Source organism: Chionomys nivalis, chromosome 20, assembly GCF_950005125.1.
Source record: "Chionomys nivalis chromosome 20, mChiNiv1.1, whole genome shotgun sequence".
In the NCBI taxonomy this organism is placed as follows: domain Eukaryota; kingdom Metazoa; phylum Chordata; class Mammalia; order Rodentia; family Cricetidae; genus Chionomys; species Chionomys nivalis.
The window spans coordinates 28767439-28839527 of NC_080105.1; positions in this window are offsets into that span (position 1 = coordinate 28767439).

Below are 72089 nucleotides of genomic sequence, written 5' to 3' on the forward strand. Positions count from 1 at the left end.
TGAACACAGAATGGTGATTGTTCTGCCTCAGTGTACCACTCCTTCTGGGAGTGAACTTTCTGTTTGATTTTTGAGGTCTGATCACTCGGGAACATGTTAGGTCTTGTGTGTGAAGTTGATGTGTGAAAAATGCACAAATCAGGAGCTGTGATATGAGGTCCCCTGGGTATGATAATGGAAAAGTGGGATTATTTCTTACTTCATAAAGAATCACTTCGCTCTTGTTCATTTGAAAATAAATGAAGCATCCCCGAAATTACCATATCTATATGAGTGATCACCAGAACAACCTCTCATGAATCTCCGATTCATGAATGAAGAATAAAATAGAAAATCTCAATAGGTTGCTACATGCAGAATAATATTATTTAAGTGACTTAACAAATGGTGATTCAAGAAGAGGCAATGACTTTGGGGAAAAACAGCCAGCTACTTTCAAGTCAAATCATTATAATATACTGTTAAACCTCCTTCAGCCATCAGCAAGAGCTGAAAAATACATAAATAACAAGACACAACAGATACATACTTATTTCACAGAGGATGTGAAATTATGTTCAGTTTAAACTCCCAAACATCACTGCCAACATGAAGTACAGCTGCAATCTTGGAGAGGAGAAATAGAAAGGAAAATATATGCTATCAATTCTATTATCTCTTGTGATTTAAAGAAGCAGTACAGTGCAGAAGAAGGATGAATGCATTTAGCATACATACATGCAGTTGGCTTTTATAAAATGTCAGGTTATGTAGATACCAAAATAAAGTGGACGAGCAGAGAGTCAAGGAGTGTATTTTTCAGGAATACTATGTAATAAAGCACCTTCCATTCTGAACAGAAAAATAAAGTGATCTACTGAATTTATATCAGGAAGAAACATGGTTTTATGATCCTAGTGGGAAGAACCCGACTATTAAATTGATGCTAGGCTGTTTCTCCCTGGGTTGGAGAGCTTCATTCAGACTCCAGAGGTAGTGTCTTGTCTCAAAACATGAGGAGTGTTTGGCATTCTCACTGTGAAATACTGACCCATGGGGGGATAAGACAAAAAAAGAGGCTTCCACCAAAGTCTTTCCTTGAATCTGCTTTTTTTATTCATTTTTGATTTTAATTAAAATATAGCTGCGTAGTTTCCACTTTCTCTCTCCCAACTTCAACCCATCTCATACTCTCCTTGCTCCCTCTCAAATTCATGGCCGCTTTGTCTTCAATTATACCTTATTATGTATATAAATAAAAAACATTAATACAACTTATTGAGTCCTTTCAGTACTGCTTATAGGTATATATTTTTAGAGCTGACCCTTGATTATTAACTAATCAATTAGGGGGCCCATCCCTAGAGCAGGCTAATTTTCTCCCTCTTAGCAATCATTAATTACCTGTAGCTCTTCATCTAGGGGGTGGGGCCTCGTGAAATTTTTCTGGGCCAACTGGTGGTGTAATTTTTCAGGTTTTGTTTGGGTAGCAATATTGTTGAGAGTTCATGGATGTAGCGTCCCTGTATATCAGGAAGATACAACATCCCAGCAGACTGGCCTTCTCCCTCTTCTTTCCCCTCTATTCTATGATGCTCCCTGAGACGTAGGTGTGGGAGCTGTATTGTAGATGAGACTGGCAAAGTCACAGTCAGTTATCGACAGGATTTTTGCTAATTGTAGCTTTCTGTACTCGTATCTGTCTACTGAAAAGAAAATCCCCTTTAAAAAAGAATGGGTTAAAGAATAAGTGTTTAGAATGCAAGTAGGAATTATGTAGGTTTAAAAAGTAGCTGTAGTAAATTTTCCTCTAATCTCTATCTTCACTAGCCACTGGAAGTACCAGGCACGATTTCCCTCTTGTTGAGTGGACATCAAGTCCAACTAGACGACTGTTAGTTACTGCCAAGGTATGAGTGTTACTATCGAACCTTCAGGAACAGAAATAATCAAAACTTAAATTCCACTAAACAAGCAAGTGCCAACACGTATTTTCTTCTTTGTCTTTGTGGTTTTATCAACTGATGTGAGTAAAAGGGGCTAATAACCTGGCAGTGGCTTATTAAACTGTGGGGTGCTGGTTTCTATTCTAAAGTCTGCCTTGGTAAATCAAGAAGAGGATCAACAACAATGATAAGTACATCAGGAAAACCTGATCAGTGGTAGGGGTAGGGGCATGTTTATGAATGACACTTTTAAGGAACACTGGCCTGGGCATTGGCTTTTCAAAGGTACAGAATTTTTTATTTATACTTTTAGAAAGGATTATTTAATATGGATAAGGGTTTTTATGTGTGTCGTGTGTATTCTTGGCCAGAAAACCCAAAGATAATGTTGGATTCCAGGAAACTAGGCTTTAGATTATTGTAAGGAGCATGTAGATGCCTAGAGAAGAAATTCTCTGCATGAGCAAAAAGTGTATCTGATATCGTTAAATAATTAGAAGAGTGTTTATGTTCAGTACATACGGGTACATTGTCTATTGGCTTGAACAGGAAAGGGAGAATCACATTGACCAAATTAGAAAGATTTAGGAAGACCTGACAATAGGACTCAGGGAGTGATTAGGCATCTTTAGGTGGAGGGAAAATATTTACATTGTCTATTAAACTAAACAAGCAACAATTTCAACTCACATGTAAAAATAAATGACCCTTCAATTGGAAAATATGGGGAGACAATTTCAACCTCTGTCCGATGATATGCAAATGTGAATTAAAATATAATAAATTTAAAGATAATTCAAGGGAGTTTTGACAGTTTATATAAAATACAATTATTTTTGAAGCAAAGAAAACCAGCCCACAAATCACAATCCCAGAGAACCTACACAACAATGAGGACTCTAAGAGAGACTTATGTAGATCTAATCTACACGGGAAGTAGAAAAAGACAAGATCTCCTGAGTAAATTGGGAGCATAAGGACCTTGGGGAACGGTTGAAAGGGAGGGGAGAGGCAGGGAGAAGAGCAGAGCAAAATGTAGAGCTCAATAAAAATCAATAGAAAATACAATTATTTATAGGTAAATTTAATTCCAATTTACCATAGAATTTTAGTTTTATTCTTTATTAGTGTGATTATGTTATAAGTCCACTTCAATTTATGTTATGAAGCATTACATCTTTTTCCTACTAAACCAAAAGTATGCTTTTATTACTAGGTTGGCTATATTACTATCAAAGATACAAATATCATTTGATTTATTATAATGAAATAGCAGGAGAATAAAATATTTATGGGCCTGAATGTTTTCATAATCTTATAGGCAATTAAATACAACAACTACAAAACATAAAATGTCTAACAAACAAGAGATATCTTGCACTATCTCATTTGCTTGATTTTTATTTCCTTTCCATTTTAAAGTATGGCCTAGAGATCTTTCTCTCTTTTGAACATTCAAAAACTTTCTAGATAATGACCTTCTTGAAATTTTGGCTTTTCCTCTCGTATACCAAAGAGTGTTAATTTGGATGATAGTATATAGATTTCATTCTGAACTTTAGAATTTTATAAGTAAACTCCATTTTAAGCTTATGTAAGTCATGCCCATTCGTTATATTTGGAAGATTTGTATATACAGTCTAATTGAACTTTGGCAGAGAATCTCCTAATAAATGTGACTTACTATGCTAATAACTAACCTATGCTAGACCTATGCTAATAACTAACTAACTAATAACTAGACCTATGCTAATAACTAACAACTGTGCAGCTTAAACACTGGCAAAGGAGTTGCTGCTTTTAATACCAAAACTCAGCAATTATGAAACCTGGGTCTAATCCTGTCTATATTACTTGCTACCATGCGATTTGGGTTCCTTTCTTTCTCTGTATCTCCTATTCCCACCTGCAAAACAGGGTTAAAGGCTTGGCCCATTGACTCCTGAATTGATTAAAATATTAAATATCTGATAAACTTACTAGATACGTTCACCTCGTGGTGTAAAATATTGATTGATTAATTTTTTTTATTTTACAATCTCTAATCACCAATTCATTGATTCTCCTCCAAACAATTTTTTAAGTGTTTTTAATTTTCAAAATTATAATTGAATTAAATTTCTATCTTTTATTTCCTTCCTTCAAACTCTTCTATAAAACCCTCTCTAATCTCCTTCAAATTAATGACCTCCTTTTTCACTATTATTGGATACCTAATATGTACACACACACACACACACTCACACATATAAATTCCTAAATATAGTTTGTTCAGTTGTCATAATGCTTCTTGTATGATTTTAGGACTGACTATTTGGCAGAGAAAACATTGCTTTCCATATTTAATGCAGATAAAACAAGATTCTGCCTGACTGAAAAACAGCCAACCTTGTGCATTAGTAAAGCAGGGGTATTCGGTGTAGGTCCCTGGAATTTCAAAGCTCTTATGTGTAATGTATGGCGTATTATAGCAACACAATGTGCGTCTTTTTTAAAATGCAAGTTCTTTGACAGGTAGGGGAAAGAAAATAGAAATTCCATGTGGGGAAAAAGAGAGTAACAGTCACACACATTAAAAATGTTAGGTGGTCTTGAGGAAAGAGAGGATGTGTGTGTGAATGGGTAAAAAGGTGTCAGTCAAAAAGGGATTGATATTTTTGGTTTTCAGCCTAGCTTTTAACAGCAGGACTACTTTTGTTTTTATTTTATCTTATTTTATATCATTATTATAATGAAAAATTATTATTGATCATAATTATTTTGGTTGTCTGTATTCTAATAAGTAAGAGAAAGAAAGGGTGTGAGTTGGGGTGAGTGGAGAAATAGGCAAGAAGAGGAGAGGAAAATCATAATCAGAACATATATGAAAAAATCTATTTTTAATTAAGAAGAGAAACAATTGATATGTTAATTATATCTGTTAAACGTTATGTTTTGTATAGTTTGGGACATATTCTGGACCAATAATTTCCAAAAGCAGAGAAAAATCTTCAGTGAAAATGTGCCCTCAATACATGAGAAGTTATCATGTGATAAGGGTTACTACAATAACCAGAGACACTGCGGAAAATATTCCATTGTGTAAAAACATTCAGTTGCAAGAGTCATGGAGTATAATGTCTCTGAAATGCAAGTATGGGGACAAACCAATGGAGTGTCTTTTTCTTCTTTTCTTTCTTTTTTTTTTTTTTGGACTTTTAATTTATTTTTATTTTACTTTTTTTAATTTTATTGATTTTATTGAGCTCTACATTTTTCTCTGCTCTCCTCTCTGCCTCTTCCTTCCCCTTCAACCCTCTCTCAAGGTCCCCATGCTCCCAATTTACTCAGGAGATCTTGTCTTTTACTACTTCCCATGTAGATTAGATCTATGTAAGCCTCTCTTAGGGTCCTCATCATTGTCTAGGTTCTCTGGGATGGACTGTCTTTTTCACAGTGAGGATCCTGGCCCAGCAAATCCGAGAGTCTCTATTTCCAAGTTTCCAATGGCACCAGACTACATTTTAGAAAGAAAGGCTTGTATGTACAGCTGGAAGAATCATTTACCAAGCTGTTCTCCCCAAGTGCAATGATGTCCATACACCTTAGTCAACACCCACCCAAGTCAAAATCAACTAGGCTAATGCCATTTTCATCATGTTCTTTAAGCAAGAAAACATAGCCAGGCATCAAAGCGTGGTGGACAGTTTTACACAGGCCCTGAGAATATTGTTTTTATGATCATATTAATTTGGGTGCAAATGTTTTATCTGTGTTATAGTTATTTTGCAGTGAGCATAATTGATGATATGATTGTACCAGATGAAAATTTTAAACTAGAAAATGTCTTTTAAACTACACAATTTATATAGGAAGAACTGAGTGCTCTCGTTGATTCTCCTTTGCTCAGTATGAAATAATACTTAAATTTTTAAAAAATCCTTAATTGTCATAAAATTTAAAATGCAGAAGCCACGGCATGTAGTTCAGCCTCACAGAGAATCTAACACTTGCGTCAACATGCTTCATGGCTTTGGAACTGATTATAAAATATTCAGCTTTGACTTTGAGGAGGACAAATCATTTTTTAGATACTAAAATTATACAATCAGGGTCCCAGAGATTCTATTTTTGAGAAACCAAATGGAATCACAACCTCGCCAGTCAGTTCGCCACACGCCGGGATTGTTTTCCTAAGAGGACCTACTTTGCATTCCGTATGCTGCCTGGATTCTCACCTGATTATGTGCAATGCTGTACATGATAGCGTGAGGTCATCTGGCAGAGAACATCTGTGATGTTTCCTAAAACTTTCCAATAAGTAGATTAGTCCAGCTTCCCTGGCAACATATTTCATTATCTCAGAGACACTTCGAGACAGAGGACTTCAAAGCAAGTTTTCCACTTCAGATCTCTTAAGTCCGTCTCTCCTGTGCTCTCATTTGACACAGACAACAGCTGCTTCCCGATGCTCACAGCTTTCTCACCCGAGTTTCTGCTTCTCTAGGCTAAATCTCACTCCTTAGCCCTCGAAGACTCCTTAGATCAAGAAGCACTTTTCTCTTTTTGTTTTTTTCAGGCTCAACATCAGACAGAGTCAAAATTGCCTACTTCCCTTTACTTTGTGGAATCCTAAATTGGTCTTGGAACTCTTGAGACCTGACCATCAGCAGTACAGTGAGAGACTCTGCTTGTAGAATATGCTCCTATTTCCACATCGCAAGATCCTATTAGTTTTGGCTGCAATTGATATCAAAGACAGGCTATCATTTAGGGTGGGCTACGTATGACTCAACAAAACAGAGAGTTAAAAATCTACCTTCCCCTTTCCCATGCTGTGAATGCCACACACAAGCCTCCCACGTTTAAATTGGTTGCTGGTTTTGGTGCCATGTTTCATGGCTGTTGAGATGGAAAGTCCTTAAGGCAGAAGAAGTACAGGGCCCTCCACTCTATGAGGACAGAATTAGTCATTTCCACTTAGATGTGACCTGAAAACATGTGGCCTTCCATCAACTGGCCTTGTTGTAGTTAAGATATGTTTCCCAGCAGATTTCATGTTCACCTTAGATGATCTTGATCATAAATGTCTTTCCCTCTTCAAACTTTCCAAGTGCTTCAACTACCCATGACTTTAGGGTATGGTGTTCTAAGGAGCAGTTTGTGGGTACTCTGACCACACCCTAGCTTATGTCTTCTCTGTAGTACTCCAAGTCATAAATGCACATTAAGCCCCTCCTCACATTATCCCTAAACCTGCCTGCACCTACCTATAACCTCTTAACATTTTTGGCTGTATTTGTGAATACCCCCATATGCTAAAACATGAGGAAAGGTTTTTAATTGTTGATGTTGGTGGTGTTTGTTTGTTTCTTGAGGAAGTATGGAACTCCTTATGTAGCCCTGGCTAGCATGGAACTCACTAAGTAGAAGAGGCTGTCGTCAAATATGCCGACATCTGCCTTCCTCAGCCTTAGAGAGCTAGGATTAAAGGCATTCATCCCACACCCACCTTCAAAGCAGGAAAACCTCTTGGCAAAGGTTATAATTCCAATGGCCTCTCAACAATTATCAGTACTATGTCTATAATCAAGAATGAGAGCTTTTGTTAGAACCCAGAAACAGGTATCCCTGAGCTAGAATAATATCTCCTCATGTACTGGATGTTGACTTCTATCCTGCACATCACCTGACAATTCTGGGATCACATCAGGTTACACCTGTTTTTCTCCACAGAAAAACTGTCATTAAATGCTTTAGAACCAAAGTGTGTCCTTCTCCTGTAGTCACCTAGTCAACCATGTTCTTTTTGTATTTTTGGGTTTCACTGTCTGCAGATTCGAGTTTCATTTGGGGTGGGTTCCTTCTTTCCTAGCAGAGAGGTATGTATGCATGCCAACTAGATTTCATCTTATTGTCACCTCCCAAAAAATCTAAGCTCATTTTGCATCCTGAATTTGTCCCCCAAAATAGGTTTATTGTCTTACTTGACTTAATGATATTGGATGATTTAATAAACCTATCAAGTATTTTCCACCAACTTCTAAAAACCTCAAACAAGAAAGCATAAAGGCACAGTTCAAATGTAGATGGTAGGTTTCTCTCACAGGTGAATCCCATCTCTGTGAGCATCAATAAACCCTGGCTTGGAGGATGCCCATTAGGGCAATTGTAAATTCACACCTACCATTTCACTCTCTAACCTGCCTGTTCTTCATGTTGACATCAATACTTTCATGCATGCTTTGTGTCCACTAACGTGACTCTGCGACCTTAGCATCCCCTGAGCATCTGGGCTGGGATGTGCTGAGTCCTGTCACCAGTTACCCCACGAAAGTGTTGATGTCCACACCCCACATTCACAGTAGACGTGCATGCCATCCTACAGATTCTGATCACCATGACGGCTGTGTCATTCTGCTGAGTCCACCACCTATCAGGACCCCACAGCTCTTTAGGGATACGTAATCTTTGAGAAACATTTTTATAGCCCCAAATACAACCAGTTTGGAACAAGAGACTTGACGAGCAATTAAAGAGAGCTAAATTTTATTTTCCTTTCTCATCACCTAGGATGGAATTTTCTTCTCTTTTTTTTTTGTGCTTAGATTGAGGGTAACTCCAATAGTAATGTGTCTGCCCCCACAACATGTATTTACTACTTAGTATAAGTATTTCCTTTCAGAGGACTCAGTTATACAACTCATAACTGTTCATAAGGGTTTTCACTTAAACTACTTTTATTTATTATACACATTGTTATTATTATTATTTAATACTCACACAATTTTTGATATAAACTATTCTCCCATGTACATAAAGGAACTGAGTTTCCTTAAATTTAAGTGAATTGTCAATGGCAGAAACATAATGGGGTCAAGTCTAGAGTGTTCTTCACACTCAAAGCCACACACCTCACAAGTTTTCCTCATCAGCATAAATTAAATCACACTTATATTAGTCTATGAAACTTTACTGCAAGAAATGTATAGATAGTTTTGTGAGTTTCCTGTAAGAATTCTTATATTTAGAAGTGTCCCTCTTCGTTCCCTCTGCCCTTTCAAAGATTGCAAATAGGTATCTGCTTACTCTCTCTTCATCTATAATGACTTTAAGCTTGTTCAGGTCACAGTTGTGACCTGCCCTGTTCTCTGGCCTGACCCACTGTCCAGGAGGAGGTGATCTCTTTCCACATGTATTTCATTGCTTCAACTTTAACACCAATATTTGCCTCATACATGAGAAATTGGTCAATAAATGTATTTTATTTCTCTGATCAGACACTCTGAAGAAGGTAGAATGCTGGTAATAATCAAGTAATTGAAAGAAAAAGAAAAGGCCAGAAGCCAAGGACACCCTTAAGTGTCCTCTGTCTTCTCTCCATGAAGTTCTTCAGAGAGTGTATACTATCTCTTCATTGGCATCTTCCAAATCTCAGCATCTTCTCTCATAATTGTTTCAACATGAGAACCACACAGTGAAGGAATTTAGGGAAATGCAGTCCAAACTTTGCAAACTTTAGGTGGAAGAGGGCCTCACTGGGGCATATCATTTGAATGCAAGGCTCTGCATCTCTATTAGTCTGTTTCGTATTACTATAACAAAACTTGAAGTAACTAACTTACTAAAAGAAGAATTTTATTCTTCATTTCAGCAGTTCTTTAAGAATGCCATCCAATCATATTCATTGCCAGCACTTTCCCCAATTCCCCCATTAATTCTTCCCGAAATTGACTCCCCAGCACTTCCCAGCACAACCCTTCGCCAATGTGCTGATCTCCCAGCTTTTTCCCAATGCACCCTCCCCTCTCTAGTGACCTATGTTGGTATCATTTATTTTTGATGCTACAAGACCAATTTTTGCTGCTCAAATGTTATTGGATATGTGATCTTACCCTGGAATGTGATCAGCTTATCCAGGTGCGCTCTCTCTCTCTCTCTCTCTCTCTCTCTCTCTCTCTCTCTCTCTCTCTCTCTCCTCCCTCCCTCCCTCTCTTTCTTCCTCCCTCCCTCCCTTCCTATCCCTCCGTCTCCCCCCCCCGCCGCTAGCTCTCTTTTTCTACCTCTATCTCTCTCTCCATCTTTCTCTGTCTCTCTTTGTCTGTCACTCTTCCTCCCTCTCCCCTCTCTTCCAAAAACTAACAATTACTAATATTTCCATAACATTAAATATCACTTTGTGTTCAACTCTCCTCTCCATGCTGGTTTATGTTCTGGCTTTAGGCTTACACTCACACAGGTTTTGGAAATGCTCTTGCAACCACTGTGAGTTCATTTGTGCAGCTGTCCTGCTGTGTCCAGAAATAATGTCTTTATGATGTACCACCTCAGGTGCTTACTGTCTTTCCACACCCTCTTCTGAAATGATCCCTGAGCCTTGAAAGAGGCAGCCTGTGACATAAATTTTCCCCCTAGGGCTAAGCATTCTGCAGTATCTTATTCTCTGTACGTTGGCCAGTCATGGGTCACTGTGTTAATCACAATCTACTGCAATTTGGAAGCTTCTTCAATGAGGGATGAGAAATTCATTGATCTATACATATAAACGTAAGTGCATAGGAGTCACTTTAATACCAATACTATGTCCATTTAGTACCAAGACAAAAGCAGGCTCTCCCCCTAGGACTTAGGACCATCTAATCATAGATTCTTGGACAGATAACGTTGTCTGATATGGGTTTCATTACCCAGTTATAGAATAGTTCATTTAATGTTCCTGTAGCTTGCATAGAACCATCCAGCACTGTGAAAGGTATCCAATAGAGGTAAAGCTTCTGCGTCCACACCAGCCTGAAGTGCTTTGACTGAGCATGTGGTTTCTCTAGCAATAGGGGTCTATCACCAAGTTCTAGAGGGTACCCCCAAGCATGACGACAGGATATAATATTTTGGATTCTATGGGCCCTCCTTGGCTAACTGGTCCTAAATAGCAACTTACACATTGCACTGGGATTTTTATTTGTTAGCTTCTAGTTGCTGAGGGAGGCCACTAGTACATTTCCCAGCCTCCCCGGCTCGAAACAATCACAGAGAAACTATATTAATTGCAATACTGTTTGGCCAATAGCTCAAGCATATTTTTAGCTAGCTCTTATTTACTAAACTAACCAATCTCCATTTATCTGTGTATTACCATGTGGCTGTGGCTTGCCATGTAAACTTCTGTCAGGTGTTGGGCAGACAGTGGTTACATGGCTTCTCTGCCTACTCTCTCCTTCTCTATCTGCTTGGAACTCCCACCTTGCCCTATTCTGCTAAGCCACCAGCTGAAACAGCTTTATTCATTAACCAATAAAAGCAACACATAGACAGAAGGACTTTCCACACCATCTAATAAGGGGCATTGTTGCCCTGTCATAAGGTAACTCCATTTCTCTTTCTCTGTCTAGCTCTCTCAGGCTCACTCTAGAAGTCTGTGTGTGTGTGTGTGTGTGTGTGTGTGTGTGTGTGTGAGCATATGTGTGTGCATGTGTGCATGCGTGTGTGTACATGAATGCACTCAAAGGTTCTATAGCAGTAGATCTCCATGGATCATTTTCAAAATGTCTTTTATAGTATTTTCCCTCCACCTACTTCCTCCAGGTTCCATGCTATACCATGCCATTTTCTTTAAGGGGAAAACTTCAATAATTTGGTATCTATTTAGTCTCTGTAAAAATGGAGAGTGAGCCCACTTTACAAACAACTAAAAACCCATTTATAACATTCCACCATGTGCCTAAATAACCCTTCTCCTAGCAACATTTCCCGTAGTGGGATGCAGGTTAATGATTCAGGGTGATGTTTTTGTGGATGCATCATGGATCATGCCTTAAGCACATACATCCCCGTCTGCTCTGTCTGCTCTCTCTTCCCCTCCATCATCCTTGGTAGATCCTCTTTCACTCATAGGTATTTTTTTTATTGTGTAAGCTTCCACATTCAAAAGCACATGGTGCATTTCCTTCTGTGTCTGACTTACTTCACTTGCCTCAATGTTCTCCACCAACATCCCGCTACCTGATACATCGCAGGGTATCATTCTTCTTTCTGGATGAATACTATTCCATTTATATTCCATTTATATACCATACATTCAGATGATTCTCAAGTATACAATTTTTAACATTTTCAAAAGTCTAATTTCATATGCTATATTTCAATATTTTAATAGTTTTCGTATTCTGGCCAGGTCACCCAGAACATGAAAGAATAATGACCACTGAATTCACCATTCTTGTTCTATTCTTTAAATAAAAACCGTTTTATTTTTATTTTTTAATCACTTAATGAATTACTGGTTTTTGATCAGATGTGTAGCATATTTTATTAAAGACCTCCTCAGTATCAAGTAAAAAGAGAGGGTGGGGATGGAGAAATGGCTTAGGGGTTAGGAGAGCACACTACTCCCACAGAAGACCTGGGTTGGGTTCCAAATGTCCATATCAGGCATCTCACAATCACCTGTCTCTCAGGTTCCTGGGAATGTGATGCTGTCTTGTTGTCTCTGAAGAACCTGTACTCACATGCACATATCCTACACAGACACAGGCATACTTACACGTTATTTTTCAAAGGTAACCTCATGATTTTTGTTTCTGTTTCCTTCAATATGTCACATAAATAAAATATCCAATTTGACATGTTCCGTGAATTCCTACAATAGAATGTACTGAATCATATATTTTTAATATATGATATATATCATATTTAATCTATTTTTTTCTATTTGCTAGTGTTTTATTTATAGCATCTCTCAGTGTCACATATGAGATTGATAGCCAGCTTCACTGTCGTGTTTGCTCTGCTTTGGTTTGCGGATGCTTTGGCCTCACCAACATGAACTGGAAAATGTTCATCAATTGACATTTCCTTCTTTCTCATTTCCTAGGAAATCCCAGGTATAAAATTTATTTGCATTTTCAGTATCTCAGAAATTTGGTGGGAGGGAGTGTTATCTCTCCTGTTTCTGGGAAAACACATCTGGTTTCTCTTGAGGGCTGAATCGCTTTAGGCCATGAGATTGGCCACCTGTGATGCTGCAAACTCATGAAGACAGTAGGCCACCATTTCAGCTTCCTCAATGAACACTTGCTGCTGAATCTCCAATGGGTCACACACTGGAATCTTAGCTGTGGGAAATATGTTGCTTTGTTATGGCCTTAAGAGATAGCAACTGGAGTTTAGGAACTTAAAATGTGATTAGAGAAATAACATGGAAATAATTTGATGGAAGTTCAAATAAATGTATCCATGCTCCTTCATGATAGGGCATAAAATGAGGATGGAAATTCAGAGAGGATGTGCCCAAGTGCTGAGCAGCAGACGTTAAGAGGAATTAGGCAGACAGGCTTAAGATGAGGATGAGTTCTGAGCTGAATATTGAATAAGGGGGTCCATGTGAAGTGGAATCTTTGAGGTATTATTTTCAGTGATCTTGAGAACATGAGAAAATGGTAATGCATAAATCTGTAGGTGGAGGACAATACATGAATCTATTTATCTGAGGTGACAGATTAGCAAATGAAATCAGGAAGGGTGGCATGGTAACTCTGTAAAAACTCAGTAATCAGAGTTAGTCTGTGTAGGCTCCAGACAGCCACAAGTACTTTCTGTCTCCTAAAGGTCTTTTGGCCTAGGTTCTCATTGGTTCAGACCAAAGAAAAAGGAGGGCTACTATATCAGACCTACTAAACCCAGTCACATTAGTCCTTGAACTGACACATAAAATGAATATGTATACAGCAAGCGCACAGACAATTACATTTCTCTTGAGTAAGCTGGAATAGACTTACAGTGCCTTCCTGTGGAAGTGAGGAAATAATTTTCTTTAGTAGATACAACTGAAGTGTTTTCTTGTATAAATAAAAAGTCTGCATATACACAGTCATAAGTAACATGAAGAACACCAAAGTAAGGGAAAGAAAACAAAATACGTGGAATAATTTTATCACCCTTTAACTCCTAACCTTTCTTAAACTTTAAGAAATTTAAACAAAGAAAAAAAAAAGAAAACTACATGTGATATTAGTGTGTCATTTTTAGGATCCTATTCTTAGGTCATCCTAGGACAAGTATGAGGGATGTCTGAACGTTGTATTTTCTGTTGATTTAACACATTGCTAAGACTGGGTTATCACAAAGAAAGGTGGCCTACTTTGTCTCAATCTGCAGGGCAAGAAATACAGAAGCTTGCAGCTATGTCTGGCAAAGGCTTCTTGTTTCTTTAAGACATGACAGATGTTAGAACACACAGAGAAGGGGTTAAGAGGAGGGGAGATATTATATTTAACAACTCTCTCTACACCCCCACACATATACCTATGCCGGCTAGTCTTATGTCAACTTGACGCAGCAGCTAGAGTTATTCCAAAGGAGAAAACCTCAGCTGAGAAAATCCTCCATGTGATCGGGTTGTAGGCAAGACTGTAAGTCATTTTCTTATTTTTTCATTTCTCTTTTTTTTTATTTTTGGTTTTAGAGACAGGGTTTCTCTGTAGCTTTGTGGCATGTCCTAAAACTAGCTCTTGAGGACCTGACTGACCTCAGACTCGCAGAGATTCACCTGCCTCTACCTCCAGAGTGCTGGAATTAAAGGCATGCACCACCACCGCCCAGCTCTGTAAGGCATTTTCTTAATTAGTGATTGATGGGTGAGGGTCCAGTCCATTGTGGATGGTACCATCCTTGGACTGGTGGTCCTGGATTCTATAAGAAAGCAGTCTGACTGCTTGTGGAGACTGTATGAACCAAACTAGGCCCTCTGAATATGAGTGACCATTGTGTAGCTTGGTCTGTTTGAAGGGCCCCTGGCAATGGAACCAGGATCTATCCTCGTTGTATGAACTGGCTTTTTGGACCTCCATTCTCTGTGGTGAGATGCCTTGCTCAGCATTAATGCCATGAGTAGGTGTTGGTATTTTTCCATTTCATCCAATGATCCCATCAGTTGGCAGCATTCAGGCAAAATGCTTAGCCAACCCAGGTGTTAGTGCTTCTGGGACCTACGACCTCGCATGTGCCATCAGTGTTCAAGCAAACTGCCTGACCACCCCAGAGCTTTAAACCCTACTTAATCTATCTGCAATGTGGTCATATAATCCATGCCCTATGTAACTATGTAAGCCCCTGTGCACATGCCCTAGCCGGACTTTAATAGCAGACATTCCTGCTCCATCTCTCTCATCATGCACTACCCGCTTCCCCACTCTCTGTTAATAAACTCTTAAGGTGGGTTTCGTCATGTATCTTGTGATCCTTTCTTGTGCCTGGAATTATCAACAGGGCCTTAGGCCTGACTTAACTTAAAGTGCCAGGCTTTGTTGTTGTTGTTGTTGTTGTTCTCCTTGGGGTAGCAGGAGCAGGGGTGGGAGGGAAAACTGTGCTTGGGATATAAAATGAATGACAATTAAAATTTAAAAAAGACAGTAGCTGGGCGGTGGTGGTGCACGCCTTTTATCCCAGCACTCAGGAGGCAGAGGCATGCGAATCTCTGTGAGTTTGAGACTGTCTGGTCTATGAGAGCTAGTTCCAGGACAGGCTCCAAAGCTACAGAGAAAAGCCTGTTTTGAGAAACAAAAAGAAAGAAAGAAAGAAAGAAAGAAAGAAAGAAAGAAAGAAAGAAAGAAGGGAGGGAGGGAGGGAGGGAGGGAGGGAGGGAGGGAGGGAGGGAGGGAGGGAGAAGGAAGGAAGAAAGGAGGGAAGGAAGGAAGGACGGAAGAAAGGAAGGAAGGAAGGAAGGAAGGAAGGAAGGAAGGAAGGAAGGAAAGAAGGAAGGAAAAGGGAAGGGAAGGGAAGGGAAGGGAAGGGAAGGGAAGGGAAGGGAAGAGAAGAGAAGAGAAGAGAAGAGAAGAGAAGAGAAGAGAAGAGAAGAGAAGAGAAGAGAAGAGAAGAGAAGAGAAGAGAAGAGAAGAAGGGGAGGAGAGGGGAGGGAAAGGGATGAGAGGGGAGGGAAGGAAAGGGAGGAGTAGTCTGAGCAAGCTATGGAGAGCAAGCCAGTAAGCAACACCTCTGCATGGGCTCGGCATTAATCAGCTCCTGCCTCCAGGTTCCTTCCCTGTTTAAGTTCCTGTCCGGACTTAAACATAACTCATCCTTCAGTGATGAACAGAGAGAGATGGAATTATAAAGCAAGTAAATCTTTTCTTCCCCAACTTGCTTTTTAGCCATGGAGTTTCACAGTAGCAATAGAAACCCCAACAAAGACAGCACCCTTTGAGTAACCCATACAAGAAAGATCAAATTGCACTTCTTACCAAAATAATTAACCTATTCGCATGAAACAGCTATGAATTCTTAAGGTCCCATCTCCCAATATCAAGACATTGCCAACCAACCAGCAACACGATTTTCACAAAAGAAAAACAACCACAGGCGAAGAAGGAGTGTTACACCTCTTCCATTTAAAGAGAAACTTCTTTCCCAAAGAAAACAAAAGTTGATAATAATTATAAACTTTGTATTTAACAACTTTAACCAATTATCTACATTAATAAAGTCTGCTTTGATTAGTCATACATCATCAAAGAATCACAGTACTCTGTGTCAATGGTATGGTATACAAAAGCTCTGGAAACTGGCTTTGGGCCCTACATTGACCAAAATCTTTTTTTCTAGTTATCTAAGGGTGTTATAATAATTAAGGATTATCTCTGCTGTGTGGTACGCTCTTTTGTCCCCTTTACATTAAAGCACTAACTAGGGAGCTACATGCATCTAAATCCGAGTCCTTATTATCCCCTTATTTGCTCCTGATCTTTGATGACTATTATTAATAATGTATGTTAACTACTTAGTACTGCGTTAAAAGCTGAGAACTTAATGAATGATAGATCTTTTATATTCTTCCTCCTCACCAAGGCAAACGCTTAAGGAACCCTTGGTAGATTCCGCCACATTGATCCCAGCACTTTACATGGGTTCCCTTGTTTACTCTCTTTCAAAATTGGATGCAAGAGTGTTGCTATTAATAAATACCACAGTGTATGAATAGGAAAAATAGTCCAGAGAAAAGCAGTTCATTTGGATAATCATCATCATCAAGTGCTATGCCATCTAGCTCTAGCACAGCATTTAATGCCAAGAAAGAAAAAAGGAAAAAAGAAGAAGCTTTTGATTTAAAAACAAAATTATTATAGCATGTCTCTGTTGCATGAAGCAGATGTAGAGTTAGCAGTTCTCATTCTCGTGACTGCTAATGCACTAAGGTGGATGTTGAAATATCTAGGTGCTCCCTGATCTGTTAGGATGTTCTGAGTGTTGTGCTGTTGCAATGAATAGTCCATTTGGTCTTTCCTTTGGCTCTGTTGCAAGCTCCTTTAACTCCTGGAAACCGCTGAATGGTCAAGTTTTCGTTTCCTTCTCATAATGACTCCATCTGATTAAGCCTGAGTTTATGTAAAGGCAGGACTTAAGGTGAGGCCCCTGGAGAACCTTGGGATGAAACTGGTTTCCTACAAGCCTTAGTGATTAGAAAGATAAACTTTTAGCCACACCAACTAACTTCCGGGAAAGGCAAGACAGGAGGCTTGGAAATCAAGCTCCATCCAGAATCCTGGAGGAGAAGATAGATGAACGTTCAGGTCTTGAACAGACGAGGGTCATAGAGAATGGCAAAGGATCTCTGAGTACCCTCCTTCATCCCAAGATCTTGCCTTGTCCATTTCTTCCAGCTTCCTGTGGGCACTGGAATGTCCTTTAAAATAAACCATCAATCCAAGAGGGTTATAAAATACAAGGACAGGTAATAGAAATCCCAAATCATACCTGGTCCTTCAAAGTCAATGTGAGGAACCACTTCTGAAGGTTGACATCAGAGTGAGCAGAAGTCTTTGTGGGGCAAAAAAAAAGAAAGCTGTGGGCTCAACACCATCATCAGTCAATGACATTAAGCTAAATTAAGGACACCCAGCTACTGTCTAAAGTACTGTTTTTATATTTGCAGAAATACGACATATCCCTAGTCAGAGAAGGGTTCTGTAATGAGTGTGTGAAAGGCTGTGAGCTTTGTTTTGTCATTTTGCTTTCTTTCCTTTTGAGGTGTTATATAGAATGGCTCTCCTTTTTGTCCATTCAAGGCAAAAAAAAAATGGAAAGTTGTTTATAAAATCATTTCCAAGATTGTGCCTGTACTGTTACTGACACTTTATCCAAGCAAGTGGTAGCAATTCATTGCCTAGGTGTACATTATCAGTTGCCATTAAACATCTTCTAAGGGAAGACAAGTTAGAGTCAAGACAAGGAAAGCTGTGAAATAGAACTCTTATTGTGAAGGCAGGAAAGGAAACGCATAGAGAAATTGATTGCTGGTGAATATAAGCTGGCATACAGTTTCTTATCACAGAAGTGAAGACAAAAGAAAAGACATACAGCTGTGCCTTCATAAGTATTTTTGCTCAATTCACAAGCATGAGATTTTATTAATAAATTATTAACAAATTCAAAAGGTATCTTAAATATTCAGAGGTATCCAGAATAAAAAAAAATTGTTACACACAAGACTATATTATAAATAAAGGTCTATGAAGTGAGGAAAGAGAGACCCTTAGGAAGTACACCCAATTGTTTGTAGGGATAATAGCAAGTCTCCTTTCCCGACTCACCCTACCCAGAACTTCTATTTGGCCCTGTATTCAAACATGAGAAAACCTGATTTCTGCACCCTAGCTTCCAGAAGAGTCTATTAGTTAGACTAGCTATAAAAATGTAGCTGAATTAATGTAGTCAAATGCTCACATTAGGGTTAGTACAGGACCTACTGGGATCTTTGAGAAGAGGGGCTAACTTCCTTAAGAGAGAGAGGAAGTTATATTGAGGTGTTATAGGATCCACACAGTGAGTGCTTTGGTTTGAGTGTGGTGTACTCCAGAGAGGTTCATCTGCTGTAGTTGGATCCTCAATGGAGCAACAGGACAAGGTGAGCTCTGGGAGAAATGGGACCTTGAGGACATGGAATTATTGTCTGCCTGGTGGAAGGTAATATTTGGCTGATAAAGGCTCTGGATTCGTGAGTGGATTCATGCTATGTCTCAGGACTGGATTAGGTTTCATGCGAATGGACTGGCTCTTATTAAAGAAGGTCTTTATAAATCAGTGCCACCCCCTGCGCTGGCCTTTATGCACAAAGCCTAATGACAAATTGCCTTTGCCTCTCTCCTCCATGTTGTGACCCAAGGAGTGCCATGCTAAGCTGCAAGCACCAAGCAGTTCAAACCCTCTCCCCACCCACACCATGGGCCAAATGAACTTTATGCAGTAGCTCACCTCAGATACTGATCGCATTATAGCAACACAGGATGCATTAAATCAGTGAACAAAGCATCGTGAATAAAAATTCTTTGGCATGCGTATTTGTATAAACGTGTACCTCTCTTGGCCTCTTAGCCAAAGTTCTTAATGCTTTATAAAGTAGACATATACACTTTTATAAATTATCTAAACACTCCTTATTTTTCATGCCTGAAGTTTAAGACTTTGGAAGCTCTCCTCTCTTGTAAAAGTTAATTCTAAACAACAAGCAAAAATTATATTTTAAAAATGAGGGTTATATGAATAAAATTTGAGGCTTGGGGATAATTGTAACTAGTACATAAATTACACACTGATTCCTGAAATTTGGGTGATCAAATACAAACCCCAGGAGAGAAGAATGAAAATAAAAGGAATTAACTAATTTTGTCCTAGCCTTCAGTCCTAATTCATTTCACCTGCCCAGCACATTTTAAGAAATGAAAGCAGAAACAGTATTCAGCAATCACGAACGGGTTCCCATTTAGAGCTGTGTTGAGTGTGAATGCAATTTTACTCAATTAAGCCTTAAACAACTGATGCAGGCAAATGTGGTCCATGCACTAGAGACCCTTATTATATCTAATATAAAATAGTTAATTGCTTCCAAATGAAGCTCAAATCAGATGGAGAAATGTCTATTCTGACTTGTGCTGGAATAAAAGTAGACAATGGACACTGTTGTATTTTTTGCCTGACTCTGTGGATTCTCAAGAATATTCATTTACTTAATAGGCAAAATTAAGCCATGTGGCCTCCAGGGATGGCCACTCTTTGGACACATGGACATAAATGTAATTTTCTCCGTAATTTCTTTGATGGATTCAGTAAAAGTCTGTACTAGTCGACATGAGCATGTTTGGACAATGCTCTCGACGGCGTTTTGGTGAACACATATTAAGATTGTTGTCTCAAACCTTGTGCTTAATAAATATCACCCAAAATGCTTAACATCCTAATGTTACTATGTCTAATGTCGTTGCTACTATTTCAATCATAAATCCATGTAGTATGATTTTTCTCCTTAAACTATTAAGGTTAGGAAACTGTATTTAAGGTGACCTTTATTAGAACAAGGGCATTGTAAAGAGAGAAACAACAATCTTGCCTACTCCAAAGCTTTTATTATTAGCTCAAACTAGAAACTCAGTTTCCATGGAAGTCATCCGAGGCCGTGGGAATCCTCTCAACCTCTTGCCGAGTTTGTTTAGCTCTTCATAGTGAATCATGTTTACCAAATCTCAAGTGCAACATATAAAATAAAATCTCCGATAAGTCTCCATCACATCGCAGCACTCAGCTAGGTTTTGTCAGCATAAATTAATACGGGGAAAACACACATTTCTTAGTGTACAATTATGTTTGAAAATTTGATTGCTAATGGATTTCTGTATTCATATCAAGGTCAGATAGAGGATTGTTTATGAGTCATCTGAAATCTCTTACAGTCTCTTTTTACTAGTTTTAGAGCGGCTATTTCTGACATTCGCGATTTTTAATGTGGCTCCATCATAGATTTCGGGTGGTTGTTTTGGTTGAGGTTTTTGTTTTCTGCAGGAGCAATGCAGTGCCCTTTGTCAGATCCACACTTGTTTTCGAAACCCTCCTTTATCTTACTGGCGAGAGCTGGCAATTAACCCACTTCTCCCTACGAGAGGCATCTTTGTAATAACGGCTCTCCTGGCGCGCTTTTGTGAGAGAGATTTTAAAATCCAAAGCCCATAAAGGTTGAGTTTCGGCAAATCCCTTTCAAGGTCATATCCCTTACAAGCATACAAGTTTGCTCCCCCTGGAAACACGGCCCCATCGTTTCTCATATTTAAAAGCACAGACAAGATAAGAACACAGGTACCTGGTTTTAACCAATATTGAGGGGAGAGGCCGAGGTTTTATTCCTTCCAGAGAATTGACAAGGAAGAGGTTTTCTGGTCTCTTCACCACATTGAGGCTTGCTGGTAGGAAGGGTGAGGCCTCTGTCACATGCTTCATGGCCTCCTTCATGCAATCAGGGCTGGCCCGTGATCCAGCTGCACGAAAGGGCTTAATCGGCAAAGGGCATGGTAATCCCCCCCATCTGCCTTTTCTTTCTTCTAAGGCAAAATCTTCACCTGGTGTTTTTGATTCATGGGTTCTAATTATGATGGCTGCCATCAGCAACCCTGTGGGGTGACACCAAGAACTCCCTGAGCCCACAGAGCATACTGAAGCTTGTTAAGCGACCATGTCAGCCTGATTTTAGGGCCCATTTTGCGGCGCTCCACAGGCCTATCTGAAAGCATCAGGAGTCTGGGGCTTGCAGGACAAGTGCATTGTCTTTCTAAATGTCTCTTTCTGATAAGCAAATCCAAATATGGTTCATTCACTAAGGCTTTGAAGGCACAGTGGGGAACTCGCCTTGCATGGTGGATACAACAAAATGCTTAATATTATCACTTGGTATAGAGCTAAAGGACTCAATTTCCAATTCCAAGATTAAAAAAAAAAAAAACCTTTGCTCCCCAGCTATGATCAAGAGTTTGAAATTTAAATCAGGAGTCTTGAAAGCTATTCTAAGTCTCAAAAGGGCTAGCTTTCCCATACATACAAAGAAGAAAACGCTGTGCTTGCATTAGTATGTGAATGAGGAGAAGCTCAGATCATTTGAGCAAATGCAATACTCGCCTCTTGCAATTGGAATGCTGCGGAGTGTCTTCAGTGCTTTTCAGTTCATTTATTTTATTGTATTTCCCATTATTTAGATTATGATTAGGGCTGGTCCCATAGTCTTTTTTTTATTACTTTGTATACCTCCTATTGTTTCAGTGTTTCCACACTAATAACACCTGGCAACATCCAAAAACATTTTGATTTATTTTGAGGTAAATACAAAGGAAGCGTGGAAAATGAACTTAGCCTCATGGTTAGTGCCTTGCCCTGCTCATCACTGTGTTTTGTGTGCCTTGCATTACTCTTTTTATTTTCTCAAATCTTATACTGGAGTATAATTGAGAAGCTAAATTTGTATATATTCAATGTATATAGTACATCTTGGTATCAATATGCATTATAAAGTGATTACCACCGTAAAGCTAATTAGCCTGCCCATCACTTTGCACAGTTATCTTTGTGTGTTCTCAGAATATTTAAAATTTACTGCCCTAGCAAATTTCAGAGAGATAACAGAGTATTCTTAACTATAGTCCTCATATGGGTATCCTACCTCTAGACAGTTCATCATTCCACATCAATGAAGCTCACTACTTTTTTCCAAGATGCTCTCCCCTGTACTTCACATTGAACCTGTGGAAGCCACTATTCTCCAGAAGTTGGTTGCTTTTTGATTCTGCATATAAGTGAAATCATAAAGGATTTGTCTTTCTTTGCCTTCCTTATTTATGTTAATCAATGTCTTTCAGGTTCTTTTATGTTATCTCAAATAACAGGATTTGTTTTTCCTTTAGGAGGCAGGGTCTCTCTCTCTCTCTCTCCCTCCCTCCCTCCCTCTCTCTCTCTCTCTCTGTCTCTCTGTGTGTGTGTGTGTGTGTGTGAGTGAATGTGTTTTTTTGTGTGTGTGTGAGCCTGTGTAGATAAATCATAGATAGATATATAGGTATTTAGGTAGGTAGATACATAGACATAAATAGATACTAGATAGATACACAGACAGACAGACAAATTGATAGATAGATATTTTCTTTTGTCACTTTTCTGCCAACAGATACTTGGGATCTTCAGAAAAACTTACATTCAGGATAGTTTGTGACTCTTCACAGAAACAGGAAATCAAAATTTCTTTCTTATTATGTAGTACTTTGAAGAACATTCTAGTTCCTTCAGTTTTAGGTAAAATTGTACAAAGAAAATTTTGCTGGTGCAGGAATAATTTTCAAGAATGTTAATAAAAGTTTGCACACCAAACAACACTCCTCACCTACAACCCAGATCCCCAACAAACATATCCAGGGATTGCAGAGAAACTCACAGACTATTTACAAGGTAATTTAGACTGACAAATGGTTCAGTGATTAGCACTAAACTAGCAACAGTAATAACCAGAAAGTCTTTATATATTTGCCTGTCCTTATGGTTTAAAGAGTTGTTGCTACCCTTGTCTATTGGTTGTTGCTTATCTCTTTGTTTTCCAGTATTCTTTTGTTGTTGTTTTGATTCAGGATACTATTTAAAAAAATACCATAGACCTGATAGTTTAAATAGCAGAAATGTATTTCCAAGAGTCCTGAGGCATGAGCAGACCAAGAACAATGTGTTGACTGCTTAGGTTCCCATTGAGTTTCCTGTTCACCATTTATAGACATATGCTTTTTGGTAGAAAAGAAGAAAACGGAGACAGAATATCTCACAAATGCCCCTTCTTATAAGGTTACAAACCTCATTCATGAGCTCTTCGGTATCTGCTCAACTCCTAAAGACCTAACCTTCAAATGAAAACTCATATTGGGCATGAAATGCACTTGGACACCTGATTATGGAATGCTGTAATCATTCAACCCATAGTAACTTTGGGCCAAATAAAGAGGAGTTTGGTGTTCAGCAGATGCTCAACCCTCTTGTGGGATGACTAATATCAATGACTGAGTTGTGGACTCATTAAAAAAGTGGTTGATAGCAGTTAGTCAAGTCAATGTTAAAAGTCATGGCTATCACAGGAGGTTGGGTATGCCCCAGTGGTAAATCATGTGCTCAGTAAACACAAATCTCTGTAGTCAATAAAAAATTACGTCAGCTAATGATCCAAGAGGTAAATAATAGAGAAACAGACAACCCTTCTTCATTTTCCTAACTAACAATCCATGCCAATTTCATCTTAGAAATATTTTCTTTGTCCATTCTGTTCCCCACTGACTTCCCTAATAAGTCTAGCATCTATTTATCACACTGTACTGGCATCAGCCGGTACAGCACCCTGCTCTGCATCAAATCCATATCCAGACAATACCAGAGTGAGCTGAATTAGAAAAGAATCTTACTGTATCCTTTCCCACTTAAATCCTTCAGCAGCCGGTCTCTTCTTCCTAGTACTCTCAATTCTCCTACCCGAGTCACTACCGCTCCCACTGAGTACTCTAGCAACCTGAGTGATGCTGCCATGACCACAGTTAGCTTCGTCAGCCCTTTAATTTCTTACTTTTGGTGTGTGTGTGTGTGTGTACGTGTGTTTTTGTAAAAGCATATGTGCTATATATAGCATATGTGTAATAGTGAGAAAACAACCTTGAAATGTTCCCCTTTTCTTGTGAAGGAAGAAGTCTCTTTGTTGTTTTCCACTGCATGTCCCAAGCTAACTGGCCAGCAAACTTTTCAGGATCCTCTTGCCTCTGTAGCCCTTCTTCCCATAAGGGTGCTGGGATTACACATGTTCACCCTATGCGTCCATCTTTTACATGGGTCCCGGAGATTAGAACTCAGGCATTCCTACAGATGTGATAGTCGCTTTTAACCACTGAGCCATCTCCCCTGGCCCTGTTTTTTATGTTACTTGGGTCAGTTTTATGTATTTATTTATTTGTTTATTTATTTACTAGTTCCCAATAATAAGCGTCGCAGCGTATTGTTTTGTTTTTCCTAACTGTGCTGGGCACTACACTATGTCTTAATTATTCCAGGACACAAACAGATCCTCAAAGAGTTCAAACACACAATTCTAGGCATGGGATTATAATGAACAGCATCAGTACAGTGACAGAGATGGGCACAGAAAATTCTTTGTGAAAGGACACGTGAAAATCTAACTTCTTGAAGAACAGAAGCCTGAAGAAAGACAGAAATTGTTTTATGTAATGCATGACTCCTAAATAATAAACTTTAAACATAAAAAAATACAAGAAAAAGTAAGAAAAAGAATGAATAAAAGTCCCAAGAAAACGATGCAGTGTCAGGGAATCATAACAGAGTAAAGTGTGAGTACAATCTACAACATGACAAAGGCTAGACGTAAACCTGTGGAAGAAAACAAGGTGCCAAAGAGGTTACTCGGTGCTCTGTATAAATAACTTTAAATGATGGGAAACCATGAGAACATGGATGTGGCACAATTTGATTTGCACTTTGGATCTCTTTGGTACCAATGAAGAGGATGGATTAGTTCAGTGAACCAAGTGTGGAAGCAGAGAGAGACCCAGGATGAAGGATACACAGAACGGCCTGGAGACAGAAAGAGAGGTGGATGGCCAGTGAATAGAAGTAGTTGGCAAAAGGATGAATATAGGCAAAGAAATACATGGAGTCTGAAGTAGATTATGATTGTTGAAGCAGGTTACGTTAGAGTATATTGAGAGCAGCAGTGAGGCCTTGCTTTGGTTTTAGATTTTTTAAATTTTATTTTATGTGTACGGATACTGTGCCTGCACGTATGTCTGTGCATCCTTTGGAGGCCTTTTGCCTACAGAATCCAGAAATCAGTGCCTGACACCTGAGAATTAGAGTTAGGCACAACTGTGAGCTGCCATGTTGATGCTGGAGATTGAGCCTGGTTCTTTGGCAAGAAGAGCAAGTGTTCTTAACCTCTGAGGCATCTCTATTGCCACAACCTCTCTCTCTCTCTCTCTCTCTCTCTCTCTCTCTCTCTCTCTCTCTCTCTCTCTCTCTCTCTCTCTCCTCTCCATAGCCACATGTTCCACTTAGTCTCTTTTCCTTCATTCATCAAAGATATATTGAAAATCACTAGTTCTGAGATCTAAATGAAGCACATCCCACAAAATAATCAGAGAAAAGGCATCCAAAAAGACCATATGCCAGGTGAAAAGGGTTGCATGCTGTAGGAAAAGCACAGATGAGAATGTGTGATGTCAGAGCTGGAGCAATACCTCGGCGGTGCAGAGAACTTTCAACGATTCCAAAGGACCTACATTTGGTTCCCAGAACCCACTTCAGGTTCAGACTTCTCACAGCCACCTGTAACTCCAGTCCCAAGAAGATCTGATCCACTCTATTGGCTTCCACAAGTACATGCACACATGCATACACACACATACACACATGCACACACAAAGAAAACCTTTAAGGAAATGTCTGTTGTCCAGTGGATGAGATCCTTTCAGTTGTGGGTTAAGGAGGAATGAAGGGTAATATGACTTTGGAGCAAGCCCTTGAAACTTACATCAGATCCACACATGGAGAGATTGGCCTGCAAAAGTTCTGGGCAGAGAGAAAAGCACAGATGGCTGTTATCATGGGCTCTAGGAAAGGAAATGATCTCTTACATTGCAGTTTGGCCCAAGGAAGAGAGAGGATGGGACATAGTAAGGGACTGAGCCAAATGACATCACTAGGATTGCTTGATGGCCTGGCCATGAGATACAAGATAGAATCTCCAATATGCATTCTGGACACATGGTTAGATTTATAAAATGAGAAGGAGAAGGCATTTTGGAATCTCTGGAGACCAGTGGTCTTGGATATGTAGTGGTGGCTGTAGCTCAGATATGTGTACCTCCTTCACGCAGAAGCATGGCTGTTGTACAGAGACTTACATTTAACCTTTCCTGTAGATAAGAATTCACTTTGGAATCTCAGAAGAGCTTAATGTTACATAAAAGCCAGTTAGGAAGCTACCGTTTGTCTTCTCACTGAATAATTTTCAGAAGTTATGTTCCTTTAGGTTTTTTGCTTCCTGGGAAAGGGGTATAGTTTGCTTTTACATAGTATTAAAAGGAGGAAAATGAACCGATCCCCAATTTGAGGTCCCTCTTATGTCCAACTAAATGAGCCTTTTCCATCTCAAAATATGCCCCATTTCATTGCATAGAGGTTTTTCTCTTTAAAAGTGGAGTTATCTTCTTTGTTCCTTTGTACTTCCTTTCCTCCCAATCATTGATAAATTGGGAAGCTTACCTTGATGCTAATTACATGACCCTACTATTCAGCTGGCCAATATTGCTTTCAATATTTTTGGAACAATTAAAGGGTCACGATGGGTTCTACTTAAAGTTCCTGACTCATGACCCAAGCACACCTGCTTTCACCTTTGCCTTTCTATAGTTTTTGGTTGTTGATTCAGTATTTTAGACTATACTCTCATAACTGATTCATTTTCAGCAAGATACAACCTAATATGAATGTATGCCCCAACACTCAGTGCCTCATCTTTCACCATCAAATGTGTGTCCCCATGGCACTTGTATTTAGGCATAAGAGAAAGAAATTTGCAGAATAATCTGCGGCCAAGTAAAGCCCAGCACATCTGAAATATCTGAGTATATATTTTCAGCTGATCATGTTAGACTTCTCAGACTTCCTTCACTTTTAATGAACGAACAATGCTACAAATAACTTGTAAATGTGTTCTTTAATGAATGAGCAATACTACAAATAACTAGTAAATGTGTTCCTTTACTGCCCATTAATTGCTTTACAATGTGTGCCTTCTCTCTGGTATAACCTTGAGGTAACCTGACTAATAATTTGAGAGAAATGGGTGATTGCAAGCCTGCAATCCCATCTGAGCTTTCTAACTCTATGGGGTAAATTTTAAAGCAGCATTGCCCGTGTGTTCTCTCTGTTGTTTTCATGCTTCACAGAGGAAAGGGGATGAAAATATAATACACTCTTACTGCTCTTATGTTTTCTTTTCCGTTTTCCTGAATTTCTTTTTGAGAAATGCTGAAGCATATATTGAAACAGAAAACTCTGTACAGGCACATCGGTTAAGAGTCTAAACCAAGCACTTCTGAGAGATCAGCACAAGAGTTATGTGTCAAAAGCCCCCCCCCCCCATTTTGTGAGTGAGGAAACTAGAATGAGACAGGACACAGCCAGCCCACCTGAATCATGCAAGGGATGGAGCTGCACTGGCGCTCACCCTTGTAGGTTTTGCATAAGGCTTTCATCAGCACAGCTGGGCTGCTACCACAGGGCTTGTGAGATAATTCTCTCGTGTGCCCCATTGGAAACCAAAGCATTCATTCGCCTTTTCTTCGGACAGTCCCAGTGTTTAAAGTTCGAGAACCAATCCAAGCTGCTGTAACTCTGGTGTTTCAGATTGCATCCCAACAGTTCTGTTTCCCAAGTAATGATCTTCTTATTTTGACTATTGCTCCCTCTCTTTGTAAATTTGGGTTACTATATATTCCGTTGCCTTGTTGGGCCTTTGTTATCCATCAACACTGGCATAGACCCAAAGGCATCAAATTAAAAATACTGACTTTCCTACTGGGCTAATAAAATGATAGCGCGTGAGTTAACAAATGTTTTTATTTTATAACACGTACAACAGTGCCTGCCAGGGAAATCCCTGTAAATACAAGGTAATAAAAGCGTTTTAAAATGTGAAAATTAGAAGAACATGTTCTGCATAAGGAAAGGTCAGCCAGATAATAGAAAGGTCTCTCCATGATAATAGAAAGTCACTTATGCTTGGTTATCAATAGAAATATATGTAACTTGAAAGGCTCTCTTTCTCCAATAGCAAATATAATGTCCTTCAGAGCAATAATTCCTCAAGGGAGATGGGATAACTGAATTACTGATTTCTCAGTTTCTGAGCAGCAGCAATTAGATAACTTGAATCTGATGGCTGTAATCCTCAAGGTTGGATCTGATTAATAAAGCGAATGATAGCCTGCTGATTCTAAAATAAAAAGCTAAATAAGTATGTGCTGCCATTTTCAGCAATAAAGTAATAAGTCGTTTGCAGAAAATGTGATTGGCATAAACAATGTCGAAACTAATGTCAAATACATTCAAGGAAAAAGCTACTGCTGTCAAATTTACAAAAACAAGATGGCACTTCCTCAGACGCACACACAGCACGAAGCTCCCACAATAGGTTGACAGATATGCTTACAAATGGTTTATGCCACGTTTAAATTGTGTACCTAATTCCTTAATAGTGGATTTATGTAATCAAAGCATGATCATTTCTGCCAATTACTTTTATCAACTTTTATGAGATACATCAGGAAATATTTGCAGCCCTATATTGCCTAAGTCGTATACACAGCAAGAGGCTGACACAGCTATGCAACGCGCTAAAGGCACAGACTGAGCGGAGCATCTTGAGATGCTGCCAAATGCTTCTTTGGCTAACAAATGCCTGGGATAATAATAGATGGGTACAAAGGAAAGTCCAAGGAGGTTATTAAATTATACTACCAGGATATAAATCTCTTGTATGACATTCTTTGACTAGGTCTATATGTTTTCCAGAAGAATCATAACACAACATGCCCTGTGTGAGTGAGCATGTTGGAAACAGACTGTCTATTAGGAGTTGCAAACTCTGAAGCCCACGGGAGCTAAGTAGATAATTCAGGTGAGTGGAGTGGTCTGTGGAGACGGGCAAATAGGAGAGCATTTGGCAGGAAAGGCTGATGATGGAGGCAATTACCACAGTGCCAGAACGAAAGCCCAGGACTACCAGGGATGGATATTCTCACCTCGAGAGGTGGCAGAAATGAGAAACTTCAGTGATTGCAACTAAATAATTCAAAACAACAATAATCATGGTGCTGTAGACGTGATTCAGAGAGCAGGCACCTGTCAGCCACCTCTGCACCAGATGATGACATAACCAGGCCCTTTATACGTTCTACGTAGCCTTTATTACAAATGACAGTTGAACAAATTATAGCAAAAACTATTATGGAAATAATTAAATGCTAAGAACCTCAGGCTTTCTAGAGTGTACTTGGGACTTCTAGAAGAGAAAAGATGTATTTGGTGCAGCGATCAATTCAGGTGTCTCTGGCTACTCCTTGGTTCTCACTTCCTTTACCTGTAAAATTATCATAATCATATCTACTGGAGCTGGGGATGACTGAGTTAGTGAAGTGATGGCTGTGTAAATGGGAGGACCTGAATTCAGATCTTAGGCATGTATTGAAAAAGCCAGGCACAGCTGGGCACAGCTATAACCCCAGCTACAATGATAGGCAGATATCTGGAGCTCATTGACAAGCCTGCCTAGGTAATTGATGACCCCCAGGTTCAGTGAGAGATCCTGTCTCAAACAAAGACTGAGATAGCTAGAGGAAGGCATCCAATATTAAAGTCTATATTCACACACACTCACGCACATACACACACACATACACAAACGCACATACCCATACAAACACACACACACACTCTCTCTCACACACATGCACACATACAACACAAACAGTTATACCATCCACCTCATGGATTGCTGTGAGGATTAGATTGGTATGTGCTACACATACACACACACACCCATGAAAATACATGCACATACACTCCCACACACTACCACAAATGTGCACACATACAGCACAAACAATTATACTATCTACCTCATGGACGGCTGTGAGAATTAGGTGAGTATGTGCTCTCTAGTAAGGTACTCAATAGCTCTCGTCTGTTATTGCTCTTATGAATACAATGTGTATTCCTTCAATGTTAATGGAAGGTAACGCTTTCAGAACCTGGCACTTGGTGCAGTAGCCCTGAGAAAGCAGGTGTATTTGGAATAAGACTGCTGACAAGAAAAATAACAGCACTATTAAGACAAGTATCTGCTTTAGATACTTTGAAGCAAAGAGGGCTTCAAATCAGTAATACTTTGGACAACAAGGTAATTTTCCTGGTAGGCAGGCTGGCTTGGCATGCAGTCATTAGCTGTGATCTGGTAATGAGTGAGTATGGGTTTGGAAAGGAGGCCTCTCGGCTTTCTTTGAACTGTTGGAAAGAGATCTTTTAACTGCATTCTGAGTTCTCTGAGAGTCACAAATGGTGGCAGGCTCCTGCAAGCCCAGGAGTCCACACAGATGCAGGACAGAACGAATACCCCCAGCTGCATTTATTCCCCAGCCATGCTTCTTAGCAATAGCCCCTGGCCCCTGTGTTCAAACATTGTTTTTAAACCCAGAGAAACCTTCCAGGTCATTTTCCCAAATAGTTGAAAGTATATGGTGCACAGGGGGTCAAAGAGTTGTGCACAGCACTTTTATTGAATCTCACAACTTGCACATTCATATAAATCAGAAGTCTGCAAACCGAACCTCGGAGGCTGACCTACAGTCTGTTTTGATAAACCTTGGTTTTACATTCTAAAGAGCTACCTAAAAGGAAGAAGAAGAATAGGAAACAATGACCACACGTAGTCCCAAAAGCCAATAATATTTACACTATGACCCAATCCAGGAAATGCTTCTGATTCAGAAAGTAGTTCATTTGTCATTTTCTTCTACAAAGAAGTTAAAAAGGAAGAGGAACACTGGTTCCCACTGAGAACTCATTAGAAGTAAGGTGTGATTTAGAGATGAATCACCATTCTTTTTTGGAGTTTTGCTTCATAATATACTCTTTTTAACACAGAGACTAAAAAATGCCTAGATTTTTTTTTTTTTGCTTCTTTTTGGTTTCTCAAATGTAACATATGTTGTGCACTGTTGATGTAAAGAAAACTCAGTTACCCAAGTAAGACAGTTTAGTTTTGATGGCACATGCCAACTTGTCGCCAGGATGCTTGGTTCTTGCCTGGGTGTAAAATGATGGCACAAATACATTTCATTGATCACAATTTAACAGCCAATCAAGGCGCAGCTTCATCTTCACAATTTCACTGTGTCTTTACAATTGAGAAGAATAGTGGTTATAATGGGTACCACTTATAGCTATTGTGTCCCTGTGAGATGAATGTGAACACAGAGCTGAAGCTGGCCAAGTTATATAAATGTCTGTGGCCAAGGCCATTATGGAAAGAATAATGTAACCTCACGGGATATAAAGATTTTCTATAACTACGCTCACTGGATTCCCCTTCACCCATAAAACCTGTTGTCTTCATAGAAGACTTTCTGCCACAGAATACTTCTTATGTTCACCATCTGCACAGCCAAGGAACTGAGTGTGGGAAGAAAACACACAGGTTCAGATCTTTCCTGTACAAAGTGGAATGGCTTAGCTTGTACTTATTAGTTTGGGCTTTGAGTACAAATTTCAAAGTATTTTAACTTTGCCCAAAACCTGAAATTCCAGCATGGAAGGCTGAGGTAGGAGGATTGAAGTTGGGCTACGAAGTGAGGTTAGCCAAACACCATATTAAGCACAACTTGAGAATTTCTGGGATTACATCTTGATGTATTGTGCTCCTCATTGTGGTGAGACCCCAGCATTTTGAATGTGCTTTTGGCTTCCTAATAAAATTACCTGTGTATACATTTGTAAATAGTTAAGCACTTTAGCTACCTACCACTTGAATTCCTTAGGATGTGTTTTCAAATCATGTTTCCAAAGATTAAAAACCATGGTTCAGAGAGCCCTTAAACCCATTCGATGCAAGAATGAAAACATCAAATAAGTTCCTCATATGCCTCTGTCATTTTACTCCATATCACACAGGTATTGATTTTTTTCTTCCACCCACCAAGGGGCAATATGAAATGCCTATCATTAAAATGGGCCTAACGTTAGAAGGGAGATTTTTTGTACCTTTGGAAGAGGAAAAAAAATAATTTTCGCTTTACGGATACATGTTAGGAAGAATTCCATCTCTGAATTGTTAAGTTTCCCTCCCTAAAATGACCTGCTCTCACATTAGCACCAGGTATTGCCTACTGTACAACCTCAATTTTTTTTTTTTTTTACAACCGCCACTTGTCTGCAATTCAATTTTTTTCAGGCCAAGTTCAATTTTTCTCCCTAAGTTAACTACATACCTTCAAAAATTACAATCAAGTATGATAATTAATTCGAGTTTATTTTCCTTTTTGTGCCTTCCTCCTTTAGTTTTTGGTGTAAATTGAAGCTTAGGCTTAAGACAAAGATATTAGATTTATAGTGCCTCCATTTTTCCTTCTATTAAATCTTGCTGTCTCTCCCTCCCCCTTTTCACTACATCCTCCCTTCCATTCTCTGCTCCCTAAGACTAAGACATTGGCGTGATGCATTTCAGAATACCTAACCCATCCTTTACCTGAATTAAATAATTCAACACACCATCATTGATTAAGTTTTGGTTAATTCAAATGTTCTGTTAATTCACTAGTGTGGGATTTTTCCAGCTTCTATATGTAGGCATTTAGTGCTATGAACTTTCCTCTTAACACTGCTTTCATTGTGTCCCATAAATTTGGGTATGTTGTGTGGTCATTTTCATTGAATTTTAGGAAGTCTTTAATATTTCCCTTTATTTCTTCCTTGATCCATTGATGATTCAGGTGAGCATTGTTTAATTTCCACATGTTTGTGGGATTTCTGGAATTACTGTTGCTGTTGAATTCTAGTTTCAAGCCATGGTGATCCAATAAGGGTTATTCCAATTATTTTGTATCTGTTGTGGTTTGTTTTGTTAGCGAGTATGTGGTTAATTCTTGAGAAGGTTCCATGAGGTGCTGAGAAGAAAGTATATTAATTTATGTTTGAATGGAATATTCTATAGATATCTGTTAAGTCCATTTGAGTCATACCATCTGTTAGTGCCCTTATTTCTCTGTTAATTTTTTTGTCTGACTGACCTACAGTGGTGAGAGTGGAGTGTTTATTTACTAGAAATTGTCTAACCTCATACTTTAAACTCAATGTCTATAGGAACTAGGCTAACAATTTAAACTAATGGAAGATAAATAGTGGAGTTGAGGGAGAGTGGAAAGTAGATCCTGTCCCTCTGATGCTTAATCCCTTCTTTTCCCCTCAGAGAATGGATTTCTGGATTCTTATGTGAAATTGATTGACAAACAATACCGAATTTTGAACATAACCAAAATAAAATTCTGCTACAGTCCAACACCAAATGGTTTGCAAGCTTTGTCTAGAGAAAGAAAACAAAACTACTCTCTCTGGCTATATAAAGATAGTAGAAAGACACAAATAAGGGAAAAGACCTCAGGAAACGTGTGACAAATGAACAACAACAACAACAACAAAAAGATGTGTGGACATTCAAATTTAGGCACATACAACACGGCTTCAAACTACATTTATTAAAAACACACATGGCTTCAAATTAGAATTTGAGACAGGTTGTCATTTATTCTGGATGGAAAGCAGATACAAAGGAAAAGGCAAAACCACACATGTAAAAATAAATGAAAGGGAAGAAGAAATCTGGAGAGTGAGCGCCAGGTTTGGCCCTAAAAACCTAAGAGGGCTATGCGAACTTGACTTTGGAGCAAGAGAAGATAGAAATGGGGGAGCTGGTAACAAAACCTCTGGAAAGTTTCTGTCTCCACTCCTCCCTCTCCCGTGACGTCATACCAGTCCTTCCTGTCTGGGCATCTTTACAATGGTCTGATTTGTAGCAGGCTTTCTCTCGGCCACCAAACAACTCCCAAATCATGGCCCCAAGACTCCTTATTAGTTATAAATGCTTGACCTTACCTTATGCTTGTCCCACTAGCAAATTTAAATGTAATTTAACCAGCTTCTCTTTACCTACTTTATTTACATTTGCCTTTGGACTTTTTACCTTTCTTTCACTCTGTGTGTTCTACTCTGGCTGTGCCCAGGAGACTCCCTTGTCTTCTCCCTTGTTCTCTTCTTTCTTCTCTGCTCCCTCTTTTGATCCTAGTTCTTCACTATGCTTATTCTTGCTGTCTGCCTGCCCTGCCTATCCCTCTACTGTCCAGCTCTTGGCCATTCAGCCTTTAATTAGACCAATCAGGTGCCTTAGGTAGGCAAGGTAGAACAGCAACACATCTTTTTATAATTTTTAAAAATGTAGCATAAAAAATTTAACACACCTTTACATAGTTAAAGTAAAATTCTACATTGATTTTTCCCTGATCCTGATACCAGTATGAAGCACAAAATATCAACCTACGGTAACAGCTGAAATGTTGTGCTGTCTGCAAAGATTTACATCCCCACACCTAACAACTGGATCATATCAATGTCCATTAATAAAAACCATCACCTACTTGGAAACATTCACTGACTAAATGGATTTTCATTGTGGTTTAGATAAATATCCATATCTTGCAGGGTATGTTAGTACAAATCCATAATCCCATTATTTGGAAGGAGGAGGATCAGATATTCCAAAGTTTCCTGGCTAACTACCAGTTTGAGACTAGCCTAGGCTACTGAGACTCTGAATATTTTTTTTAAGTTTTCTAATCCTTCATACATTTTCTTTGGTCCAGATGCTACCTGCTTATTTCCTACTTATACCTGTTTACATACTGAACACTGCTCTTGGAGTGCAGACCAGATTGGCTGTGCTACTGCCCTGCCACGTGCAATGCTTGTAGGGCCAGTCTGGAAGGTTCTAGTGTAGCCCTCCCTTAGGACCGCCATCCCTTGCCTTCATTCAAAAACTAAAAGTCGTGATCTCAGGGGAGACTTTCCTGATCCACAGAATGTAGGTTCGCTGCATAATTCCTGTTTTCTACATGTTTAATGGTTAATTAAACTTTACTAACAAACAAATTTATTTATTACTATGCATTTGTATGCATGTATTTGCATGCTTCCTGGTAGCTTTGCTTTCTACTTTTCTGAGGCTGAGATGAATTTTTCACTGTGCACATGGGAGCCATTTGCAGCAGACCCTTGAGAAGGAAGCTCAGCTGAAGAGTTCGATGCAGGGATGCAGTTGGGGGCTTAATTCTGAAGCAATATGGAGACAGAAGTTTCCATTTTTAAACTCCCTCACATCTGGTTTCCTTTCTCCAGTTTTCATTGATGACATTTATGTTGACATGAAATTATCTCAATAAAGTTTCTAATCCTGACACTCTGCCTATCCCATTCCCATCTTTGCTAAAACAGCTTAATCTCCTTGCATCTCTTCCAGTAAAATAAAAGCAATTCCAGCCACATTCAGAGTTCCATTCACAATGGGCTCTGAGTACCAAATGCGCTCAGATTTCTCTGATGAAACCAATGCATACCTGCACGGTTATCTTAGGGAAAACAGTTGGCCTTTACAAATGTTTGTAAATAAAATGAAATAAAGTAATGCCTATAAACAACTCAAATTAATGCTTGCCTTTTAGCTCATAATCAATAATTGGAAGTTTTGTCTACCTATTCAGTTACACCTCTCAGGGCCATCTTTTCCTTCTTCCTTCCTTCTTTCCTTTCTTCCTTCCTTCTTTTGTTTCTTTCTCTCTTTTCTCTTTATATATCCCTTTTCTCTCTCTATCATTTTCTCTTCTCTATATATTTCCTCTCTCTCTGTTGCTGTCCTGGTTTTCTTGTATCAATGATCAAACTCAGTGTCTACGACATGCTAGGCAAGTACTCTACCATTGAGCTACCTCTCCAACCCTCCCTTTAACTTCTTATGTCTAGTCGTGAGTCCCACCTTTCAGTGAGTCTCCAGTAAGCTGTTTTGGAAGCAGTCACATCATTCCTTCCCCAGACACATGTACTGTGTAAAACTGTGTCTCATGCCCAACCTTTCTTCCAGCTCCAATATGTATCACTTCTACTTCTGTCCTTCCCCACAGTCAACCTCAACACCGGATAGTCAGAGAATCTTTGAGTTAGAAGATTCACTTCTCTACATTCAGCAGACCCTGTGTTTGCTCATAGAAACATCAAATTTGTAATCCATGTATTTGTATAGAATGTTTTTAAAGCCTTTCTTTATTGCTCAAATGTTTCTTGCACAGCCCGGCTTGCTCTCTATATAAGTGCCCAACCAGTGTTCATGCGCTGTTAATCTGTGTTCACCACAAATGTCCGTTCTTCACAAAGCATCTTTCTGCTCACTTGCATTCTCAGAAGCTCCCATATCTTGGCTGATATTTCTTTATTCACAATTCTTCCTTCCCATATCTTCATTTTTGTTCTGCATTATATTTATTTGAGAGTATATCTCTGCTTACTTGGTAAATCACAATCCTATCTAAAGGAGAGACTGACTACTTCACCCTCCCATGCCTTGGACTAGGCTTAAACAATAGTCTATTTTTTTCTAGACATGGATGAGTTAGTTTTTTAAAAAACTTTAAAGTATTTGAATGCAATATCAGGTGAGACATGGTATCAATCATCATAACACTTCTACATTCTCCTGTTGAGGATTTCTTTTCAGTCAGAAAAAAAAGCAACATGATGAGAAATAGTGCTGGATGTCAAAATGGTGTATTCCCATCTGAATGGAAATTAATGTTACATGATGCAAAACTGCATGTATATTTGACTAGGACTTGAAGTCATACATCCCATGTCTCTAGTCAGTCAGTAGAAGAGTGTTTGGACACCAGAGGAGAATTCTACTCCATCATGTATCCCTCTAGGGGAAATGATTATAGGAGACAAGGATGTGTTTGTGGCTGCAGGGTACAAAGAGCAAAATTTTTCACTCCCTAATGTAAACAGGTTCAATCCCAGCATTGTATTTCCCATGGGAGCTCCCTAAATATTTTAACAAGACTAAGGACAGAAAATCCACCACTGGCTTCCCGTGCCTAGCCACAGATAAAAAATTGATTACATTTGTGTAGGTTTGAGAAGTTTCCAGGTAACGATTGTTTTCTCATTCATCTATTGTTATTCTGAACTGCAGCGAGGCATTGAAACTGTAAACCGATGGAATGCTACCCACATGTCAATGAAAGACCTTATTCAATCAATATGCTCTATCTCTCCATTCACAGATGGCCATGGGGTTGAGCATATAGATAATCAAGTTTATGTATTCAAGTATACATTGTTATCACCAAGAAATGGATCTGTAATTTGATAGCTTGATGACAAAGCATTTAAATTTTATCTTTTAACTGAAAATTGTATTTTATACAGTATATTTTGATCATGTTTTCCCCTCCCCCAAGTCTCCCAAATTTTTCCTAACTCCCAACCCACCCAACTTAATCTTCTTTTTCTCTTTCAAAAAACGAAAAATAAAATCAGAAACAAAAACCAGAAATACACACACAAATCCTAATAAAAAATTAAGATGAAAAAAACAAACAAAAGTCCAATAAAACATGGCATTTAAAAATAACAACATCTTGAATTTTTCAGGAAAAAATTGATGGAGCTAGAAAACATTATTTTGAGTGAGGTAACCCAGAAAGATAATTATCACATGTACTCACTCATAGGTGGTTTTTAAACATAAAGCAAAGAAAACCAGCCTACAAACCACAATCCCACAGAACCTAGACAACAATGAGGACACTAAGAGATACATACATAGATTTAATCTACATGGGAAGTAGAAAAAGACAAGATCTTTAGAGTAAATTGGGAGCATGGGGATCTTGGGAGAGGGTTGAAGGGAAGGGGAGAGATGGGGAGGGGAGCAGAGAAAAATGTAGAGCTCAATAAAAATCAATAAAAAATGGGGGAAAATTGGTCATCATATCAGTAACAATGGAACAGATCCATAGTTAAGTGGAAAAAAGTATTTTCATGAAATGAAGTTAGAAGGCCCAGAGAAAGCTATTGATCTCTCTAGTCTGTCTTTAAAAATAAAGTGTTCCAGTAATTTGAGATGTCTACCTGTGTATTTTGTTTTCCATCCTCAGTAATGCACATGCCCCAAAGATATAAATTCATTTCCCTGACTACCTAGATCCTGCCTACATATTCTCTTCAATTTCGTGTGAAAACAGGCTACATGCCAGCAAACAAGTGAGCAGCTCAGAGGCTGAGTGTGTCCTGGTATGAAATCTGAAGGCATGTGGGCTGGTTCTAAACCACTTCTTTTTCCACAAACCACAAAATGGAATTCTATTATGATGGCACTCTGGCTGCTCACAGGGGTGTATTCGCTTCTCGGGGCTAATGGGTGTTCATCAGCCACAGGATATGTGCCATCGTCTTCCCTAGCAGGTGAAGGATATTTGAGATGAGATGTACAAACAATTGGACAGAGACATTTACATTAGCATGTGAGCAATTTCTTAGTTTATGAAGGGGAAAAGAAATCTACGCTGAAGATTTGACATCCACAGAGACCTGCTCAGTCTGAAAGTTACTGTTGACGGGGCTGATAAAAACATCTTGACATTTGAGTCTTTTAACTGCCAGTCTATCACATGAGTGGCCACAATGATGAGTTCACTTGAAGAAGCTAACAAAGGAAGAAGTTACAGAGAGCCATTTCGCTTTCACTTAGGTAGGAGACAGAAATGTAATATACACAATGTGAAGACCGTTTTGAACACAGGATGTTTATTTGAATCTTGAAAGGACTACAAAGCAGAAGGGCGAGTCAAATAACACAAATTACATTGTCCATAAAATTATAATGACTGTGAGAATTTTGACTTAGGTTTTAAGAAGGTTAAGTAAATTTTTAAATCAATAAATACAAATGGATACTTTCACAGTTACATTGGGTTTAAATATCACTTTAAGCAAATACCTAGAATGTTCAGTGTGTACAGGAGTATAACACTCTGATTTAACCCCTTTACTGATTAGGTGTCTGTTTGTACAACTGAAGAGACATTCACTTTTACCAACAGATACCAGGCTATGAGTCTGGTGTCTGTAAGTCTAATGTCAAGAATCTGTGCCCTCATGTGCAAAGGACTATGTAGGTATGATTAAAAATCCTGAAATTGGAAGATCATTCTTAATTATTCCAATAAGCCCAATATAATCACTGGGATCCCTATAAAAGAGAATAAAGGAAAATCAAACACTATTTAAAAAAAGCTACATGACTCCATTGGAGATTCTGCTGTGGGTTCTGATCTATGGGAAACAGGAAGTTTCCAGATGGAAGAAGACAAGGGCACAAACTTACTGCCGGAGCCTCGGGAAGGAACTAGGCTTGCTAACAACCAAATTTTAGTTCTCTAAAATTCATATCGGACTTCTGACTGCCAAACCTTTTGAGTAAAAATGTTTGAGATTTATTTTATTTTTCTAGTTACTTATCAGTGGTAGTTTGTCATAGCATCAATATGAAGACTAATACAAAATGACAAGAAAAGACTAACTACAGGGACACCATTGTGTCTCTCAAGAGTGGAGAAAGAAAGGGAAGCTGATTCATGTAATGTGGTCACTCTGTAATCCCGAGTAACTTTTGGTACCTCAGAGAAGTTTTGCGTTGTAAAGTCAAAGTGATTATCTCACAACTAGTGATCTAGTTTACCAAGTATTTCGTGTTTTATTTTCAGTCAGCATAAACTAATTATATATATATTTATGGGGTATGGTGTGAGGCTTCCATACATGCAAACAATATGATGGTGTCCTTGCAACTTCTCTGTGTTAGAAACATTCAAAACCTTTACAGTAGCCATTTTGATATTAATATTCTATTAATTGTTGCCTAGCATGGTTTTCTTACTGAGCTCTAGGATAGTAAAAGCTATTCCTCCCTATCCAACAGTCATCTTGATGCCCATTAAAGGTCTTCTCTCCATCAACACCTCTCCTGCACCTCCTGGTAGCCAGTCATTAGTCACTACTTCTTTAAGTCCAACTTTAGGGTTTGCTCGTGTGTGTGTGTGTGTACATGTACCTGTACGGAGAGGGGCAGAGGATGGCATCGGGTGTCTTTTTCAATCATTTGTTCAGTTTATTTTGGGGACAAGATCTCTCGCTGAGACAAGATCAACCAGTCAGAGCCAAAAAAACCCTGGAGATCTGCTATCTCCACCTCCCAAGCCCTGGTCACATCAGCATACCTGACAGAAAATAACTCAAGTCCTTATGTTTGTGCTGTCTCTCGACTGTGAGATCAAATTGTTAGCTTTTTACGTGTGAGTGGATGTCTTAGGTGCCTGATTTATTTTGTTTTGGTCATAGCATCCTCTAGACCTATCCATGTTGGCGCAGCAACACTGACTGAGTGACATTCAGGTTTTATGTATAAAGCACATTTTCTTTGTCCAGTCACCCACTGGTGGACAGTCAGATGGATTCCTTGTCTTTGATATGAGAATACTGATGACATAACAATGGAAATGTAGATGTCTCTTTAACGTGTTGATTTTAATTTCTTCGTGTGCATTCCTGATAGTAGGATAGCAGGAGCATGTTTTCATCTCCTCATTGTTTCTGCTGTTCCCAAAACTGACTTCACTAACTGGTTCCCACCAAATGTACAAAAACTCCATTTCTCTGCATTCTCACAAGCATTTTTATTTCTTGCATTTTGCTGTTGTTGACACAGAGTTTGCCCTACATAGCCCAGGCCATCTTGGAACTCACAGAAATAAACCTGCCTCTGCCTCCCACGTGCTGTGATTAAAGACATGCACCACCATACCTGGCCATTTCTTATGTAATAGATGTCAGCCGTCCGGATTGAGGTGAGATTTTATTTTTCACTGACGTTTTATTTGCATTTCCTAGATGCTTAAAAATGAAGAATGTTGCCTTCGTACTGTTGACTTTTAGTTTATCTTCCTTTGTGAAATGGCTCAGGTCATTCATTGTGTCTACTCAGATTGCTGTTGAGACTACAAATACAACAGGCATTTGAAGCATTTGCTTCCAGAGAATCAGAACCCTCTGTTCAGTAAATCTGGTAATCTGTCTTGAGGAAAGCGTCCAGCCATACTGAACCACTTCCATCTAGGTGCTGGCCGCATGGAGACTCTTAAAACCAAATGCACTCTGAAGCAATTGGCAGTCGCACCTAACAATTTTGAGCTTTGCACATTTCCATACCCCGAAGGAACACCTGAGTGGCACTCTGAGTAGCCCAGCCCACAGAATCTCAGGGAAACCAATAGGCACTCAACCAGGGGAAACAGGAACTTCCGGGAACAGAATGGGAACCCTTATTGGTTCTCCTCTGGACCTCGGGAGCGGTCCATGCCCAGATGTATGCCTAACTGTACAGAATGACCAAAGTATTTCTTCACTTAGCAATAGTAACCTTAAATTTAAACAAATCAGATGCTCAAATACAAAAGAACAGAGGGACTTAATAGATGATAAATTAGACCCCAAATCACAATACCTACAGAAACACATTTTGATAATAAATTCACACACATACTGAGAGTGCAGGATGGAAAAAGGTTATTATCAAACCAGAAAACAAAACCTACTATGTAAAAACATTAAATTTTCTCTAAAACTAGAAGATTTTAGGAAAACTTTAATATGTAATAATGATAAATGAATCAATAAAACAAGAGATAAAAAATATGGTGAAATATATGATTATTCCATATTGCAACACTCAATTGTATAAAACAAACACCGTATCTAAAAAGAAAGACAGACTCTAATATAACACTACTGCATGATTTTGACACCACAGTTTCACAGCTAGACAGACCCTCTTGACAAAAATATCAACAGGGAGCCTCAGAGCTCAACTGTTTCGCAGGTCAATTGGACCTAATGGACATTTACATTACATTTTACTCAGGACCACAGTCAGTACTTTCTTCTTCGCAGTCCATGGTAAACCATATATTAAGCCTCAAAGCATAGCTCAACAAATTAAAAACAATTGAATTCATAGCATATAGCAGTTCTGACCATAATGGAAGAAACCTGAAGACTACAAAGCAACAGCAAGAACGTCCCCAGTTGGGAAGAAGATGGAGATTAGTCAGTATTGTCTAACCAACTCAATGTACCAAAAGCTATTCAACATAGCAAAAGCTAGCCCTGAGGAAGATTGATAGTAATACCATAAGTGCCTTATAAAAAATAAAAAATCTTCAAATGACCTAAAAGAAAGAAAGACTTAAACATATGTAAATACACACACACGCGCGCGCGCGGATGTAAATACACACACACGCGCGCGCGGTACAGAGAAAAAATGGATCATGAATTTGGGATAGAACAGAAAGGGACATACATAGGAGGGGTTGGCAGGAAGAAAAAGAAGTGGGGAAATGATGACGTTACATTTTAACTTCAAAACATAAACATATGTTTAAAAAATATCTAACACAAGGATCTGGCGAGAAGATTTAGCAGTTTAAGGCTTTTGCTCCGAGCATGGAAACATGAGTTTTATTTCAGGAACCTGTTTGGTGAAAGAAGAGGACCCACTGCAAATTGTTCTCTGACCTCCAAACATGTGTACCTTGGCACACACACACAACACATATATACACATGCAACACACACACCTAAATAAACAAATAAATAGATGTAACTTTAAGATATAATACAAGGGCCGGGCGGTGGTGGCGCACGCCTTTAATCCCAGCACTCGGGAGGCAGAGGCAGGTGGATCTCTGTGAGTTCGAGACCAGCCTGGTCTACAAGAGCTAGTTCCAGGACAGGCTCCAAAAAACCACAGAGAAACCCTGTCTCGAAAACCCCTCCAAAAAAAAAAAAAAAAAAAAAAGATATAATACAAGGTATCAATAACAAGAAATCTGGCTTCTTAAAAACATTACCAAAATTAAGAAAGCTTTATCTTTACGAATCTAGTCAAAAGGGAGAAGATAAAAACAAAAAGCCGAGTAGCAAAGAAGACACCACAATTGAAACTACAGAAACACCAAAGATTTTTAAGGAAAATTGTGAACAACTGTATGCTAACAAATAGAAAAACCTAGAAGAAATGGTCACATTTGTGAACAGTGTAAGGTACCAGTGTTGAACCTGAGCAGATCAGTTTTTCCCAACAAGGAAAGGCTAAGTACACCAGTTCATTATTAAATTTTTCCAACTTTTAAAAGAAGACCTAATGTCAATTCTTCTCAAACTACTTGAAAGTTTGAAATGAAAGAGTCCTCCATAATTCACTGTGAGTCCGGCATTATACCAATACCAATAAACAAAGACACACCAAGAAAATATAAAGTCAATAACAGCTGACACAAGCACTTTCAAAATATTTTAAAAATCTACATTGAAGTATGATGATTATAGGGCACAATCAAAAGGAATCCATCCCAGGAGTATCAGAGTAGTTGCTTATATCCATTTTGATAAACACAATACAGCATTTCAGCAGAATAGAGTATTAAAAACCCTGTCAACAAATGTCATAGATCATTTGCTAGAACTCAACATCCTTTTATGATAGTAAACACTCCTAAAAGGTTTTGTGGGAAATTAATATGAAGGACTAGATAACAAATCCCCAACCTATAATGTCCTGAGTGGGTCAAGACAAGGATGGCTACTTTCACAGTTCGAGTCAATATAGAGCTGGGTGTCTTAGTCAGAGCAGGATAACTAGAGAAAGAGCGAGAAGACACGCAGACATGTCAGCAAACCTGTTTTCAAATAATTTGACTTTATGTGAGAAACCTGGAGGATCCATCCAAAGACTGTCAAACTGATAAATGAATTCAAGGGAGTTTTGAGGCATAAAATCAACACATAAATACCCGTAGCATTTTTGTACCTCAATAAGGAAACTCTGCAAAGGAAATGAGTAAAAGAATCCCATTCATATTAGATACATAAAATTAAAATAAATAGGAATAAATATAATCAAGGAAGTCAATGATTTCTATAATAGGAATTAAAAAATGCTGATTAATGTAAATGAAGAACACACAGAAAATTGGATGGAGAATCCCAATTCTGTATTAGGAGAATTAACATTTTTAAACTGTTAAATTTTTTACTCAATGTGATCTACAGTTTTAAGGCAATTCCTAGCAAAATGCAACTGACATTCTTCACAAAAATCGTCATAAAAATTTTGCATATTTACAAAAGATTTCAAATAACCAAAGCAATCCTGATGAAAAAGAACAAATTTGCAGCATTATGTTACATAATTTTAAAATACTGTAGAAAGAAATAGTCATCAAAGCAGCATGGCTTTGTCATTAAAACAGACATAAACTAATGAGATGGAAAAGAGAACCAATAAATGGATGGATGGATAGATAGATAGATAGATAGATAGATAGATAGATAGATAGATAGATAGATAGATAGATAGATAGACAGACAGATAGATAGATAGATAGATGATAGATAAGATAGATGATAGATAGAGATAGATAGATAGATAGATAGATAGATAGATAGATAGATAGATAGATAGATAGATAGATAGATAGATAGGCATATTTAATTTCAAAATCCCAGCAGATTAAATGAAGAAAGCCATTTGGGAAAGGAAAGACTCTTCAATACATGGTGATTAGAAAACTGAGTACCCGTATGTACAAGGGGGAGAAAAAACAGTATACTATCTCTCAACCACAAACAAAATAATACTTAAACTGGAGCAAAGACTTAAATGTAAAGCTTTCATGCAACCCTTGGGGTTGTTAAAAGACAATTCTAGGGATATGCCTCATGACATTATTGTGAGAAGGATTATCCTTTTAAGTATAAGACCCCAGAAATCACAGTGAACAATAGCAAAAGTTGACCAAACTGCATCTCACTAACCCAAAACGTGCCTGTGCATCAAAGGAAGCAACCCCAAGGTGAAAAGGCACATTGAAGAATGGCAGAGAATGTTTGCTGTCTCCCCTCTAAATGAGGTCCCCATTAGCTCGTAATCAAAGGATAAAACGGTGAAGAGTGTGCACTTAGCTCCCCCTTTTATAAGTCCAGACTGTATTTCCAACCTCTGCGCCATCTCTGTAGCATTGCCACTGGACCCTGATACTCTGCTTGAACTAATTCCATGAAGTAGCTGTCGTTTCTTTCTTGTTTTTGTCCTTGTAGGGCAGAGAACACCTGAAGTATGCCATTATTGCTCAAGAACCCTACTCACTAATTTTTTGGCTTTAGGTGTTTTTCTGTCTCTCCTTCTTTCTCTTTTTCTTTTTCTTGTTTCTATTTACTTATTCTTCTCTTATACATTTTGACCACAACCTCCCCTCTTAACTTCTGGTTCTCTGTGTCTGCAAGTGTGTAGTGGGAAACACAATACTGTCTATGCAAGCCTATGTACAAGGTAGCTCCCAAACACCAGCCCAGTGTCTGTAACCTCTGGTACCCAGAAAAGAAAGAATGAATCTGAAATCTTTCCCTTCATAGCTTTTGCATTTCAAGGTAGAGTATGTTTGTATAATAGTAGGTTACCAATCAACAAAAGCTTTCATAGATTACTATTTACATACATCAGTGTTCTTGGAAACTGAAGAATGAAAGAGTTTTGGTACCATTGCCAAGTAAAGTGTGGTAAAAGAAGCATACCCATAAAACTAATAAAATACAATTGGGAAGAAACTGATCAAACACAAAATTAAAGACTTCTGAGGTCACAGAGAACTGAATCATGTTTTAAACTAGGAAACTGATGGGCATTCACTCAGAAGCAGTGAGACTTTATGTGGGCCTTGGAGAAGCGGCATTCATTTTCCTCATGCAAATTTTGCTTGAGGAAGTCTGGAACTGAACGGATAGTATATGTTGACCATTGCTAATCTGAAAAGCCAAGACACTGTGAAATCTGAATACTCAGAAAGATTCAGACACTTGGAACATTTTGAAGTTCAGATTAGATGTGCTACCTGCCAGTAAAATCTACACAAATATTCTACAGTATCAGGAGTCTTGGCTGTCTAAGGGCGAGCCAAGGGTCCCAAGTGGTTGTAGGGAAACAGCCAGATTTTCCAGTTTGGTTGACCAAGTAGGCATATCAATATGGAGAACATGTTAGAGGCACGATGAGTGTGAAGAAAGAGGGGATGAAAGAATATGTGTCCAAATTTGGATGAGTTGGTTTTGGGAGACTGGCAGAAGTGCCATCTGGGACATGCAGCAAGCCGTTAGTAATTTGGAGTAGACTGAATTATTTCAACTCAAGAGATGTGCCTGCCAAACCAAATGTCCTTCCTATAACGATATGAATATGCACCACAGAATATGTTAGAGATAACAACCTTGAATATTGAAATAATCCCTGACAGGCTATTTCTCTATCCTAAGTGTGAAAATACCTTTGTTTCTAATTATTCTTTCTTTTACATCCTGGGAACACATTATACAATCTCTCAACTACTCTTGTTCTATATACCTGTTTTGGATAACCTTAAAAATGCATTATGTAGCTCCCCTCAATTATGTCCCACAGAAGTGATAATTAAAGATTTTTCTTTCTAGATATACTGCTTCCAAAACTGTGGAAGTTCTCTCTGAATAAAGTTTGAAGAGTTCTGAGAGCACTTATATCAAGACAATGCATGCTCTGGTAACAGGATTGTGCAAAACCATAAGGTTTATGGTTCAGAATATCCATACTGTGATTTTTCAAAACTTTAGTAAACCAGATAGGGCACTCAAACATGAAAATTTAACGTATAAGGCAAAAATTGTCTTTTGATTTCTTTTACTTTTTTTAATGGATTAGGCTGTGGGTTTTTGTTTTTACTTTGGCTTTATGAGTCTAACTAGGAACCTTTAACACAAATGGCACAGATGAGACCTGAGATTTGGCTAACTTAAATGTATCCTGGAAAACTTAGTGTAGCTCATACATAATCTCAGTTTCTATGGATAAGAAAGCTATCAAGCAGAAAATATCTACTGGTTTTCTACTAATGCTTTTAGCTACAGCAAAACTTTAACTCAAACCTTGCAATTTTGTGAACTACTTGAGTGTTTCCACAGTCAAATATGAATATCTACAAGGCTGGTTATATGACAGAGGTTAACCAAAACAAGGGGTCTTTCTGAAGCCCCCTTTTATGTATGTCTTTATGAGTTCAAACAGGCAGTCCTGGAGGATAGCAATTAGACATTAATATTTTCTCTTCTCTCTAAATGACAAGGCATCTGGGCACATGGGTGTCACTGATATTTAGGGCTCTAGCAGAGAAAAGAGTATAGCCAGGGATGTCTCCCCCCGTGGTTTCATGATGGGCCAGAAACCATGCAAGGCTTTCCTCACTTGTAATCATAACCATTCCTTGAATATGGACACAAACCATCTCTTATTTATTTTAACATTATTTATTCTCGGAAACTTTCATACATGTATAAAATGTGTTTTGATCATCCTTAACTCCTTATTTCCTACTCTCACAAACACCTTTCCCTTCAAATTTTTTATAATACTTTTACAGCCTTTAATTTTTATACCTACTGTATCCAGTCAATGTTGCCCATGTGTGCATGAGTGTCTCGTCAACCCCTGGCATATAGACAGCCTTCTAGCCTTCACACCCCTAAAGAGAAGCAACTCAGGCTGGACAGTGGTGATGCACACCTTTCATCCTGCAACTCTGGAGGCAGAGGCATGTGAATCTCTAAGTTCAAAGCCAGCCTGGTCTACTGAGTGTGTTCTAGGGCAGCCAGAGCTACACAGAGATACTCTATATTGAAAAGCAAGCAAACAAACAAAAAGAAAACTTTTCTCACCTGTAGCCATCTACTGCCAGTAGCTCCTCATCTAGGGGTAGGACCTCAGAAGTCACTCTTCTTTCCGTGTAGGAAGTTTTAATTGGATTGCTCTTAAACAAGTCTTGTGCAGGGAACCAGAACTACAGTGAGTTTATATGTACAACAGCTATATTAGGGTTCTCTAGAGTCACCGAACTTATAGAATATATACATACGCACATATATGTATGTATTATATATGTATATTAGAATTATATATAGGGATTTATTAGAATGACTAGTAGACTGTGGTCCAACTAATTGAACAAGGGCTACCTATGGATGGAAATTCTAAGAACCTAGTTGTTCAGTCCGTGAAGTAGGATATCTCAGTTGGCCATCAGTATACACTGGAATCCTGAAGAAGCAGGCTTTAATGACAGTGAAGGAATGGTCTTGCTACTGAGTTTATAACAATCAGGCAAGAGACAATTTCCTTTTTCCAAGTCCTTATATAGGCTTCAAGAAGAAGGTGTGGCCCAGATCACAGGTAGATTTTCCTAGCTCAAAAGATCCAGACTAAAGGTATGCCTTTCTACCTCAAAGACCTGAACTAGAAATTGATCTTTCCGCTCCAAATTGGGCAAAAATTCCTCACAGAGATGCCACTCCATTTTGGAATTTTAGTAAAGTCTATGTGTGGTCATGTTGAAAACCAAGACTAGCCATCACAGCAGCCATGTTGTGTCCAGAGGACAGCATTTCACAGCACACTCTCCACCTTCCATTGACGACATTTTTTCTGTCCACTTTTTCAAGATGACCCCCGAGCCTTGGGAGTGGAAGGTTAATATAGATTCTAGTCTGTGACTGAGCACATGTCACTAATGCCCAACACTCTGAACTGCAATGTACCTCTGCATTAACCACTACCCACTGTGGTTAGGAGCCTCTCTGACAAAGGCTGTGGGTAGCACAAATTTATAGATATAACTATAAATAGAATATAATTTGACATCATTGTTATTTAGAAAAATCACATCAATAGGTGCCATCTTAGGACTTATTATTTTCCTAATCATGAGTGGGTTTTGACCAGGTTTACAGTACCAGAAATGAATTGCTTTTTATAAAGTTAGCCCCAAATCCAATCAAAAGAGATGGTGATTAAAACCGTAAGCAATCTTGCTACTATTACATGAATGAGCGCATCGTGCCTGCTAGATTAGTACTGTAGAACACTGGATAAGATCACTGATATCTTTTCTCACTCTGATGCCTACACTGTTCCTTCTGGTCCTAAGAAAGCTAACCATCAATTCAATGGTCAATTCAAGACTGGATTCTGTTTCCCATAACCAACATGTATGGTATCTGTAGCAGTAGACTCTTACCATCCAGTTGCAGCAGATAACAAGAGGCCATGTCAACAGCCTCCATTGTCTTGAGTATCTCTAAGGCTTCTTTAATAATTTGTAGAGGGGCAGCCCATACCTGACAACGAGATTTTCATTTAATAACCCATGTCTTCTGGGAGCAGGATTACTCACTAATGTGAGGCATTTCTGGTCAACCTCTGTATTAGAAAACTGAATTTCAATTAGCTTGCAAACTAGTAATGTTCTAATAGTGTCTTAATATTCAACCCCTCCCATTTCTCCTTCCTCTACCTTCTGCCCCACCCATATTTTCTCTCTCAATGTCCCCCCTGTTCTTCCATATCACATAAGCTTTACTATCTACTTTTTTAAAAGTATTTTTTGCTTAGGTTGCAAGATCATAGATTCCCAAGTAGCTTCTTTGTGTACACTTCATTTGAGTTAAGAGTTCCCTTTGCCCCTCTTTTCCCCATTTTATTTCTCAGCTACCTATTCCTGTCCCCAGTATTTCCCCTCTCTTCTGCTTTATCTATTTTCTATTAAACCCACACCAATGTCTAATCTTTACTTTTCTAGATTCTACATGGACTCTACATTAAACTCACATAGTGGTAGATATGAAGCTAGGACCCTCATATGAAAGACAACACGTGGTTTTTGTCTCTAGGCTCTAACTCAGGATACTTTTTAAGTTCCATCAATTTACCTTCAAATTTACAGATTTATAGTATTTCATTTTGTATAGATCCCTCTACCACGCCTTAGCTGGTGAACAACTATTCCTTCTGCTAGCTAATGAGAAAAGAGGTATTCAATATGGATTTAGTAAGATATGAAATCCTTTAGGTTTCCTTTGTACCCCAGGAGTGGTACAAGCTGGGTCATGATGTATCTATTTCTAGTTGGGGGAGGAACCTTCCAGAACAGTTTTCAGATTGACAGCCCTGGCTTACACTTCTACCAACAATGCCTAAGCGTATCCCTTTCCCCATGCCAGCATTTATTTTTTTTTTCTGATGATGGCCAGTCTGACTGGACTGACATGGAATCTTAAAATATTTTATTTTTCAATCAGCATTTCTCTGATGACTAATAATGTAGAACACTTGGGGCTTCTTAGTGTTTACTGGACACCTGCATTTCTTCAGAGAGCTTTGGGTTCAATTCCAAAGTCCGTTTTTAAATTGTGTTAATTGTTTTGTTAGTATTTGATATTTTGAGCTCTTTATATATTCTCCACACTAATCCTCTATGAGATGTGTACCTGGAGAAGACATTCTCCCACTCTGGATTGCCTTGTCACTCAGTGATTGTCTCCTTTGCTGTACAGAGTCTCTTTGGTTTCATGATATTTTATTTGTCGACTGTTGGCCTTATTTCCTGAACTCCATACATCCTATTAAGAAAGGAGTTACCTGTGCCTGTAAGTTGAGTTGTATTCAATCATTCTTTTTGTTAACAGTTCTTTGTTAGGTATGTTGCGAACAGTAGTTCATTTCGAGTTGAGTTCTATGCAAGGTGAGATGTAAGGATCCAGTTTTGTGTTCTATAGATTGAAATTAATATTTTCCAGTACTATTTGTGTGGAAAATGCTATTTTTTCTTCTTCCAAATACAGTTTTTGGTGAATGATAAATATCAGTTAGCTACTGCTCTATGGAGTTATGCTTAGGTTCTCTTTCCTAACCATTGATCTGTGGTTCTTGTTTTCTCTCAGTACTGATAGTTGGGTATTTTTGGCTCAGTGTAATAACTTAAAATTAGATATGGTGATAACTCCCATAGTATTTGTCTATTTTAGAATTGCTTTTGCTATTCTTTGGGTTATTTAGTTATTTTGGTTTGGTTTATTTATTGATTGATTTGGTTGTTTTTGTTTGTTTTTATTTCAATAAAGTTTGGTATTGTAATTTATATGTGTGTAGAGAATAGTTTGAGTATATTAGCTAGGTTTGTATCAAATTCGTAGGCTGTTTTAGGTAGGATGGCCATTTTCACTATATTTGTCCTGCCAGTTCATGAACACAGGAGGTCTTCCAATCTGCTGGTAGTTTCCTCAACTTATTTGCTGTCTTAAGGTCTTCAGTGTAGAGATCTAAAACTTTGACAAAATCCGATGTCTATTCTTTATAAAAGGCATGAAATTGTTTCAACAGAAGAGCATACCTCAGCAATTAAAGATTATATGCAACAAACCTATATACATAACATCGTGCTAAATATAGAAAAAAAAACTTAACTGTTCTTACTTACATTAGGAACAAATCAGGTCTGTCCATAATCTTCACTCTTATTTAATTTGGTGTTTGAACTCTTAGCCAGAGGAATAAAGCAAGATAAAGAAATAAAAGGAGGAGTAAATAGGAGTCAAAATATCCCTATTTGAAGATAATAAGATTTTAAGGAAAAGAGATAGACTCTAGTCTATCGTAGTGCTAATAAATATCTTCCTGCAGTGAAAAGATACAAAACTAACACATAAAATTGAGTAGCTTTCTTATGTATCAATGACAAACATACTGAAACTAGATCACAGGAACAAGCCCATTCACAGAACCCACAAATAATGAAATAAAATACCTGGGACTAAAGCCAACGAAGGAAATAAAAGAACATTTCTTGAGCATGGAGCAGAAGTTGGCTCACCATGATCGGTGTTAGTATACACATCTTTGTCCCCCAAAATCAAGAAGCCTGCCAAGAAGAGGAAAAGGTTTATTTAGAACAAACCAATAAACAAAATCATATTTTAAGTAGAGAGATTTTAAAGTAATTTTCCTAGTTACACATTGTACTCAAATACAATTGAGAAATTATTTTTATAAAAGGAGACTCTCAAAAAATGAAAAGAACAAAAAAAATCAAACAAAATTAATGTCTATATTTTCAAACTAAGCGATTAAGACCCTGCTACATCCAGAATGAGGGAGAAACAGAAAATAAAGAGAAGAAAAAATAAAGAATTAATGAAACAAACATTTTATAATGTTTGAAAGGTTGAATAAAAAATATTTGATAAATATTAATATCTAGTGCAAATCAAGTGAGAAGTAGGAAAAGTATAAAGTATAATTGAATGTTAAGAAGATACACTAAATAAGGTAAATTCTTTCAAGATCCTGCTAAGAAAGTATGAAAAGGAAGACAGAAATGTCTGGTCGGTGTTAGAAATAAAAGATAAATGGAGGAGCACAGACGGTGGATTAAAAACATGGTTAGTATGCCATGGGCGTCACTAGCCCTCACCTGAAGGCACAGAGGGAGGGAACAAAAGGCACACAAAACGAATGAAATAACATCACTGATCCTTGCCCACAACTCAGAAAGCCTGATTACTGAATACATTAGGAAAGGCAGAAGGAGATTTAAGTACAGCCTTTTTTTTTTTAATTTTTTAATTTTGTGAGCCCATTTTACACATACTACTCTAACCATGAGCGTCATTGTCTACCACCACCTGGGACAGGGAAAACCTCCATTCTCCAAGTACTCCACTGAGAACTCTATGGAAGACCGAGGTTGCTGAGTCAAAATATTCGGAAACTCAGATTCAGAAAATCTAAATTAAGAATCAAATTGGTCTCATTTGCACGCTTTTGAATATGTGTCTCTCAGCCAAAAGTAAGTCTTCAGAAACATCACAACTGTGAGCAGCAAACCTGTGAAAAGCAGCCTTTCGCACGCTCTTCCCCGGAGCAGCAGGCTCGACACAGCCAGGGGAGTGGGGGAGCATCAGCGTTGGGAGATTAAAATGTGTCTCCGTAAATGTGTTCCTAAAAACTTATGGCTCAATCAAACTCGTTCATTCATATCATTGCCTTGATTTGCATCGTCATCGTTTCTCAGATGACTTATTTTCAGTGCAGTTTTGTTTTTCTGAGATCGATGATGCCCGCAAGTGATTTTGTTACAAATTTCTCTAACCCCTTTGTTTGTGTTGTGTGCTATAAAAATATCTCTGCTCTGGTGACCTCACACACCTCTACAATGTGTAATGACCTCAGACAGCAGCCTTGTCCCATCTCAAAGTACAAGGCTCCATATCTTCCCCCTACCGTCTCCCTTCTACAGTTCTTAAATAGCAAGTCACATACAAACCAAGAGAAGGCAACCCACACCAACCCACTCGTTCACCGTTCATTACACCCGGAACTTGGCTTAATTATGTGTTTTCTCAAAGTCTCACTCTGTAGCCCAGGCTGACACCAAACTCACAGCAGTTTTCCTGTTTGGGCCTACCAAATGTTGGGAAGATGGAAAGAGCTTGACTTGGTTTTCTTCTAAAATATTTTTGAGTTGGTATCATGCCAAACTGAAGCCGATTTGTCTTTGTGGTATTAAATAATTCACGTAGCTACTTGGATCTTCAGCTTCTTCATCTAAGGAATATAGATAATAAAGCCTGACCTCCATTGGCATAATCTAATAACCAAATGTCAAAGTAGCATGCAAACCACAGCCAACCCCACTATATGTTTAGCTGGCTGTCTTAGTTACTTTTCCAAAGCTCTGAAAACAGCATGGGCAAGGCAGCTTATAGAAGAATTGGGGTTATTGGAGGCTTACAGCTAATGAGAGTGACTAAGGACATCATGCACTCGACAGCAGATAGGGATGTGTCATCCTCGAACAGTGGCTGAGAGGTTATATCTTGAGACAACCACCAAGAGGGAAAGAGAGAGAGAGAAAGAGAAAGAGAGAGAGAGAATAAGGGTAGAAGACAGTTGTAGGTATACATTCAGCCCTCAGGGGAGAATTGGAGATGGTCAATGTCTGATTTCATAGTCCTGGTCTTCTCTCTCTCTCTCTCTCTCTCTCTCTCTCTCTCTCTCTCTCTCTCTCTCTCTCTCTCTCTCTCCTCAACATCTCCCAGTATTTCCTAAACAGTTCCACCAATGGGGACCAAGCATCCAAACACATGAGCCTAAGCCTAAGGAGGCCCATCATTCTCATTTAAACCACCACACTGGATGTCCTATTAGCGCTTAAGTTATTGCAAGACTCCAATAGAATCCGTCCTCTTCCACATAAACCAGGTCATTTTTGAAGATGCCATATCTCAATTCCCGGTTCCACTCAAAAGTTCTTGTGCTTGTCCTGCCAGTGTCTCGAGAGAGTATCTCATGACTTCCTGCCAGCTGAGGAAGAGGTCAAAAGATCAGCACAGTTTCTACCATATGTCTACTACTTTTGCACAATTATAAAGTTGAAAATCCATAAGTCAAAACTTTGTGCTGCTGAGCTGTGATGCTTCGACTCTGCCTGACTTGGGTGCACAGTATCGCAGGAAGAAGACACAAAGTCTGTCCTAACTCTGAGATGGCTCTATCAGTAGTCTTCCAGACAGACAGCAGCAGAGAGTATCTGTGTTCAGCTCCAAGTGGTTTACTTAAAGAACAATTTGTACTTGTTTTGGAAGGAGGAATAAGAAGTGTTTTCCTTTAAAAAAAAGTTTTATTTCTCTTCAATTAGGAAGCAGAAATTTTCCAATAATTAGGGTGGTTTCCATTTCGGCACATGCTTTGACAACTGATTACTAACTGCAAACGTCATCGTGTAGTTGATCTTGACGGTTAGGGATAATCAGGGCATTGAACTTCACAACAACAGTAATTTGGGACAAAGCTACACTCATCCCATCAACACCCACCAGCTTCAGCTGAACCGCTCTCTTTACACATGAACTCACAGAAACTAACATGAACTCACAGAAACTAAATATTTGCAGGGAAGACATGCACTCCCATAGCGAAAGCACACTGCTATGAATGTTTTCATGTCCTAATGGGGACCTCAGGGTGTTGTTCCGAGAAACAATATCCCTTTCTCATGTGCTGCACACAGACAGTAGATGGTGGATCCTCTTTGTTCTTGGTTTGCGTTTTCCTTGAATGTTGGTGTCAGCACACAAGGCTCTGTAGACCACATATTCTCTGATGCATTTTATATCATTGCCTTTTTTAAAAAAATTATTCCATCTTGAAGACTTTTAAAGACTTCTTAGATACAAACTAAATTCTAAAGATAGCCACATATAAGTGTGTATTTCATAACCTTAAATAAAAATAGGATGTCTTTCACCACAGTGCTGTCTTTTCTTTGTTTCAATTTTCCAGGGCTGTCAGCTCTGCTTATACCTCAGGTAGCATGGTCCAGGGGGAATTTCAAGTATGTGACCCTGGCCACTTGGAGACTACACAGTTCCTTCCACGATCCCAAATGCCTTTCCTTTCCCATCTCTAGTCACACATACTGAGCCTTCCACTGTTCTCTGATCCCACCTGCTACACTCTCCCGCTTTTACTTTTGCCACTACATCTCAGTGAGCGCAAGGGATACCAAAGGTTTCTTCTGGTACCCCTTCTGGCCCAACCAAGACGCCATTTATTCCACAAAGCCTTGCAAGATGGCTCTAGAATAGTGGTTCTCAAGCTGTGGGGTTGCGACTCCTTTAGGACCAATCAACACTTTCACAGTGGTCACCTAAGACCATCCGGATATTTATATCACATAACGATGCATAATGGTAGCAAATTACAGTTACAAAGTAGCAATGAAAATAATGATGTGGTTGGGGGTCACCATGACATGAGCTGTATTAAAATGTCCCAGCATTAGGAAGGCTGAGAATCTGAGAACCCCTGCTCTGGAAGAAAATGGCCTCGCCTTTCTTTGAATTCCCTTTCACTTCAGTCGCAATTCACATCCTACATCATAATGTGGATGCGGAACCTGAAGGACCAGCTCAGTCTAAACTATTCATTAGAACTTCACAACACCTACAACAGTGCTTAGTACCAGGGGTCCTGAGGAATATTTGTGAATTGAAGGGATAAATGAATTTGTAGCATATCCTGCCTACTTGTAAATCTAGCTCTAACATAGTTGCCTACACGTGGTTTCTGCATGAGAGAGATTTCACTGGCTTCTCCAAGACCTTAAATACCTAGCTTAGTTATGTGTATTAAACGACAATAACTTAGGGAGACTTTCAATGGGGAGGCAGATGAAACTCATCTGTGAGGACCTCCTCCATGTAAATTATTTAAATGATTTGGTCCAAACATCTATCAATACTGGTAGTAACTCTTACACCTCTTCTGTTCGAGTTTCTGACAAGGCTGCTCTGATAGACTGAGCCTTTCTGATTCAGTTCCTATCCATTTATACGTGAGTGAACTTATCAGGAATCTTTGAAAGAAGGCAGATATTCCTGCTTAATACGCTGAGGGTGTCAGAATCTTCTTATGCATCTCATTACCTAACAAGAGCCAAACAACAGGAAGGTTTTGATCTGGTAAGTGAGTGGAGTAACCAAAAAACAAAACAAAACAAAACTTTTTTCATCCAGCCCAGGTTTTGGAAAATTTAGGAGATCTTTGCCACACACCCCTCTCCCCCATTTCTGGCTGTTCTCCGAATTTACTACATATTAAACAATTGCTCACATCATGAAACAAAAAACCAAGGCAAGTAAAAGAAAGAAATCACTTGCTTGCCAAGCTGAATGTTTTAATAATGAGTTTATAACTCTTTTTTTACTTTTGATATGTGAAATTTCTTTAAATAACAGAAATCCTTCCCTCTCTCCATCCTCCCTTTCTCCATCCTCACTTCTCTCTGTCTAAGAAGTTAGAGTTTGAGTCACAAAAAAATGGGGTAAATGTTATATTTAGTGGCAGTTTTGTAAAGATAAGACTTAAGGAAAGAAATAAACATTATTAATTTTTTAATAATCTTTAAGTTTTGGTCCATTTTTAATTTAAAAACTCAAAACAGAATATTGTTGGTAAATATACCCTTTACAAAAAAGTAGTGTATAAATGAATGCTTTATCTTACAAACTTGCCCAGTTGATTTCCATATTGTTCATAATAATGCATGTGTGTGTGATCATGCATACTTGCATACCTCATGGGTGTGCATGTATGTGGGTGTGTGCAAGTGTATGTGTGTGCTTATCACCACAACAATTTTCCATTAATGCTGTAAATCAGGAGATTAGAATATCCTTATCCTGGCCTACTGTGAACTGTGTAAGAAGTATGTATGATTCTCACGGCGTGTCCTCTCAAGGGAAAATGCTCATGTTTGAAAATGCATTTCCTGATGTAAATCATCTGGTTTGGGCAACTTTGGAAGGTATAGTTGCCAGCCACAAGGAAGGTTTAGATTTGCCATTTTCCACTGTAAGAGAAATAGAGGAAGCACTACCAAGTCTATACAAGTCATGAAAAGATATTTCTCCTGGATCAATCTAAGTTAGCTCTCCTAGGGTTCTTAGATTTGATTAGAGAACCTGACATACAATCAAATATAAATAATAAGACAATGAGTACATTATCTTTAAAGAAGGCATCCTGGAAAGACAATGGATGGTTTAGCAGAGGGAGGGAGACATGATGAGCATTTTGTTTCTTGCAGGTGATAAGCAGAGTTTGAAATGAAGCCTGAGCGTGGCTGTCTGCAGAGTGCCAAGCTCTTCCATCAGAAGCCATAGCGAAACTGGCACCAGAATGAGTTGTTTGGCCAGTGTTTTTCAACAGTGATTACTTTTCGTAGCCAGAGTTCAGATTTGTGGGACATACTCAATGCGTGGATCGATTTTCCCAGGATAGACCTTAATTATCTACCTGCCTTGCCTTCTATCTCCATCTCCCTCTACTTCCTTCTCCCAGCCTGTTGTTATTTGGGTCCTAACTCCTCTGTGAAGTCGTCAGCAAAGAACTGTCATTGAAGTACGTGAACCATTCACATTGAGATCCTCCTCCCAGTATGAAAAAATGGCCTTTTTTGAAGTAACTTCAAAACTATACTATCAATCAGAAATTTGCTTTTTGAGTAGGAGTTATAAAGGCATCAAGAGGAAAATAGTCGCTTAGATCTCTGTTTTGATTGGCTGAACCCTTTTAAATAATTTATAGACGACTGTAATCACAATATTTCTTGCCTGATGAGCTTCTATACCGGAATCAATGATGGGGAAAAAAGCCAATACACTAAGTTGTTGCTAGTAACCCCTGAGGGAAATATTTCTCTACCAAGACATCCTTACTAGAACTATTGGAGATCTGGAAACATAACAAAAAATTGAAATTATGAAACCACTGAAGGCAACTATTGCTTGTAATCACCGTTGTCTCTCTCGCAGCTTGACTCAAAGACAGCTTGATGGGTTTATTGCAGCTGGCATTGGCTGGCTTTGGCTCGCTAAATGGCAGCCATCTCGTATGTCCTTGATTGTGCTCAAATTAATCAAAGGCCTTTGAAGTGACGGCTTTTGTGTGCAAGGGGAAGAAGCATCACATTGAAGAGGGTCGCATCTTACAAAAAAAAATAAATAAATAAGATGCAGAGGCATGAAGAGATGTGAAAGGAAAGGCCCTTGCTGTGCCACTCAGTCTCAAGAAAGACCAGTGTCTGAGGCTTTTTTTTTAATAGCTTTCTAATAACAGCAGCTACTAATTGTGCCGCAAGTATATTAGCCCAGTGGGTATATCACTAAGACAGTTTTCCAGCAAGCATTTTTTAAAAAGTATGATACAGGGCGGAGTAAAATGGTAGTTAAAATTGCCTGAATTTAATGCCAGTAAGTATGTGTGTATTTGTGTTTGTCTGTGTATATATTATATATATATATGCAAGTTATATATATACATATATATGTATATATATATATGCCGCATTTTTTTCCATTTTTATCCATCATGAGGGTAAAAGGTAAAAATGACTAGCTCATACCATTATGAGTTGTTGACCAGGCTAAGCTTCCATAGCCAAAGCACCTACAACAATGGAAAGGAAATCAAAATTAATGAAAAACGATCCTCTAAGTCACCAGACTTTGTTCTGTTCAGTGACCCAGCTAAGCTCTGATGGGAAGTAGATTGCTTAGGGAGGGACATTAATTATTTCAGACCACTAGGTTACAAATTCATTAAGGCCACTGGGTAGTAACCGACATTTGAGGACAGACTTAGTAAATGGGCACAGAGAGTCCATTGAATAGATAGTTATGTAAAGTTATGGGCTACCTGTCACACTTTTTATTTCATTCTCAGCAAATGACTCTGGTTGCCTTACTACAATAGGATTCCTCTCTATCCACCATTACTGTAAATCCTTTGTTTTAAAAATGGTTCAAAATGGTTTATATTAAATTTTCTCCCCCAAATAAGTATAGGAAAATTAAAAGTCTTCCTTCTATTTTATTCATATAAAAATTGAAACGCAGAGTTTTTAAAAAGTAAGGCATAAAAGAGAACCAGTAAAGTCATTACTAATTTCTTTCTTGGATATTTTGTACATTTCAGAGTGTAATCCATCAAATGCAATGCCATATTTTTTGTTTGTTTGTTTTTTTGTTGTTTGTTTGTTTTCAAGACAGGGTTTCTCTGTGGTTTTGGAGCCTGTCCTGGAACTAGCTCTTGTAGACCAGGCTGGTCTCGAACTCACAGAGATCCGCCTCCCTCTGCCTCCCGAGTGCTGGGATTAAAGGCGTGCGCCACCACCGCCCGGCCGCAATGCCATATTTTATTGTCAAAAAATACCCTCAATTACAAAACATACAGTTGCCATCATAAGTCCTCTCAAAAGAACAAAAAGATCCAGTTTGTAAAAATTCCCAGTATAAGAAAAAAAAATGTAGAAAACACATGTTTTACAATACAGTGAAATTCGGATCAGGAAGTTTAGGACCAAAGTTAGCTGTTAATTGTTATTTGAAAAAAAGTGGCCTGACTAGATCGAGGGAAAAATGTTTTTCCTGTGTCTCTCTCTGTTTTGCTCTTGCTTAATCGCTACTGAGGGATGATCCATTGTCCATGCCTGTTCGTGTCCACAGGACCTAGCCAGAAATTGCTAATGATAATATTTAAAGGAGTCCTATGGGCCGGGCGGTGGTGGCGCACGCATTTAATCCCAGCACTAGGGAGGCAGAGGCAGGCGGATCTCTGTGAGTTTGAGGCCAGCCTGGTCTACAAGAGCTAGTTCCAGGACAGGAACCAAAAGCTATGGAGAAACCCTGTCGTGAAAATTCAAAAAAAATAACAATACAGTAGTCCTATGTAAAGTAGTGAACAGAAGTAATTGAAAGAGAATTCTCTTCAGAAATCCCAGCACAAACATGTGAGCTAATTTTTAAAGAAATATGGAAACATCTGGTTATGTATGCTCGCTCCTATGAAGGCTTTAGCCTCTGTGACATTTCTCTAAGCATGGTATGCACTCAAGAGCCAATTAATAAATTATCCTAAACAAATTAAGTTATCCATAATTCTTTGAGAAAATGAAGGGAAGAAAACTAACCAGTCGTTCTTTAATAAAGAAAAGCAATGGCCCAATGATGCCAGCATCGTCAGTGGTAGATGCTAATTTTCTGGTCATTGGAAGTGAAATTATGAAAGGGAACATAATTAAGGGTGTGACAGGATCAGGATGTAATTTATTTACCTCGCAAAATTTCAAATTTGTCAACTCTATAGCTACAGAGCCAGACAATGAAAATAGAATATTTCCTTAGCCTCTCATCTGTTTTGAGACAGATTGAATCCCTACTAAGGACCAAGGCCAGGTCTGTCTTCGGAGGCCCCCACCCGAGTCACTATTAGGATTTTTCATTACTACACTCCTGGTGTGACTCAAAAATGAGAAAATGTAATCAGTGTTTCCTTGATTATTCCTCTAAAGCAGGGCATCGTAAACCTAGCTACTCATTACTATCACCTAGGGAGCCTTTGAAAAAGCCAGATGCCAAGGCCAGCCCCGGGAGAATTGGATTTAATTGCTTCAGGGTGAGATCCCAGCAAAGGTATCCTTTAAAAACTCCCCAGATGGTTTTAATGTGCACCCAGGGTTAAGAACCACGACTCTAAAAGAAGATAAAATCCACAAATTTCTGCTCATCTCCACTGAAAAGGGACGATGCCGACCACTCTTAAGACATCCTTCCTCCCAGGATACAAGTGGAATGTTGTGGAGATAGACCTGAGTCCGAAGCAAGCAGCCACGCTCCGTTCCATTCCATTTCTTTCCGTTCTACTTAGGTCATATCAGTCAGGAGAGTGCTGCGGAACAAGAGTAACCAAGCTTTCTTCTCCACCTTTCCAAATTCAGGGCAGTGTTAAATAACACAAACAGGTAATATGTAGGAAGGCCCTTGTGGAGAGCACAAAACTGTTACTATATTCATCTCCCAGACCTTATCTACTAGCGCTAATTGACAGGTGTAATAAGACCCTGAGAGACAAGAACAAGTGTTTAATATTAGTCCTAATGGCGTTGTTTGATGAAAACACACACAAAACAGAACTTTGTTGGGTTTGGTTTTTCTCTTTTCCTGCTCTCCCTGTTAACGCAGAGCATTCATATTTGCAAAAGAGAAATAAACGGTATGGAGTCTGAGCTGAAGTGCACTGTTATCTACAAATAGTTAGGAGAAGAACTTTGAGGAGTCAAAGAAAACAAGGCTTCCTAATAGGCCAGAAAGGTCTACATGTTGCTCATACAGAAGATTCTCTTATATTGGTCCATCAGTTGTTCTTCTGAAGCTGTTGTTAGCACAGGACAGCCTGGGTGGACGTGCCTCCTCTCTAATGGACAATTATTTCAGGTAACAATGTCTGAACCTCTTCTAAAGTCACTAGGCACTGAGTTTCAGTTCACTCATCAACTTTTGCACAGGGACACATGGTGATTACTCTCTCACTAGGGTCTGTCAATGCTAGAGGAACCCCGAGGGTTGGATGAGTAAGAATAACCTCACTCTAAACCAAGCAGTAAAAGCATCTCCCATAAAATAATCAGGCAGAAGGACAATGACCAACAAGGCAATAATGTTTGCACAGCAGAGCAATGTGTGTGCCTATCACAAACCCTTGATGGTCTGTTTATGTGATCAATATTTTCCAGGCTATTTCATCCCAGCCACACTGAATGCCCTTCCATCCTGAAGAAGGCACTCATGGTCTGCTCCATCCAAGAGTTACTTCCATGATAAAGGTTTTCCTATTCTTGGGGCAATTCAAATGGTAGTTATTGCTTCTTATCTCTTCCAATACTAAAGGCATATGTCTAGTGCTTGGGAGGTGATGATTTACAAAACCCAGTCTTCATCAGAATCCTCAAAATACCCCAACCTCACAATATCAGATGGCAGCCTGGTTCTTTTATTCTACCAATTTAAGAGTGAAATAAAAGACAGAACAGTGATCCCACTCCTCTACCCTTTGTGATATAACAGCTACAGAAAGACCTAAGTGATCTTATGGAAGTAGCCTGCATTTGGACTAAATGGAAACTTACTACAGGGAACAAAAATCTAAAAGGCTCATTTCCTATTTAAAGAAAAATAATCAAAAAACAAAAGTATTCACCACCAACCTCAAACTAGGAACTAGGACTATTGTGTTCTCTGTTCTTCCATCCTAGGGCCATATGACCTCATGATGTGGGATTCCCCTCTCTAAGCTGTGAATACATTGGTTAATGAGCAAAGAATCTGCCTTGGCCTGAGATAAAATAGTGTAGAACTAGGCAGGAAAAGTTAGGCTGAATGCTGGGAGAAAGAGAACGGAGACAAGGAAATGCCATGTAGCCCCGCCAAAGACAGGCACTGGATAGAACCATGGCGGTAATCCACAGCCACATGGTGATACAGAGATTAATAGAATTGGGTCAAATTAGGATGTAAGAGTTAGCCAATTAGAAGCTACCCTCATTCCCATCTCTAAGTGGTCCCTCTAGCTGTTGACAGAAAATGGGCATTGTGACCTCTCTTTGACCTCTTCCATTGAACAGAAGTGATGCAATGTTGATAGGGGACACTCAGCTGGAAGTTCACTCTGGGAGGAAGATCCATAAGTTCCAGGAAGATGTCAGATGTTCATGAAGAGTTCCATTTTAGGAGTAATTCTATATTGTTTTTCCCTATCTTTTGGATATGAATTTTATAAGAAGGATAATGAGTCGGGGATAAACATCAGTGAAATTATAACAGCTGGTGAAGATTCCCCAAAGGGAAAACCACATGATTGGTCACCATCAGGTAGGTTCAGGTAGATGGGAGAGAAGCAAGATTTGAAAGAGTAAGCACATTGTCCACACACACTGCAGTGGGCCAGAGGCAGGATAAAACTACTATCTGAAGAAAGCCTTTTATTAAGCAAGAGTTTTAAGCCTTTGATTAGCTTGCAGAAGTCCACAGAGTTCAGTTGTTTCTCTCCAGTGCCTTTTTCAGAGATCTCAGGGCCCCAGGACCTTAAATGAGCTCATGGTTTTAATCCAATCCAACCATGTGGACTTGAGACACAGATCCAGGGCACCCATGCAGGTATGTGGAGAGCTTAGATAGTCTGTGGTGGAATATTTAACTATGTAAAGATGTGTTCCATTCGTTTACATTGCAGAATATTACTTTACTGTGTAAAGGCATGGTACATTTGTTTCTTCTGCATTTATTTAATTACAAAAACATGTGCTGCTGTTTAACCTTACCTTCCTCAGGCACTTGATTGGTCTAATAAAGAGCTGAATGGTCAATAGCTAGGCAGAAGATGGGTATGTGAGACTGGCAGGTAGAGAGAACAAATAGGAGGAGAAATCTAGGTTCAAAAAAAAAGTGAGAATGAGGTAGAAAGAGAGGGACACACTGGGAGCCAGAAGTTAGGCAGCCACCAGAAAGACACAAGAAGCAGTGAAAGTAAGATATACAGAAGAAGGAAAAAAGTAAAAAGTTTCAAGGCAAAATGTAGATGAAGAAGAACAGGATACGGTTTTGATCCTACTGCATGTACTGGCTGTGTGGGACCCTGGCCTGTTTGGATGCTCACCTTCCTAGACCTGGATGGAGGGGGGAGGACCTTGGACTGGCCACAGGGCAGGGAACCCTGACTGCTCTTCGGACTGGAGAGGGAGGGGGAAGGAAGTGGGAGGTGGGGAGTGGGAGGAGGGGGAGGGAAAAAGGAGGTGAGGAGGAGGCAGAAATTTTTAATAATTAAAAAAAAGAGAGAAAAAAAAGAGCAAGCAAGAAACAAGCCTAAGCTAAGGTCGATCATTCCTAACTAATTAGAAGTCTCTGTATCATGATTTGGGAACTGGTGGTGTCTCAACATAAAATGCCTGGTACAATAGGACTTTCCAAGAATAGCACAAGAAGTTTTCCACTGAAATTGGGCTGGACAGCTGCCTTTCTTTAGAAATAGACGCCCATAGAGTCCCAACAAATGAAAGACCACATTTTTGGGGTGTTGTTGAGGCAGGTTAAAGCAAGAGACAAGATCAGATCCACGAAGCATGGGCCTTTGATGCCAGCTTTCATTGGCATCTCTTCAGAAGTCTTTTACCTCCCATTCTGCGTTCCTATTGGGTGTTCAAAACCATTTGGGAGATATAAATTAACCATTTGTTTTCAATTGATTTTTGTCAAGGCCAGTTGAAAATCTGGTCCTCAGGTATCTTTGGCTTTGGGAGGATTTGGTATCATAATTGTTGTGAGTTCGTATGTTCATCTGCCCTGTTGTGTCTGGAAAACACTGTTTCCTTGATCTTATTGATCCTCTCTTGCTGTTACAATCTTTCTTCCCCTTTTTCCTATATGGAGATCCTGAGCCTTGTTATTGTATGTCATGGGTCCAAGAACCCTGACCAGGGGCAGCCTATGAATGAACAAAGAAAAGACAAACACTTGGGCACACAAAACAATCTAGAATAAGATAGACTTGGCTCTCTGATGGAGAAGCAGAAACACCCTGGAAGCTTCATGTGTTTATTATATGTGGTCTAACAGGAAGTTGCAATTATTGCATAAACCCAAATAAAGAGGTAGATTTGTTACATGCAGATAAACAAGGAGTCAGGGTACAGTCCACAGCTGAATCAAGAATGCAGGTTTAGCTCATCTGAGTAGGAGTAGCCTCTGTAGGGGACCAGTCTTTAGGTATTAAATAAACTGGGGATAGATATTCTGCATACACTGTCCACACTAACACCCAGAAAAATAGATGACAAAGGAATGGTAGAAATGGGGAAGAGGAAAGACTGACAAGAGATGATAGTCTCCCCAGTCTTAGGCATTTCCTTACCAATGAGGCAAGCTAGGCTACTGAGTACTCAGAAAATGTTCATGTTTCCAGACGAGCACTACTGGACTCTGGAGGCTCTCTTCAGCATAGCCTGCCATATGTGCCTGGGATTCTGCATAAATTGGGGCTAGGAGCTGCCATATTGCTCATCACTTGCACACCTAGTGGACTGTGGAGTCTTATGATAACCCAAGTATCTCTGGTATTGCCCATCTTAGACACACTGGAATTGAAGGAAACAGCTCACATGCCAGGGAAGCCAGACAACATCTAAATATCATCTGTAGCAGGGAGCATCTCGGCTTCCTTGAGGGAGGAGCCTGTAACATATCCCCTAAACACTTGCTGACCTGTAGTTTTTATTCAAATTTATCATTCGTCAATTTGAGTTGAGATTATTGACTTGATTAAATTTTTAGTATTGGACAATAATCTTACATATGCATTTTATGAAAATATTCTTAATATAATTAAAGTAGGAAATCCTTGATTTTGAGGACATGGGAGGGAATGTAATGAACAATTGTATATTAGGTATATTTAAGAAGGAAGTCGTGATTTTATGTTACCCATGACTATTAAATAGAATAAAATTTTGTGACCTCAATCCCAGGACTCTCCTGGATCCACTCACTGAACAACATAAAAGTCTTAAATTCCATTTACACGAATAAATGCCATTTTAAGATTCTATGAAACATTTCATAGATCTAAGAATGACTGACTTTAATATTGGAAGTACGACTGAAGCTCTGTCCTCTTGCCTAGACTAGGAGAATCCCTGTGTAATTTGTCTCCTGTAATTTGGATTCTAGTGCCCATCACCTAGAGGTGTGAACACAGAAAATGAAGGCAGCAGATATGCTCCGAACGACGTGGCATCAGAACGGCTTGTTTTCCTCAGCTCTGTCTCTATCATAGCAACTGAAACATAAAGGCCAAGGTACCTATAGACTGAGGAGCAGGGCAAAAGCACAAAAGAGTCTCAAAGGAGAGAAGAGTCAGATTTAGTCAAAGAATGGCAGCCAGGAAATGCCAGGCAAGGGGGGATGCATTAAGAGACAATGGAATCAGAATCTTCAGTTGCCAGGATTCCTATCCAGTTACTTAAAGGAGAGACCAAGTGATTCTTTCTAGGTTTGAGACAATATCCCACTTCAAAACTAGAGGTGAGGGTTCAAGGACCATGAGGAATGAATGACTGAAGTGGAAATTTGTTTTGGAGCTAGCAAGAAGCTGAGAGAAATAATGTTCTAGGAATTGTGCTGTTATTCTCCCCTCCCCATCCCCCGACAGGGCCTTAAAATCGGATTGGACCCAGACAGATATGGGAGAGCCAAAAAAACTGTGCTTTATGTAACATTTTGCTTAGAGCTTTGGTTTTGTTTATTAAGATTAACTGGGGTGAAAGGAGCCTGCAAGGGAGGCTCCAGAACACATGTGTGCTCTTTAGGACGACTGTCCCTCCCCCCGTGCATACATCACATCAGTGAGCAGTCTGTCCCCTGCCATAGTGATTTAGACCCATTTCACCAAGTCAGTTGTCTCATAAATGTAGAGGAAACAAGAAGTTAAAGCGAGCATCCACGCCAACTTGCAAATACCTCACCTTGGAATACTTGGAAATCACACAGAGAATCTGTGCCTCTCCTTGTACTGTTCACTACAATTGCATCATTAAAGAGTGGATCATTTTGCTTTCACATCTGAATGTATCATCATCACAAACAGCCGCATTAAATCCTTCTTGCAGAAGTTCTGAATTGGTCCTGCTCTCTACCTTCACCACGCTTTACAGCATTTACAGAAATAAACTCCACTGTACCATGACTGGGATTTGCTAAAATGTCATATTTTAAGGGTGCAGATGCCTGGATAGACTTATTGCTTGGACTACATATGTGTTCAAGAGGAATATCAATCCTTACTTCCAGAAAATTTATTGATAAATTTGCACCTGTTGTGTCTAAACACCTCTGAGTCAGAGAGGTTTAATTTTGCTTTTTCTTCTCCTCTTTTCCTTGCAACCATTGACCAGACCCTAAATAAGCTTTCCCTGCTACTTTGGGCTTTTCCACGCTTTCCCCAAAGGTCCCCTCCCTGCTATGTGGCTACTTGTCTGTTAAATGGCTATGTGGATGATCTCCACATCAGTTTAACTCAAATTACATGGTTTTTCTTTCCTTCTTTACTGTCTTTCTCTTCCTGGCAACTGCCGTGATTTACGATTGGCCTTTCCTAGGGTGTTTCTTTAAAACTCTGATAAAATTGTCCTCAGACTGGACAAAAAGGGGGTAACTTGGTCCTGAAGGTCAAATATGTAGAAACTCAATTTTGCCCACTGGTCTACCCTTAAACAGAATTGGAAAAGTGAACTGCCTCCAGCCAGCTATGTAAGAGGTGGGTTGTGGTGGTCACAGTGTGTTTATTTAAGAAGTGTTTGCTGTGTGTCTACTCTGCAACAGATTCCCTGCAAACCACAACAGATCCTATAGTATATGTTTTGGGACTCCTCTGATGCCCCAACCCTTACTATTTCAATGTTCTGTAGCCTTTCCTGGCTTCTACTTTCAAAAGCCAACATATGCATTGCTTGCCACACAGAAGTAACCCTCAAGCAACATCGGCAGGGTAAGGGGGGTTGTAACTGGTGTGTGTATTTCTCGCTGGTTCTCAGTTTCTTCACATGTATATCATATCTCCACTTAGCCACTTTTGTTTCTGTCGTCTCCAATATTAACCACCTGCCCTCGATAAACTGCTGAGGTGTGTTCCTGGGGCCACGAGAATTAATATCCATCTGGTACTTGACTTCAAAGATGTGGCAAGATAGAAGAAATGACATTGGGCAGTTCAGACACGGGGGACAAATTCTTATGCAGTGTGAAGGATCTTCTGCTAAGAGTGTAGAAGAGAACATGCTTCTCTGACATGTGAAGATGCAAGCTGTCCAGAGGAGCCATAGGTGTGTATGTGGAGTAGGTTCTTTTCTGTGTAGTGTGACCTCTGAGGAGACTGCCTGGCAATTTGATCTCATGTCTTAATATTTTACAGAATGTGCCACCCCTAGAATGTTATGCTTCCTTAAGTATGTGTCTAAGTCTTAGAAGATTTTTATCTCCTCTAACTCCTCATATATGTATTATTATTTCAGTGGAGTATCAGCCTCACTGAAAAACAGATAATTCATGTTACAAAGCTTTCGAGTTACTTGCATAATGGCTTATCAAAACTTATGAAACATTAAATACTAATACAAGAGATAAATAGGAAATAATCAACTTTCTTCCTTTTGCTGATTTTTAAAATTAATTATTATGACTTAGAGAAAATCCTGTCATCCTTATCCCTTATTCCCCTCAAGAAAAGTATTTTATGGTCAAATTTACAACTTACATGCAGCTAAGTTTAAGGACTGTAAACGTGTGTCTGACGTTTCTTTGATGACAGGATTTGTCATCTGTACCTGTCATTCCAAGACAAGTCCATCGCCAATAGACATGGGGCTTTTTCTCTCCAGTTTTAATTTCTACTAAAAAAGTTAAAAGCCAAGTGGTTTATTAGCTAATATTGTTGCCATCAGTTCTTTGACCCTTAAAACATTAACCCATCATTTTAATTAACATGTGCCTAATGTGCTAGCAAAATTGACTTTGGAGAGTCATAAAAGCCTAGACATAAAGGAGAATTGTCTGTACTATAAAAAAAAAGTAAAATAAAATAAGATATCCTCGTCTTTTTCAAAGATCACTGAACTTAATTTCCATATTTTGAAACATACTGGGAAATGTCATAAAAATCTGCTCCCAGACACATCAATCACAGGACATCAGGTAGCAAAGAACAAAGCTTTACAAGGAACAGATTCTGCAAGACTGGTTGAACCTTCCAAGCGATGTGGTTTGTCCTTAAACCATTTAGTATTGAGTGAGCTAAGCAATACATAAAAGTAGAAGCTATGAAGGTGATGCTATAGTTAACTGAATTACTACTTACTAGGAGCAATCATCTAATCATTCAAATGATTTCTGAAGTTAATTCAGCACCCTTGATCTCAACTCTGCATAACATATTATGATGTATATGTATGCATGGATGTCTTTCTGTCTTCAAGTCATTCAAGGTAAGAAAGAATTTGGAGAGAACAGAAAACAATTGGGAGGAAGATCTGTGCATCTGTAGATCAGAATGTGTAAGTTCTTGAGGGCCTTCCACCTTATTTCTAATGGTCCCCAGAGGGAAGATGCTGGACCAAGACTCTATCTTGTGATGTTTCAAGATACATTTTCATTCCTGTTTCTTCTTCCCGTTACCAGAAATATCTTCTCAAATTCCTACCTCTTAAAAATCTCTTTTAGGAGCTGGCTTGTAGTGTCACACGCCTTTAATCCCAGCACTCAAGAGGCATAGGTAGGCAGAGCTCTACGAGTTCAAGACCAGCCTGGTCTACAGAGAGAGTTCCAGGACTGCCAAGGCTACACAGAAAAACCTGTCTTGTAAAATAAAAAATAATAATAATAAAAAAAACAAGCAAATTCTCTTCAAATAAATCCAGTTAAAGGCCAGTTCTGGACTGCTCTTACATTCTCTGAGTGGTCAAGTGTGAATACTATCAGTGACCTGTATACAATGCATGTTTATTGGCTTCTGAAATACACCAAAAACTCAGAGCAGATCATAATTTTTCCCCTTCACTTATATTTACCAAGGTGGGTGCTGGAGTGTAGAGTACAATAGCAGGTTATCATGTATCTCAAAAGAATCTCTTTGATGAAAGCAGATTCATCCAAAGAGCATCTGGAATCATGGCCAAAGCTCAAGAACTGGATTTCTTTTAGAATCCTGCTAGAGAACCCATTCCAAGAAATAGGTGAACACATACAAGTGAATGCCTCACCAACATGGAAACACAAAAATTATGTAGAATTTCAAGTGTGCTCCCAACATCATAGATCTAGGTTCATTTTTATGAACTCCTAATAGCTCTTTGTGTCCAAAGAAACCAGCTTCTAAGATCTCCTGAGTAAATTGGAAGCATGGGGACCTTGGGGGAGGGTTTAAGCAGGGAGGGGAGAGTCAAGAAGGGGAGCATAGAGAAAAATGTAGAGCTCAATAAAAATCAATTTTAAAAAAAAGAAACCAGTTTATTCCTTAGTTCAAAAAAAACTGGCTAGATTCAGACTCAGTTAAGTTCTATGATCTGTTTCTAGGACGACAAAACTCTAAGAGGTTTGCTTGCAGTTCCTTCTTGTTTAAGAACAAGGAACAACTTTGTCTTCTCACTTTCCTGGTTACCGAACATTGCCTTGAGTTTCCTTAGATCACAGAGGAAATCTATCTGGAGCTAAGGGCTAGAGAGTAGACGCTGCTGTATCCTGAGACATATATGTTGTAGAAAGCAAGCCGGTGTGTGAAAAGAGCATTCTGGGGCAATCACAGAAGCATTCAAACACAAAGTCTGGGTCAGGGCAAGAATGGATACAGCAGAAAATGAAGTGCTTTTTCAAACTAGTTGGGGCAATAGCTCCTCTAAGTTTCAGATGAACATTTGTAAGTAGATATAACAAAGTAAAAACAAACAAAAGAACCCAAGGAGCAAAATACTAACCTTCAATAAGGTAACTGAGATTTGTGAGACAAGTTTGTGTTCACCCAAACAAGGAAAGCTTAAACAGATGCAAGCAATATCTCTAATTGGTCAGCAGGTCATTCTGGGAGTGTTCAGTAACTGTTTCCACTGCACCATAGAACCAAAAGAGACACCATCAGACAAAAATTCGGTTTGCTATGTGAATAAATTTTCTTTCTCAAGGATAAAGATGAAAGCTGCCAGGATGGAAACCTGATCATTAGAGCCAGAGGTTCCCCCCAACTCCTCAGCCTCAAACCAACTAGCCACAACCTCTGTCTCTTCTGCCTATTGTGAGCCTCTCCTTCCATTTAGTCCCCTTCCTCTCTACGGCCACTTCTTTAACTTGGGCATCACCTCCCGTTCACTGTGATATCAACTTTTAACTGCACACACCCTCCCCATTCTTCATCGTACCTGGCAGATGCTGAATTACCTAATAGAGGGAAAAGATGATCATTCTACCCCATGTGCTTAAAACTCCCAATTAGTTTTAAGGATGAAGCTCAAACTCATGCACAAGTCTTGCCAGTCCCTGGCTTTCTTAACGTTTTCTGTCCATTTCCTTTACAATCAAGTATGACAGGTTCACATCTCTGACCTCTCTTTTCATACCCCTTGGATTTCATCCTGTTTCACTGATGTGCTTCTATAATCAGAGACTGCATCTTTGTTTCCTGGTTACCCAGACCCAAATAATCACATAGAAAATATATTAATTACAACATTGTTTGGCCAAAAATATTTTTATCTAGATCTTACATCTTAAATTAATTCATTCCTATTAATT